Source organism: Nannobrachium achirus (assembly GCF_963921795.1).
Source record: "Nannobrachium achirus genome assembly, chromosome: 21".
Lineage (NCBI taxonomy): Eukaryota > Metazoa > Chordata > Actinopteri > Myctophiformes > Myctophidae > Nannobrachium > Nannobrachium achirus.
In genome coordinates this window covers 4,381,632-4,451,626 of record NC_137828.1, presented here as the reverse complement: position 1 = coordinate 4,451,626, position 69,995 = coordinate 4,381,632, and the positions used below count along the sequence as shown (strand labels likewise).

Genomic DNA, 69,995 nt, shown 5'->3' with positions numbered 1-69,995 from the left:
TCGCGCACACGCAGGCTTAATATAATCTGGTTAATTTATAGCATGATGTCTTTCTTACCTATTTGGGAGAAAGTTCTGACACTCACAGTGAGACACACACAACAGCCTGCCTGGAGGCTACCGTATGTCGCACAGGCTGACGCACTGCAGTGCAGCTCTATGTCCAGTTGTATGTCCAGCCAGAACGAACCGACATTTGTAAAGTACTGTTATTTTATTCATATTAAGCAGCTGTCAAAATCTGTTTACTGTTATGAGCAGAATATATCGCTTAATGAGAGCCCAGTCTCTGCATCTGAGACCAGTGGTTGGTCACTTTTAGACGCCCACTGCCAGATTGACAGTTCGAGGACGAATGAGAACAGATTTATTTGCATCGCGGGGTCGCCGATCCGGTTTCTTTGACCCGGATCCAGACGGATATGGCAGGCATTTGCGGGAGCGGCCGGGATCAGTGCCACTCGCGGGTGTGCGGGAGGAGACGCTGATTTCCGGGAGACTTGGGATGTCTGCCACTGCCCTACCGGTCCAGGTGCATACAGGCTCAGTAGCCTGCGTCGCTGGTTCGAGTCCCGATCCTGACTAGCTTTGCCACGTGTCACTCCCCAGCTCTCTCTCCACATTTCCTGTCAGTCTACTGTCCTCTCAATAAAGGCATGAAAGCCCCAACACATATCTTAAAAAAAAATGTGCGTATTAATTGCCCAGGCTACTATTTGGAAATATACATTATGTATCTTTTGCCATGCAGGGAGCCCTGTATCAAATTTATAATGTTTCAAAAATATTCAAAATGTCACATTGTATTCCAAGATTTTTTTTTTTTTTTTTTAATATAGCAGATCTACAAGCTGTTCTGTACTGTACTGAGTTCAGTACACCTCAACAGTAGCCAGCTACAGCTTGGACATCTGCTATTATAAGAAAAAAATCTAACGTGGAAAATGTGGAATATTTGGAATATTCTTTTCAAAAATGCGTTTGCAAGATCTGGCTATTTTCAAATATCCCATGCATATACTGTAGGTGTATTTAGGCCTAGGATTATTGAATGCTTTAACTATTGAAAAATAGCAGATATACAAGCTCACAGCGCTGCACCGAGTGCCGCGCTGCAAGCTTGTAGATCTGCTATTTTTGAAAAAGTCGTGAAAATGTTTGCAAATCTTATGTATTTTTAAAGCAAACGTTTGTAACTCAAATTTTGCTTCTGGGTGGTCCCTGGAACTAGATATTTTGAGATGGGGGTCCATGGCCAAATACATATCATTTTGGGGGTCCTTCACATGAAAAAGTATGAGAACCACTGACAGAGTAGTCTCTCAAGAACAGACTAACTGAGCTCCAGTTAAGTGAAAAGGACCTTTTCTCTGACGATGGCTGGCCAGATTGCTGACATATAGAAACATATTTTTTTTTTCTTCAAAAAACCTTAGAAGGATTCAAAAGACACTTATAGAATCGGGTCAAAAATAGCAGATATACAAGCTCGCAGCGCTGTGAGCTTGTATATCTGCTATTTTTCAATAGTTAAAGCATTCAATAATCCTAGGCCTAAAAAGTGCTCGCATGGCATATAGTAACTTCTATTGAGCTTGTTTTCCTAGACCTGGTTGCTTATATCTCTCACAGGATCTGGCAACGCTGGCACCACGCTGGCATGGTGCCCGTTGGCAGCAGCTTCCTGCCCTGTGCCAGCCAGGGCACCGAGGGGGGGAGGGGGGTTTCTACAAGGTGTTACTCTGACAGACAAATCTTCTGCTCTGTGGTTTTTCCTCAGAATTTCATGACAGGAACTTTGTGCTTATGAGAAGAGCGGTGTTTCATGTGGACCAAGAGGGGAAATTCTGTAGTATCTGACTCAACAAGTCATGATGAGACAGCAGTTTAAAGCCAGTCATCACCGTCACTGTTTATCTGAACTCACATTCTCAGAGTCCCTCTGTGACTGGAATCAGTGGAATGTAAGGCATTATTGCTGACTCTCATCCAGAGAAATGAACGCTACAGTCTCTTCCCACAATACTAGACCAATTATTGGCTGACGTGGGGATCGAACCTGTGGCTTTACCTGTGGGTAGACAGACTTAAATGAGAGGCAGGTGAAGCATGCGATCACATTTTGTCTAGGCTTTATTTCAGATGACAAAGACATGCCACAGTTAGGCCATACAGTGGTGCATATGTTTGGGACTGAGTTACAGCTACTAACCCAGGGCCCAAGGTGGAGGGGGCCTTAACTATTTTATACTTTAGATATTGAAAAACAGCAGATATACACCGAGTGCCGCGTTACAAGCTTGCAATCTGTTTGGGGGTCCGTGGGTCCAAATACATATCATTTTGGGGGTCCTTCACATGAAACAGTTCGAGCACAACTGACATAGAAACATAGTTTAAAAAAAAAAAAAAAACCTTTAGAAGGATTTGAAATATTCAAAGACTTGCACAAATGTTTTTTTTTTCTTCTCGAAATTAGCAGATCTACAAGCTTGTATATCTGCTATTTTTCAATAGTTAAAGCACAAAATAATGCGTTCCCAGTATAAATGGGTTGAAGAACATTCATGGGGGGGCCCGCCACGAATCCTTGTACCCAGGGCCCAGAATGTTTGTGCGACACCCCTGATAACAAGTATAGTATGATGTTGCAACTATAAGCGTGGATACCTCGTGAAATGGTCTGACGCGTGGTGGGGTCAACTGGAAAGTCATGTGAAAGGGACAACGTGTGAACTATAACCAGGGGCGTCACACCAAATTCTAGGCCCTGGGTACAAGGATTCACTGCGGGCCCCCCCAAGAATGTTAACTATTGAAAAATAGCAGATCTACAAGCTCACAGCGCGGCACCGAGTGCCGCGCTGCGAGCTTGTAGATCTGCTTGAAAAATTGAGAAATTGTGTGAGATCTTCTGAGAGCTGCTATTTTTGAAAAACTGTGAAAATGTGTGCAAGGAGAAACCTATGTTTCTATGTCAGTGGTACTCAAACTTTTTCATGTGAAGGACCCCCAAAATGATATGTACTTGGCCACGGACCCCCATCTCAAAATATCTAGTTTCAGGGACCCCCCCCCCCCCCCCCCCCCCCCCCCAGAAGCAAAATTTGAGTTTCAAATGTTTGCTTAAAAAATACATATTCAAAGATTTGCACACATTTTCACGCCTTTTAAAAAATAGCAGATCTACAAGCTCGCAGCGCCGCGCTGTGAGCTTGTATATCTGCTATTTTTCAATAGATAAAGTTACTAGGGCCCCTCCACCTTGGGCCCTGGTAACTCAGTCCCACTTTCTCCCCCCCTTGTGACGCTCCTGACTATAACGGTGACTAACAAGCAAGTCATGGCAGTAACATTATATATATCTGTTCCTCTTTCTGTTAGGATGGCTGTATCGCTGTGTTTTCTATGACGTGAATGTTCATATAGTATTACAGAATACAACATTCATATTTTCCTAATAGTTGATATCGGGGCTCGTCGATATTTCCGTATACGGACAAACGTGGCAAAGATTGTCCTTGTCCATGGCAAATTTTAGATTTTTCTGTTTTACCACCATTATGTCGTCACTGTCGGGCAGAAACCTCGTATCTTCAAGTTTTAAATTTGTAATTTTTTTTCGCAAAGCAAAGCCCTGCTTCATCATACAAGGCCGTCGCACAGAAGTAGTGAAAACAGCAGATCTACAAGCACACAACGCCTCGCGGTGTGAGGCGTTGTGTGCTTGTAGATCGTCTGTTTTCACTAGTTTAAATCATGTTTTAAATGATAAATACAAAATAAACGGTTTTGGACATACAAGGATTCTACCCGACAACAACGTTAATGTTCTTATTTTGATCATGAGACCCAGAATGCCAGTCTCCAGGGGTTACAAAACATTTACCCCCATTGATCCCGAATGCAAACGCATTTGGGTCCCCATCCGGAAACAATGAAGGTAAATTTACTATAATAATACGTTTTAGGCCACGTATTTAAAGACATTTATGTTAGTTATATATAATTATGTGAAGTCCACAAGATGGTCACATACAGCAGGTCACCATTTTCACCGTAACACTGCCACGCTGGAGTGAGCGAGTGGCCTGGATTGTGGGGTATCCAATCCTTGTGCAAATGTGTGGCAAATGGTGTCAAACGGTATCCCGTAGCACACGTAAAGTCAAAGAACCACTTTTAGTGCTAATTAGCACAATTTGTGTGAGATAATATGACACAGCTTTTTTGACAGCTTCTGTCTTTTACTCATACTCTTTGTTTTTTTAAACCTTCTTTGTCATCATGTTTCCGGCTATAGAGTGAAAAAAGTACATGATATGAGACAGTTTCATAAGCCTGTGTGCAGTACTGTGCTGTGGTTTGTAAAACCCACCGGCCCCATACAATATCACACAGCTGTCCTTTAGTTAGTATTTATCTGACTGGGCCTGGCGCCTTCCTAGGAAGGTCCTCGATGCACGTCCCACTGGGAGCGGTTGAAGATGGATGGTTTGATGGATGGACAGACTGATGCTGATTGATGCTTTGACTACTTTATTATTTTATATTTCGTCTCTTTCCCGTGAAAACCTCATACATATTATGTCTAAAGTAGTGTGATCAAGTTAGGACGTTAATTTATGAAAAACCACAAACTGTTTCTGCCAGACATCAATGATAAATAAAAATAACAAATTATGAGGGCCGCTGTCTTTTAAAGTCGGCCCCTGATTGGGGCCCAATCTTCTAGAGGCTGGCACTGCCCTGACCTTTGGCCCATGGGCCTTGGTCTGACCAGGGACGTGCTGGGCCCCTGATTCAGCCCAGGAAAAAAAGTTGTAGAGGCCCTCATTGCGCGCTACAGAGAGAGATCTCTCTCTATAACGCTGCGCGCTATAGAGAGAGATCTCTCTCTATAGCGCTGCTGCTACTCAAAGATTTGACATTTCAGATCATGACAAGTGACAAGCCAGTGGGCCAATTACATGACTTATATTTCGATTTAAACTAGTGAAAACAGACGATCTACAAGCACACAACGCCTCGCACCGCGAAGCGTTGTGTGCTTGTAGATCTGCTGTTTTCACTACTTTGGTGCAACGGCCTTGTATGAAGAACCAGGGCTTTGCTTTGCGAAAAAATCTATACATTTGAAACTTGACCGACAGTGACGATTTACTTTGTTGGCCGCCCAGCCCCCAAAATGGAACGAAGGCCGACATTTCATATTTAATTTTTTCCTAATGGCTGGCCTGGACCGGCCAGGAATAAACCGTCCATTCGGGAGTTGTCCCGCGTTTCCCAGTGGCCAGCACGTCCCTGGGTCTGACACATGCCTACTCAGGGATCAGCAGTCAGTAGTGCTGTCGCCTCACAGCTAGAAGGTCCTGGGTTCGATTCCCGCCGGGGGACACTGTGGGTGCTGGGGGCGTGTTCCCTCCTCCGCGTCATCAGTGCCCACACCCTAGGTGGGGTTGGCAAAAGGGCCTTTCTGTGTGGAGTTTGCATGTTCTCCCCGTGTCTCCTAGGGTAGATACCCTCACAAAAACATGCAGTAATCCTGGTCTCTATACTGCCTCCCCCTGGCCAGCCGGGGCGCCTGATGGAGGGGAAAAGAACTGGTTGGAATAACGTGTTCCTTCCACGCGCTACGTCCAGCAAATGAGCTCAGTTCGGGGCTCTCCCCACTAACAGCTTAGGCATGGGCCCTGGGTGAAAAAATGGGTTACAAAATCGTGGGATAAAAATGTGAGATAAAAAAATAAAAGGTTGCACAGACCCAAATGGCTCTGGAGAGGGAGAGAGCATGCATGCCTCTTGCGTTCCCTTTGGCTGATAATGAATGCGTTATCGGTATTTCTGTAAATGTGTGTAGTAATGTCTAACAGGCACATAGACATCAAAGGGGGCTTGAGCCCCTGCCCTTTTATCCTTCTGTAAAAAAGTGCCCTCTCCAGACCATGAATGCAGTTTTTGTTGAAAGAAATGCAAATGCCCCCCTCTTTCCATGCCATACCTGAAGGCAGCGTTCAATAGAATTGCCTTGTCCAAACTCTCCTGAACTTGAATGCATCATCTCATGTTGAAAGAATTGCCCTCTCTGTGTAGAAATCCATGCCGTTACGCCACATCTCCAGTATTTACTTGATTATGCTCAGTTCAGTGTGGTGTCAAGCACCGGAAATAGCAGACCTCCTCCAAGGTCACAACGCGTCGCAGCGCAGCTTGGGACGTCCAAGCTGCGCTGCGACGCGTTGTGAGCTTGGAGGCTATTTTAGGTATTTTCACCTATAAAAGGCCCTTTTAGAAATGTCAGCCCCTGCCTCTCTAACATTCTCTGCGGAGAGTCTGCACGTCCCTGGTGTCTGATGTTTAATTTTGGAGCAGAAACTCTGTCTTTGAGTCACAGTTTCATGGTGTCTGCACACTGCAGATGTTTCATTCTGAGAGGTCAAAGTGCAACGGTAGCTCTTTTGTCAGTTAGACACCTCTGTCTGTTACTTTCCCTGGATGAGAAAGAAAGAGTTTGTTCTCAGCCGTTCAGCCAGAGAGCGTCTCTGTGGTCCCAAGTGAGAAATGCTACCAACCACTGGCGGAAGGCAAGGATCTGAGGACTCTCTCTCTCTCTCTCTCTCTCTCTCTCTCTCTCTCTCTCTATCTCTCTCTCTCATATGCAACTGTCTGATTCAGGTTGTCACGCAATCGGACTGAAAGTATTGTCTTCTACTCTATATATATCCGTTTTGAAACCGTAGAGGAAATGTTTTCAAAGGGGTCGTCAAACGGCCATGTGTGTAAGAACGAAACGGAAGGAGTTCTAAGGAGGTCTAAAAAAACATATAATTTATAGTAATTTACATTTTCAATTATATATCTATATACAGGGGTTGACAGACACTATGGTCGCTGAGGCACTTGCCCATCGGGCAAGTACAGGTCATGTTCTACTTGCCTGAAGGTAATGCCCACTTGCCCGAAAAGTAAATCGTCCATTATAAAATGATCGGTAAGATTTTACCGCTCAATTTTACACTTATTTCTTTACTTTCTGGGGCTGTGCGATAAAATGTCATACCTCAATTCCTCCAAATCCAAATACCAAATACTTTAGCTATGATTGAATATGTCTATGGTTTCACACTTGTTATTTTATATTTTTAAATGTAAAAAACAGCACATATAGGTACATAGTGCTCTTATTTTACATTCCACAGATCAGAAGACACAGCGCACTGGCCATGTTCAGGTGTTTAGACAGATATCTCGTGTTGTGTTTATAGACATTTGTGTCCCCTCTCAAATGAGCACTTGCCCTGTCGGGCAACCTGAAAGCCAACTTCACCTGCCCTGACGTTTTATTTACCGGTAGGTGGGCAAGCCTTAGGTGGGCAAGCCTTAGTGTCAATGCCTGTATATATATTATATACGTGTATATATATATATATATATATATATATATATATATATATATACACACAGTATATATATATATATATATATATATATATACACACAGTATATATGTATATTAACATAAATATTCTCTTCCCTGGCTCAAAACATTTTCAGAGAGGGGGAATGGTTATGCTAAAAAGTGGGATTTTTTTTATCCAATCCAATCTTGGACCAAGAATGGACACAATGTGCCATAGCCTATCTGTGTAGTCATGTGGTCAGCTGGGACTGTGTGGATACCAGGTACTTCTGCTGGGGGTTGTTCTGGGTACTTTATAGTGACCGTCCTGTGACACATGGTGTTGTCCCTGTTGTCCCTTTGACCTCAGACTGCCATGTGAGTGTGGTCATGCAGGACATCATCACGGGCCACAGTAGTTTCTCTTCCTCTTCAAGGGACAATTCCTGTTTTATTGTTGTGGTTGTTTTTTGCTTTTTGATATACAGAATTACTAGTAAGAGGGGGACTGCCCCATAGGAAGCCTTACCGAAGGCCATAAAGGAGTGTGGATCACTAGAATCCTTTAAAATTGCCCTGAAAAACCACAGGCAGCAGCCGTTCACAACTGGTAAAAAAAACTAACCTAGCCCAACCCTACCCTCCCCTGCCCCTTCTTTGTATATACTTACTGTTTGTTTAGACTTACTGTTTTCTTTTTTTGTTCTTTAATTTTACACTCTATACATATCTACTGTGTTCTATTTGTCTGTCATTCAATGTTATATGAGATACTTAAATGGTTTCCAAGTGGAAATAAGCTTAGTCTTTTCATGGATCTCCTTCTAGTAGACCTATGTACCAGTGAACTGGCAGATTAGATAATCACCCATGTCACAGTTACTGAGGTTAGGTTTAGGGTTAGGGTTAGGGTTAGGGTTAGGGTTAGGCATAGTTTTACTGAGGTTAGGTTTAGGCTTTGGGTTAGTTTGGTGGTCGATCCAAAGGGTGTTCGACCTAATGACATGTTACCCTAGTTAGTAAGATGCCTCAGGGGTCAGGGCGACAAGCGACCTCGCCCAAAAGGGCCCTAAAGGGCGAGGTCGCGCCATGTCTTGGCCTTCTGGCCCGTGATACACATACATGGAGATCCCTGTCTGTAGAACCAGCCACACAGATAGGGGCCGTCTTGGCCATAATATGGATTCTGTTAGTTTGGTAAGTGGCTGATGTGGCATATATGGGAATGTCACCATATATGGACATTCCAATATGAAGTCCTTTTAGATATGGGCTAAATATTGATGACATCGGGGAACTCCATATACTGTATGGGCATAAAATAAATAAATAAATAAAAAAACGTTTTATTATCATATTTAGAACACAATTGACCGTTATTGTGCATCACTGACATACCGGTATAAGATACACCAACAATACAAAACTAATATCACCATGCAAAAGACTGAACTCGAAGCAGAATAAAAATCTGAGAAAGCAAAAATGAACAGCATGAAAAGCAGACCACAGTGTGTAAAGTAACTCTTTGAGGTTTTCATCACCCATCCCACCTGGCTGTGTTGTTTTAATGACATCATTAGTCATGGTTCTCACTTTCACACAGACATCAGTCAACCATGCAGCATAAAGTGCTTCACCTGAACATACAGCCCAGTGTTGAACACACCGCAGTACAGAAACCTTATAGGCTTTTAACTGGGATGAGGGTGGATCAGGGACGTGCTGGCCATTGGGAAAAGCGGGACAACTCCCGAACGGCCGGTTCATTCCCGGCCGGTCCAAGCCGGCCATTAGGAAAAAAAAAAAACTCAAATAAAATGTTGGCCTTCGTTCCATTTTGGGGGCTGGGCGGCCAACAAGGTAAATCGTCACTGTCGGGCAGAAACCTCGCATCTCCAAGTTTCAAATGTATATATTTTTTTCGCAAAGCAAAGCCCTGCTTCATCATACAAGGCCGTCGCACAAAAGCAGTGAAAACAGCAGATCTACAAGCACACAACGCCTCGCGGTGCGAGGCGTTGTGTGCTTGTAGATCGGCTGTTTTCTCTAGTTTAAATCATTTTTAAAATGATAAACACAAAACAAACGGTTTTGGACACCCGACAACGACGAAATATAACTCATGTACAGTAATTGGCCCACTGGCTTGTCACTTGTCGTGATCTGAAATGGCAAATCTTTGAGTAGCAGCAGCGCTATAGAGAGAGATCTCTCTATAGCGCACAATGAGGGCCTCTCCAACTCTTTTTCCCGGGCTGAATCAGGGGCCCAGCACGTCCCTGGGGTGGATTGTTATTGTCTCATACAGTACAGTAAAGAGGATAAAGACAGTGATTCATTTAGATGAGCCCTCATGAAAGCTGCAGACCGTACCAGGTAAAGTAACAACGTACATATACTATATATAGGGGGGCACGGTGGTGCAGTGGTTAACGCTTCGCCTCACAGCTAGAAGGTCCTGGGTTCGATTCCTGTGGGCGCTGGGGGCGTGTTCCTCCCTCCGCATTATCAGCGCCCACACCCTAGGTGGGGTTGGCGATAGGGCCTTTCTGTGTGGAGTTTGCATGTTCTCCCCGTGTCTCCTAGGGTAGATACCCTCACAAAAACATGCAGTAGTCCTGGTTTCTATACTACCTCCCCCTAGCCAGCCGGGTGCTCCCCAATTCCCCTGGTGCGGCAGGGGGAGAGTGGAAACCAGGACTACAGGTTAGGTAGTTGGCACTGGGTGAGAAAATGGGTTGCAAAAAACGTGGGATAAAAATATAAGTAAAAAAAAGTACATATACTGTAGGCCAGGGGTTTTCAAAGTGGGTGACGGGGCACCCTGGGGTGCCGCGAGATCATATTTTGAATTTGTTTGAACACTTAAACTAATATTTGGTATAATTTTAAAATTGAGTTATTTTCAGTAAGTTTTTTGACCAAAATGGTAATTATCTCAATGTTTTCCTCACAACATAATCACTAAAATATGTCACAAATATAAGGTACTGGGAGTGAAAGTTATGAATATGTCATGTAGGTAATATTATTTTATAATGTAGGCGTTCCTCGGATGAAAAAGATATTGAGGCCAAAAGGTTTGGGAACCCCTGCTATAGGCCATTGGTTCCCAACCTGACCCCCAGATGGGTCCCCAAATTATTCTGGGGGGTCCCCAGATGATTAACTTAATGTGCAACATTGTTTTCTCTCTCAACAGTAAACAAACCAACATAAAGTTTTAAGTGTATAGAGGGTATCTGCTCATTTCTAAAGTGACAATTTAAGGACTTTTTAATTACTCTAAAATGACAAATTAACTCAGCAGGTGCCCACGCGTCAATCTCTTTGATGTCGCTGGAGGCCCACGACGTGTTGACGTGTTTACTGTATTTACAGTATTAACTTTAAATCTCACCGTTAGGTCGGGGCTACGCATTGATGTAGCCCCGCTAGTCGCTTCGAGTCGACGCTGAGAGCATCGCACGGCCGTTTTTCTCTATACTCCAATGCATTTCCCCATCTTTAACGCCCTTTATCTCTGATGTTTGTTTTATGGCTAAAACTGTGGCGGGGTGTGGCAAAATGTCCACATTTTGATCGGCAATGAACAACACTGGTCCATACAGAAAGTTACACAATAACATCCTGTCTGCGCTCATGTGACCAAGTGACGCCATGACGCATGCATTGACGCAGCAGGGCCGGATTCAATACAATGGTGGTGGGCCTGGGCAGCGAGAGGGGATAAATGGGGCTCAATCCAGGGGCACCCGATGTGTTAAACATTGGCCAAATTGTCAAATGAGGCAGAGATTGTGAAAATAGCAGATCTACATGCTCGTTGTGAGAGTGAAACTACAGCACCCCGTGATGCTTGCATGTCCACATGTCACATGGCAGTCTAAGGTCAAAGGGACAGCACCATGTCACAGGCCGGTCACTATAAAGTACCCAAAACACCCCCAGCAGAAAGTACATTTAAGTGGTGTTTCTGTTGTGTGGTGAACATGGCAGGACACTGACACCACCGAGGCTCAGGTTGCTGTGTTTGGCTCTCGGCCATGCTGGAACATGTTCTGTACAACCCTGGTCTACTGTACTTCCTACTGTACTCACAGTGTGTGTACAGTATCATGGTAAAAAGGGACATTTCAGAGGTTGTAGGCCTACGATGCAAATTAAACATTCTGTAATCCTAACTTCACTGGTACAGGCCTACTACCTGGGGATATTCTGCAGTCGCGGTTAGCGGTTTTAAGTGACTGAAAATGCAAAGTGTCATTTCACACTGAAAACAAAAACAAGTGAACACACACCTCTCAGAGCGTCACAGCACGTCACACTGACGTTGAAGGGACGCAAGGGCGTCACAAGGGGGGAGGGGGAAGTGGGACTGAGTCACTAAGGGCCCAAGGTGGAGGGGGCCTTAACTATTTTATACTTTAGATATTGAAAAATAGCAGATATACACCGAGTGCCGCGTTGCAAGCTTGTATAGCTGTTTGGGGGTCCGTGGGTCCAAATACATATCATTTTGGGGGTCCTTCACATGAAACAGTTTGAGCACCACTGACAAAAAACCTTAGAAGGATTTGAAACATTCAAAGACTTGCACAATCTTTTTTTTTTTTCTCGAAAATAGCAGATCTACAAGCTCGCAGCGCGGCACTCGGTGCCGCGCTGCGAGCTTGTATATCTGCTATTTTTCAATAGTTAAAGCACAACATAATGTAACACGTTCCCAGTCTAAATGGGTGAAGAACATAATCATGGGGGGCCCGCAGTGAATCCTTGTACCCAGGGCCCAGGTTTTGTTGTGACACCCCTGAGAGAATCCGCTTAAGAGAGAGAGACAATGAGACTGAGTGACAGTATAACTCCTGTTGTCAGACACACAACACACAACCACTGGAATAGATCGCTCTCTCTCTCTCTCTCTCTCTCTCTGCGTCGCATTATTCACCAGGTAAGGAAAAAAAAAAATATTATTGTGTATCATTATTTTGTGCTTTAACTATTGAAGAATAGCAGATCTACAAGCTCACAGCGCGCGCTGCGAGCTTGTAGATCTGCTATTTTTGAAAAATCGTGAAAATTAGAATTTTGACCCGATTCTACAAGTGTCTTTTGAATCCTTCAATGCCATGTTTTTAGGAATAAAATGTGATCAAATAAAGGCTATGAATGATATTATCAACAAGCCTTTCTGTAAAAAATCATGTTTTCACCTGCCATATCTCCCCTTAACCTCATATCAGTGTTACACCACGAGACACTTCAAGGTGATGTAATTCATCCTATAATTATATTTGTTGTAACTTTATTTATTTAAAGGAGCTATAGTCAACTTTTTCTTGAAAAACGGATGCTAAAATGAAAAAAAAAAAAAGAAATGTTTCAAAAAATTTTTTATAAAATGAATAAGTTTCATATATGTGTTTCTATTCAGAAAATGACCACAAAAAGCGTACAATAATGATAAAATAATAATTTTGGCCAATGTCAGCCTGACTTTGTTTATATCCCTCTTTTAATCTTTTATATGGATTGATAAGGGATGAAAACAAAGTCAGCCTGACAACGGCCAAAAAAATGATTATTTTATCATTATTTTACGCTTTTTGTGGTCATTTTTGAATAGAAACACATAGCCTATATGAAGCTTAATCTTTTATAAAATATTTTCGTAACATTATTTTTATTTTAGCGTCCGTTTTCCAAGAAGAAAAAGTTGACTATAGCTCCTTTAAAGCTCAATATTCCGCTGGTAATCATTGCTATAGTCATCTTCTCGACACCCAACTCTAACCCTTACCCGAACCCTAACCTCCGTGGGGTGAGTCGCTAACCCGCCCTCCCCACGCTCTCTTATCGGAATGACGGTCGTTCAAAAGAGACAGATTTCCCCAGCAGCAACGATTACCATCTGAATATTAGAGCTATTTAATACTTCTTCTAACAAAAGATGTAACTTACACCATCGTTAAGCCTTAATACATTCTATGATGGTGTCGTGCAGCCAATCTACAAACGCGTCATAAGGTTGTAGATCGGCTACTTTCCACTAGTTTGAAACAAAACAACAATAACAATTTAAAGGTTTCTCCTGTGTCACGTCATGCCAAAAATATACATCATGTGTTTTAAGGCAATAGTATTGTACGAGGTTCTAAGAGATGTAAGAGAGACACTAACTGCAGGGTATCTCAAATAATTGCGATTAACGATTTAATTGTGTTTTTGTTGTTGACAATTACTTTTCTGTTAGGCTTCTAGGATTTGAAGTTGCACATGGCAGATATGACACATAACCTAAATATACAAAGAAATTACTGACATATTTGACAACTTTACATTTTAAAAAGAACATTGATTGTGTAAATAGCCGATCAACGCGCTGTGAGCTTATAGATCTGCTATTGTTGAGCTTGTAGATCTGCTATTTCCACTATTTTTTTTTCAATGTTTGAACATATAAACATTTGTCAACATGTAAACGATTATGACAATTATCACAAAATAATTGTGTTTTAGACTTTTATGTAATAATTGTGACAGCCCTTGTTGTACACTGACTGACTGCCTGCAGATGCCCAAAGACACACTCTCTATATGCCCTGATGAAGACCCCGAGAGGGTCGAAACATGTCGGCTTTTATTATGTCTTGAAATAAAGTACACTGCTTTTACGTCCGTTCCCCTCCTTTTTATTTTTTGAGTGCTCGGATCCTCCTTCTCTTTTTTCAAGTTTTATCCCACTGATCCTGGTAGCACCCGCCACACGTTTTTAACTTTGCTGGTACCTCCTGAGCACCTAGTTTTTCTTGTTCTCTGCTACACATTTGTTATAGATCTGATTTATTCTTGCAGGTCAGACATGGACTTGCAGATCACAACCGACGTGACCCCTGCGTTCAGCCTGGGGGACCCCTGGGGGTCCCTGGGGACCACCGGGTTCACCACAGATGAAACTGCACTGACAACCGATGAGGTGAGTATCGGTTGAACTTTGAACTGAATGGGCCAATGGTGCAATATAGAGAAGGGCCACCCCACGCACGCACGCATGCACGCACACATCCAGTGCTGTAAAGTACTGTACTTAAGTACAGTTTTGAGGTATTTGTACTTTACTTGAGTATTTCCAAATTCCAGTACTTTTACTTTTACTCCACTACATCTCAGGATCCAAATATTGTACTTTTACTACACTAATTTATTTTTGAAAACTTTAGTTATTGGTTACTCTGCTGACACAGTATGTTTAAACATACATTAACCCACTTTAGCCCTATTTTATACCATGGCTATTTTGAAAATTGCCGATCTACAAGCTCACACAACACGCTGTGAGCTTGTAGATCTGCTATTTTCGAACATTTTGTACTTTTTTACTTTTAGTACTTTAAGTACATTTTCATGCCGATACTTACATACTTTTACTCAACTACATTCTGAATTCTGCACTTTTACTCTTAACCGAGTATTTCTGTATTGCAGTATTGATACTTTTACTTAAAGGGGCACTCCACCACTTTTCAACCTATCTTCATATAATAGGTCCTCACTAATGTTCATGATAAAATATCACATTTTTTTCTACTCAGTTTGGGTCTCATAGGAGAGCTGTGGGTGGGTCAAATCCTTCCTACCGGTGACATCATCAATGGGAAATGCAAGCTAATAGAAACTGCAGGCTTTCTATTCCTGAAAAAGTTGCAATGTTAAATTGGAAGCCATTGTTCTCGTGATAATAAAAATCTTTTTTTTTTCCAAAAGTATGATTTAATTTTTTTTGTCAAACGATGATGTCACCGGTAGAAGGATTTGACAGCTCTCCTATGAGACCCAGACTGAATAGAAAAAAATTGTGCTATTTTATTATGAACATTAGTGAGGACCTATTATATGAAGACAGGTTGAAAAGTGGTGAAGTCCTCCTTTAAGTAATAAATGAGAGTACTTTTTCCACCATGGTTTGACTCAGTACCACACATAAATAATCCACAAGCGCTGAGCGTATGACTCATACTGTATGTTGGTTTGTTTACTGTATAGAGGAGAAAACAATGTTGCAGCCAGTTACCCTAACTGTCTAGCACAGGGGTCTTCAACGTGTTCAGGCCAAGGACCCCTTAGTTGAGAGAGAGATGAAGCAGGGACCCCTTAGTTGAGAGAGAGATGAAGCAGGGACCCCTTAGTTGAGAGAGAGATGAAGCAAGGACCCCTTAGTTGAGAGAGAGATGAAGCAGGGACCCCTTAGTTGAGAGACAGATGTAGCAGGGACCCCTTAGTTGAGAGACAGATGTAGCAGGGACCCCTTAGTTGAGAGACAGATGTAGCAGGGACCCCTTAGTTGAGAGACAGATGTAGCAGGGACCCCTTAGTCGAGAGAGAGATGAAGCAGGGACCCCTTAGTCGAGAGAGAGATGAAGCAGGGACCCCCTAGTTGAGAGAGAGATGAAGCAGGGACCCCTTAGTCGAGAGAGAGATGAAACAGGGACCCCCTAGTTGAGAGAGAGATGAAGCAGGGACCCCTTAGTTGAGAGACAGATGTAGCAGGGACCCCTTAGTTGAGAGACAGATGTAGCAGGGACCCCTTAGTCGAGAGAGAGATGAAGCAGGGACCCCTTAGTCGAGAGAGAGATGAAGCAGGGACCCCCTAGTTGAGAGAGAGATGAAGCAGGGACCCCTTAGTCGAGAGAGAGATGAAACAGGGACCCCCTAGTTGAGAGAGAGATGAAGCAGGGACCCCTTAGTTGAGAGACAGATGTAGCAGGGACCCCTTAGTTGAGAGACAGATGTAGCAGGGACCCCTTAGTCGAGAGAGAGATGAAGCAGGGACCCCTTAGTCGAGAGAGAGATGAAGCAGGGACCCCCTAGTTGAGAGAGAGATGAAGCAGGGACCCCTTAGTCGAGAGAGAGATGAAGCAGGGACCCCCTAGTGGAGAGAGAGATGAAGCAGGGACCCCTTAGTTGAGAGAGAGATGAAGCAGGGACCCCTTAGTTGAGAGAGAGAGATGAAGCAGGGACCCCTTAGTCGAGAGAGAGATGAAGCAGGGACCCCTTAGTTGAGAGAGAGATGAAGCAGGGACCCCTTAGCTGAGAGAGAGAGATGAAGCAGGGACCCCTTAGTCGAGAGAGAGATGAAGCAGGGACCCCCTAGTTGAGAGAGAGATGAAGCAGGGACCCCCTAGTTGAGAGAGAGATGAAGCAGGGACCCCTTAGCTGAGAGAGAGAGATGAAGCAGGGACCCCTTAGTCGAGAGAGAGATGAAGCAGGGACCCCCTAGTTGAGAGAGAGATGAAGCAGGAACCCCTTAGTTGAGAGAGAGATGAAGCAGGGACCCCTTAGTTGAGAGAGAGATGAAGCAGGGACCCCTTAGTTGAGAGAGATGAAGCAGGGACCCCTTAGTTGAGAGAGAGATGAAGCAGGGACCCCTTAGCTGAGAGAGATGAAGCAGGGACCCCTTAGTTGAGAGAGAGATGAAGCAGGGACCCCTTAGTTGAGAGAGAGATGAAGCAGGGACCCCCTAGTTGAGAGAGAGATGAAGCAGGGACCCCTTAGTTGAGAGAGAGATGAAGCAGGAACCCTTAGCTGAGAGAGAGATGAAGCAGGGACCCCCACAACCTGTTCATAGATTCCATATAGTTTCATCGTTTGACAGCACAATCATCAGTGTATTTTGGATTCATGTCAGTTTGTGTTTTCAGATATTTAACCACTTTGAACCGTCAATACTTAATAAACTTGACCTTTCACTCTGTACTTAGTCTGCTCTTTTTCCCCTCTACACCAATGCTCTTTGCCAAAAATAGACGATCTACAAGCTCACAACGCCTCGCGCTTGTAGATCTGCTATTTTTGGCTAATGTTATATCAGAATATGGATGCTAGGGTTCAAGTGGTTATTATAAAAAAGGGGGAAAAGGTTTCTATCACACAAAGATTTTGAGGACCCCCTGTAGTAACTCTGAGGACCCCCATAGGAGTCCCGGACCCCCTGTTGAGGACTAAAATGAATGAATTCAGTCATTATTGCATGGCGGTCCTGAACTCCATTGTTGTGAAACATGACATTATAGAAGTTTAAACTCTGCTGTCTGCATGCGGTTTGAACTTTGCAACGTTTTCCACGGTTTCCTGCAAAATACAACAGTTGCCTTTTCCTCCCCCCCCCCCCCCCCCTCCCCTCCCCACCACGTGTTTATCTGCGTTCTGCATCTGTGTCAAAGTCGACAATACAGGGTATACAGTAGATACAGTAGATAGTGAAGCGTGATCCTAGTATGTCTGTCTGTATGTAGCCCCCCCCCCCCCCCTTTGGGTGGGCTGTACGCCCACACCCAAGGGTGTCACGCCAAATTCTGGGCCCCCTGGGTACAAGGATTCACTCACGTTTTGTGCTTTAACTATTGAAAAAATAGCATATCTACAATCGTGAAAATTTGTGCGGAGTCTGAATATTTCAAAGGTTTTTTGAAAGTTTTTTTTTCTATGTCAGTGGTGCTCAAACTTTTTCACGTGAAGGACCCCCCAAAATGATATGCATTTGGCCACGGACCCCCCATCTCAAAATATTTAGTTCCAGGGACCCCCCTAGAAGCAAAATTTTAGTTACAAATGTTCGCTTAAAAAATACATGTATTCAAAGATTTGCACGCGCTGTGAGCTTGTATATCTGCTATGTTTCAATAGCTTAAGTATAAAATAATTAAGGCCCCCTCCACCTTGGGCCCTAGTAACTCAGTCCCACTCCCCCCCCACCCCCCCTTGTGACGCCCCTGTGTAAGCCCCTAACCCTCTCCTCTCCTCTCCTCTCCTCTCCTCTCCTCTCCTCTCCTCCCCTCCCCTCTCCTCTCCTCTCCTCTCCTCTCCTCTCCTCTCCTCTCCTCTCCTCTCCTCTCCCCTGCATAGAGGTGTTACACAGGAAATGGTGCACCGGTGTGGTTGGTGTCTCGTGCACACAGAGTGACAGACAGATTCAACACCTGTGTGCACAACAGTCTGGTTTCGCTCGTCTGAGCGTGACTGGAGCTGTTTGATGTTACACTGAAATATTCCCCCCATCTCTCTAGTGTACATTTAACTGTTTTGTGTGAAAGCTTGGCAGGCAGACAGACAAGCATTATGGTTACAGTTGCTTCATCAGAAATCATAGTAGAGCAAGGGTCTTCAACAGGGGGTCCGGGACCCCTTGAGGGTCCTCAGAGTTACTGCAGGGGGTTTTCTCCTTTTTTATATTAAACACTTAAACCCATACTCCCATATTATGAGAACTTTAGCCGAAAATAGCCGATCTAAAAGTAGATCGGCTATCTGCGAGGCCTTGTGAGCTTGTAGATCGGCTATTTTCCTCACGCTGCGAGGCCTTGTGAGCTTGTAGATCGGCTATTTTCCTCACGCTGCGAGGCCTTGTGAGCTTGTAGATCGGCTATTTTTGGCAAAGAGGTTTGGTGTAGAGGGGAAAAAGAGCAGACTAAGTACAGAGTGAAAGGTCAAGTTTATTAAGTATTGACAGTTCAAGTGGTTAAATATCTGAAAACACAAATTGACAGGAATCCAAAATACACTGATGATTGTGCTGTCAAACAATGAAACTATATGGAATCTATGAACAGGTTGGGGGGGTCCCTGCTTCATCTCTCTCTCAACTAAGGGGTCCTTGGCAAAACATACAATATCAGAATGTTACAATCATCCATTGTGTTGTTTGACGGCAGGGTTCCGGTGCAGACGACTACTCTGGCTACGACGCTCTGCTGACGGAGGGCATGCCGTGCGACAAGTCCTGGGTGCGGGCGTTCCGCGGGCGCTACGAACCGCCGCTCTTCTGGAGCATCTTCGTGCTGGGCGCCCTGGGCAACCTGACGGTGGTGTGGATCTACTCCACCCTGAGGAACCGTCTGAAGACCATGACGGACGTCTACCTCCTCAACCTGGCCGTGGCCGACCTGCTGTTCCTGGGAACCCTGCCCTTCTGGGCCGGGGAGGCGACGCTGGGGTGGCAGTTTGGAACGGGACTCTGTAAGGTGAGTTAGGGTTAGAGTTAGAGTTAGAGTTAGAGTTAGAGTTAGAGTTATACCCTGGGCTGGCAGTTTGGAACGGGACTCTGCAAGGTGAAACTCCCCCCTTCCTTCCACCAGGGACGTGCTGGCCATTGGGAAAAGCGGGACAACTCCCGAACGGCCGGTTCATTCCCGGGCCGGTACAGGCAAATGTAAATGAAAATGGAAAAAATGAAATACAAAAAATATATTATTAAAAATAAATGAAAAAAGTTATCGAAAAAACACGGCCTGCTCACATATTGGGAGGGTAGTATGAGTCACCAGAAAAAATAATGGGTGTTTTTAATGAATCTATCATGGTTAAAATGAAGTTTGAAGTTACAATGGGTGTGTGTGGGGAGAGGCCCTGGGCCTGGAGGGACTGGTAACATTTACATCAAATATCTAAATATTCAATCAAGCTAATTAAAAACTGTTCAGGGTATTCATAAAAGCCTGATTAGATGATAAAATTACCAAAAGTTTTTTTGAAAGTGAAATATCCCTTTAAATACATTTAGTTGAATTTCAAGCAGGCCGTTCACCTGGAACTCACCTGTGGTGAGTCCAAGTTGACTTTAATCTTTAGTAACCACTAATATAATCCACCCAGTTTAAATGGAGTAAATCCCTCATTCTGCTGGTTTGTGTCACACACTGAGCATGGACCAAATGAAAAAGAGAGAATAGACTGTATGTCAATCCCGCCCCATTTTGCTCTTGTTACTAGGTAGAACAAATTTACCATGGCAGATTCTTTTATAGTGGAAGTAGGGCTGTAATCTAGCCCTGTTTTAGTGATTCGAACTTCGGGGGGATTTTCGGAACGAACCATCGAACCTTCGATGGTTCGTTCAATTGAATAAAAACCGAACGTTCGGACGTTCGAACCATCGAACGTACTGTACCTTTAAACAGTGTAGGAAACTAGGAAATGTTTTAAATGCGCTGTTTTATCCATTGAAAACGCGTGGATGCGTGGCCGCATTAACACCTAGGCTAACACTTGGAAAATCCAACCCAATCGGAGAAAATGTCGCACAGTTTGTTGACGAACAGGCTCAATGTATAGCGGAGTTGCACTGATGATGATGATTAGACTTGGTGACTGCATCGGAGCTCGTCGCGTTCGGGCTAAACTGGTCTCGATGTAACAACCCCATACATCGCATTGATTATAGATCCTTTAGGGGGTTGCAATGAAATCCATCTTTGCTCATGCTTAGGAGAAAGGGATGTTTAATCTTTGGGTGCGTGGATGGCTGGGTGTTCGCTGTTCAAAGCACACACGTCTCTCTCTGCCCAGGACAGCTGCTCTCACTCACTGTCAACAAGCGTGTGTCAGCGAGGCTGATTCGCCACCCGGTTCGCGGCCCCAAATAGGAGCGCAATTGGAGCGGAGGACGGTCCTTGATCGCTCCAAGCTGTTCTGGTGCATTTTATAACTACTATAACGGTCACCATTAACTGTTAGTGTTTACCGGTAGGCCTAACTTATTTCGTATCTGGCTATCTCTACTACTGTGATATTCTGAATAGGCCAATCACATTCTGATAATTATTTTTCGTGTAAAAAAAAAAGAAAAAAAAAAAAGAAAAAAACCTGAACCCATTAATTTCGAACTTCGATTGCCAACGTAACGAACGAACGTTCGAACCTCCGAAGGTTCGCTTGCAGCCCTAAGTGGAAGTGGATGGGGGAAAAAGATTTTTCATAGCCTCATTATTGCTATTTAAAGTACCAAAGGAAAAACATCTACTTGATATTAATAAAAAGGGAAGACCAAAGTACAGTAGTTACATTGCAAAACAGGGATTTGCCCCCAAAAATACACGTTTTAATCATGTTTAATCCTCTGAAAAAATCGGAGGAGAGTTACAGAGAGAAAGCGCAGTGCATCTTGGGTAGGAATTCTGTCAGCCAGCCTATAAATCCACTGCAAAATAGGCTGGCTGTCGTAATTCTGCCCATTTAAAATATATGTACCCAATCGAAACTCTTAGTTACATTGATATTGTTCATGTGAACTAGTCTGTTGAAGCTTATTCATTATAATGATCGAAATCGATATTGTCGCGCGGGGCCGTACTGTGCGCTCGCCGTGCTCCACAGTGCGCACCGTGCTGAAAGCACAACACAACATTCTCCCACTGCACAACTCCACCCCCGATAGCAAAAAGTGAATGATTTTTTTCTGGTTGGCCAGTCAGGGAGTCTCAGGGACCAATCAGAAGGCTGACAAACGGTCTATTGTCAGGAGGTCAGAGGTCAGATTGTATCCAAACATGGACAATCTGAAGGCTCCAAGTCCATCTCCAGAGACCTTGATGTTCCTTCACTGTGCACAATCTAGACCATTGTGTGTTGTGTTTTTTAAACAAATGCAAGGGTGACAATACTTTTAGCCACGACTGTACACCATGAGTTGAGGAGAACAGTATTTTGCTCCCTTGTTGTATGCGTGTCAGTGACAATAGAGCTGACCGTGACAGTGTTTCTACCAGGTGGTGTCGGCCGTCTACAGAGTCAACTTCTTCAGCTCAATGCTGCTCCTCACCTGCATCAGCGTGGACCGATACATAGCCATCGTACAGGCGAGTCTCCTCTCCTCCCCTCTCCTCCCCTCTCCTCTCCTCTCCTCTCCTCTCCTCTCCTCCCCTCTCCTCCCCTCTCCTCTCCTCTCCTCTCCTCTCCTCTCCTCTCCTGCGTTTCTCTGGAGTTTCTCAACATACCAAAAAATATGTTGTATATCTCAGAATAGGGAAGAACAGAGAGAAACATAGACCACAAGTGCAGATTCAACTGCAGATACACATCCTACTTTCACAACCTCTGACTCGTCAACGGTTGAGAATCCAGACACAATTATTGCAGATAAACAACTTCTTTCACAATTGTTGGCTCACAAACATTAAGCTATCAGACACTTTAACGTTCAGATCTGCTTACTCACCTCCTGTCCATTCATCTGCAGTTGTGTAAGCTAAGCCTTTCTAACTTGAACCTCACACAAGCCTTTCTACTGAATACAATGTGTACTTTTCCATGGTTCTGAGATGGCCTTCTCATTAAAAACCCATTCTGTGCCAGATGACGGTTTTGACGTTTTTTTTCCAATAGCCCTTTGTGCCAATGACGGTTTATGACGGTTTTTGTGTTTTTTATATAGAAAAAAAGGAAAAAAAAACATTTTCTTTTTTTTTAAAGATGTCAAAATGACCTGAGATCAGAGAGATGCTTTTCTCTGTTTGTGTGTTCGCTCCCTCGTTTAGCTGATTGAGAAAATGTGTGTTCATGTGTGTCCATTCTAGTGGATGGACACTTTTTTTCATTCAAACAGCTCTATCTCTGGAAAGAAAAAAAAAAAAATTCATTGCATAGTAAAGAAAAACATACAAAATCCTGGCACAGCTACCTTGGAGCCATTTTGGCATCTGGCACAGAATGAGTTAAGTAGATTCAAGTACAGCAAATGAGCACAGTATATTTATCTTAAAGAGTACAGGTACATAGGTTATTAAAATTATTTTGGTTTTTTTTTATTATAGGACAGCACTTAAACACAGCAACAGCAATGACAAAATAATATTTAGAGCATAATCAATTCAAACAACTAAGGCTTTTAAAGCAGGGGTCTTCAACAGGGGGTCTGGGACCCCTAGGGGGTCCTTCAAATCTTTGTGTGATAGAAACCTTTTTTTCTCCTTTTTTACATTAACCACTTGAACCATAACGTCCATATCTTGAGAACTTTAGCCCAAAATATTTTAGGCAAAGAGGTTTGGTGTAGAGGCAAAAAAAGAGCAGACTAAGTACAGAGTGAAAGGTCAAGTTTATTAAGTATTGACGGTTCAAGTGGTTAAATATCTGAAAACACAAATTGACATGAATCCAAAATACACTGATGATTGTGCTGTCAAACAATGAAACTATATGGAATCTATGAACAGGTTGTGGGGGTCCCTACTTCATCTCTCTCTCAGCTAAGGGGTCCTTGGCCTGAAAACGTTGAAGACCCCTGTTTTAAAGGATATCAGTGATAAAAAAGGATAACAACGATCAACATTGTGGCCTAACAGAGTAGTTCAGTATTGATTATTTTATTAGACAAAAATGAAGAACAGTACAAGTATAGTCAATACAATGGGAGAAGTGATAACTTCTCTGGCCTCTTGAAAGGTGAGTTTTCAGGGCAGTTTTGAAGGATGCCAGCGAGCTACATGTTTTAAGGGAGGTAGTCAAGGAATTCCACACCTGGGTGGCAGTGTTGTAGAAGGAGAATTTACCCATATTTGTCTTATGGGTTTGTGTTATCAGATCGTTGTGTTGCTCCCTCTGGTGCTGTGGGTGTCGCTAACCTTTTTGGAGATGTTTGGTCAGATATGCTATAGAGGGCAGTATGTGTGTGACATCACTGTTGCTGGAAGTTATGTGGGAACGCCTACTGAGTGGCAAAAAGCTAATTCCTGCCATTGACAGCCCATACATCCAAACAGAAAAGTCCTTTCTGATTGCATTAAACAAAGTTAAACTCACCAACATTGCAGCTGTACTGAAAGCTTGAATTATCCTCTTTCTATCTGCAAAGTTTTTGTTTCATAAAAATACACCATAGACATGTTATGAGCTTCTTTCTGTGAAAACATTCTGTGCAGGTTTTTATTTTTCCAAGTGTCAGAGTTTGGAAGCGCTCGTTTTCAACAACACAACATCCTGCTGCCTCCTGCATTATGTGCATATTAGAAACAGGTGGTATGCAGGGCCGTTGAGTGATTTGCAACTAGCACTTCCAAACTCCAATGCTCCATGCTGCTCAATGTTTTGCCACTCAGTCTAGGGGGGCGGGTCCCAGTGGACGTGCATACCCTCTATTGAAAAATAGCAGATCTACAAGCTCACAGCGCGGCACCGAGTGCCGCGCTGCGAGCTTGTAGATCTGCTATTTTTGAAAAATCATGATTTTTTGTGTGTCTTTCAATATATCTACTTAAAAGCGAACATTTGTAACTCAAATATTTACTTCTGGGTGGTCCCTGGGACAACATATTTTGAGATGGGGGTCCGTGGCCAAATACCTGTAATTTTGGGGGTCCTTGACATGAAAAGGTTAGAGAACAGCATGATTTAGAGGAAGGATTTAGAAGTCGGGTCAAAGATCGGGTCAAAGATATTCAAAGACTTGCACTCATTTTCACGATTTTTCAAAAATAGCAGATCTACAAGCTCGCAGTATATCTGCTATTTTTCTAAAGGTTAAAATCTAACGCGACTCGGGCGCGTACCGGGTATTTGAGAGTTTAACTGAAGAACATGTCCTCCTGGTTGCAGGTGACCAAGGCCCACAACCTGAAGAAGCAGAGGTTGTTCTACTCTAAGCTGGCCTGCCTGGCCGTGTGGCTGCTGTCTGTCCTGCTGGCCCTGCCAGAGTTCATCTTCTCCCAGGCTGGAGGGCAGGACCAGAGGGCCTCCTGTAGCCTGCTCTACCCTTCTGGGATACACACCAAGGTACGTTATGTTCCCCTACCCTACCCCTAACCCTAACCCTAACCCTGTAGCCTGCTCTATCCCTCTGGAATACACACCAAGGTACGTTCCCCTACCCTAACCCTAACCTAACCCTACCCTAACCCTAACCTTACCCTAACCCTAACCCTACCCCTAACCCTGTAGCCTGCTCTACCCTTCTGGGATACATACCAAGGTACGCTCCCCTACCCTAACCCTAACCCTACCCTAACCCTACCCTAACCCTGTAGCCTGTAGCCTGCTCTATCGCTCTGGGATACACACCAAGGTACGTTATGTTCCCCTACCCTAAACCTAACCCTACCCTAACCCTGTAGCCTGCTGTACCCCTCTGGGATACATACCAAGGTACAATATGTTCCTCTACCCTACCCCTAACCCTAACCCTAACCCTGTAGCCTGCTCTATCCCTCTGGGATACACACCAAGGTACGTTCCCCTACCCTAACCCTAACCCTAACCCTCTGGGATACATACCAAGGTACGTTCCCCTACCCTAACCCTAACCCTAACCCTGTAGCCTGCTCTACCCTTCTGGGATACATACCAAGGTATGTTATGTTCCCCTACCCTAACCCTAACCCTAACCCCAACCCTACCCCTCTGGGATACATACCAAGGTATGTTATGTTCCCCTACCCTAACCCTAACCCTAACCCCAACCCTACCCCTCTGGGATACACACCAAGGTACGTAGATAGATACCTTTATTGTGGGCTCGCCTGAAAGGCGAGAACACTATGTTATCTTCATTATTTATAGAGTTCCGTCGCGTGAAATCTGTTGCGTGAGTTCCGTCGCAGACAGTACAAAGGGCCCTTAGCCAATGAGGTGCAATTGAGGTGTGGAAAGTCTGGGAGTGGTGTTAGCTGGAGTATTGGTTGAGCTTCACATGACAGTTAGCACACTGCAGAATATAGTCACGAGCGAGCCCACACTGTTTCAGAGGAACAGTATCTCTAGTTATCTTTATTACCCCTCTGGGATTCACACCAAGGTACGTATCTGTTAACCTCGCGCCTTTTGATCCGTTCTAGGCGTGGCCTAAACTGGAAACGGAGAATAAGCAGCGTTGATTTGTTTTGGTTCCCCCCGTTTGTTTCCCCAATGCCCAATCCCTCGAGTAGCCTAGTGTAGTCTTTCCAGTCGCTACGAGTTGGACTAAAAGATGCATATACCAAACACATTTTCCAAAAGCAAAACTACTCCGCATCAAGGGGTTTATTAGGTAGGCCCTAAAAGTATGTCCTTGAGCGCAGGGGAAATCATTTTGGGATACGACTGAATCCGGTTTGATCTTTCTGGCCAAGACATAGGCCTAGGCTGTTTCCGCTCCCGACCGGATACAACTCGGGAAATTGGAAGTGATCCCAGGATATGTATCTGTAGATAGATTAGATAACTGCTCTACCCCTCTGGGATACACACACCAAGGTACGTAGATAGGTTACACTCACAACAATAGTTCAGGCATTTAGCAGACGCTTTTAATCCAAAGCGACTTACAATAAGCAGGTAATACATGTCATCAATATAATAGTATGATATGATACGATGCGAGCTGGTGACTCGCGCAGTCGCGCTTACTGGGAATTCCTCTTTCATGGGGAATAATTTCAATTCCCATCACGAGCGGTTACCCGCGCCTCTCGGCGAAGGGTAGACGCACGCTGATCCGCTCAGTGTCGCACGTGTTGTGCAGCCCCGGACATCTAAGGCAGGGGTTTTCAAAGTGGGTGACGGGGCACCCTGGGGTGCCGCGACGGCAGTCCAGGGGTGCCGCGACGCGAGATCATTTGATAATATTTGGAATTTATTTGGAACTTGAAGTACACAGTTATTTTCAGTGAGTTCTAACCAAAATGGCTATTATCTCAACGTTTTCCTCGCAACATAATCACTAAAATATCATTACTGTCAGGCAGAGACCTCTGTCGCACAAAACTAGTGAAAACAGCCGATCTACAAGCACACAACCACTCGCGATGCGAGGCGTTGTGTGCATGTAGATCTGCTGTTTTCACTAGTTTAGTACATTTTATAGATGATAAATACAAAACAAATGGTTTCCACCCGACAACGACGATATGCTATAAATATAAGGTGCTGGGAGTGAAAATTATAATGTAGGGGTGCCTCGGATTAAAATAATATTTATGGGGTGCCCTGAGACAACAAAGTTTGGGAACCCCTGATCTAAGGGCACTAGTCGATACGATAGTATACAGTTGACCTGGCCGAGTGACCGCAGTGTGTCTGGTCATAGATCTTCAAAACAAGCGGCACAAAGGACTCTCTGTGAACGTGTCGTCTCCTCTCTTTAACGCTGCAGGTGGCGGTGCTGGCGCTGCAGGTGTGCGTGGGCTTCTGTCTCCCCCTGCTGGTGATGGTGCTGTGCTACAGCGTCATCATCCGCACGCTGCTGCAGGCGCGCAGCTTCCAGAAGCACAAGGCGCTGCGCGTCATCTTCTCCGTGGTGGCCGTGTTCGTGATGTCACAGCTGCCCTACAACGGCCTGCTGGCCATGGAGGCCTCACAGGTAGGCCTGGACGGTCACTGAACCCAAACATCTATATTAACCCATTACAATACAAAAAAACATTCCTTGGGCTAAAAAAGTGATAAAGTGATAAAACTATGGTTTATTGATGAGTCATCACTTTTCACAGTTTTTTGGCGTCCGTTTCTCGGAAAAGAATGTTTTTCGTGCAAAACAAATGCCTGCATTGGATTCAGAATCCCGAACAACACCTAGTTTGACCCCTCACATGCTAAAGCATTTTTATTTTTTGTATTATTTTACTATATAGTAAAGTCTATGAGAGCCCAACTTATATTGGCTCCCACAAGTTTCCCAAGACAAATCTGCGATGCCCCTATAGCCAAAAATGTTCCATATGGCATGTTCTAACTGTGTGCCAAATTTCATGCTTCTTTCATAAAGTGCACGATTCTTGCCTGAAACGCTCGGACTAATAGGACCTGGGGAACATATAACCTGGGGAACATAGGACCTGGGGAACATAGGACCTGGGGAACATAGAACCTGGGGAACATAGAACCTGGGGAACATAGGACCTGGGGAACATAGGACCTGGGGAACATAGAACCTGGGGAACATAGAACCTGGGGAACATAGGACCTGGGGAACATAGAACCTGGGGAACATAGAACCTGGGGAACATAGAACCTGGGGAACATAGAACCTGGGGAACATAGAACCTGGGGAACATAGGACCTGGGGAACATAGAACCTGGGGAACATAGAACCTGGGGAACATAGAACCTGGGGAACATAGAACCTGGGGAACATAGAACCTGGGGAACATAGGACCTGGGGAACATAGAACCTGGGGAACATAGAACCTGGGGAACATAGGGAGGACCCCAAAAAAGTAACTGGGTTAAGCACCGTTGGTAACCCATTTTAACATTCACCAGGTTAGCATTCGCCAGCATCGGCAGGTTAGTATTTCACCAGGTTAGCATTCACCAGTGTTAGTTTTACTGAGGTTAGGGTTAAGGTTAGGTTCAGGTGTATCTCCTTCCCCCAGACTTTTGGCACCTCCGCGCAGCCAATCACAAGCTTCCGCTGCCTTAACCCAGTTGCCTTTTTGATACACTCGGGTTAGGGTTAACTGAAAGACCTGCTAAAACACTCGCCCATAGTAACTCAATGGTTCTCAACCTTTTCAGGTCGCGATCCCCAAAATAATCATATTTTAACTGGGGACCCCCCCACCATGACGAGCACTAAGAGTTGAGGCATTACATTTTGTATAACACGGTTGTATTGTGAAAATAGCAGATCTACATGCTCACAACGCCTCATGTAGATCGTCTATTTTCCCAATTTCTGCCTCATCTGGGGACCCCCCAAAATAATTTGGGGACCCTATTTCGCACGTTAAACACATATTTAATTTATTTGCTAAATAGTTATTATATAAATTTTAAATCATTGAATCGAATCATATCGTATCGCCATGAATGAACCAATATCGTCCATGTTATCGTATGGTCAACCATGTATGGTGATGCGTATTGTATATTGCTTATTAAACGTATGTTTTCCACCCCTCTCCACCCGCAGGCCTCCAACACCTCCATCACGGACTGTGCGGTGGTGGAGCGTCTGGACGTGGCGGGCCAGGTGGCCAAGTCTCTGGCGTACACGCACGCCTGCGTCAACCCCTTCCTCTACGTGTTCGTGGGCGTGCGCTTCCGCAAGGACCTGGTGAAGGTGGCGCGGGCCTGCGCGGGCGGGCTGGGCGGTGGCCTCAAGGACGGGTTCAGCCAGACGTCGCACGCCGCGGCCGCCACCACGCCCAAGAGGCCCTCCGTGATGTCAGACACCGAGACCACTCCGGCCCTGTCCTTGTGAAGACCCTCCCTGCGTCTATATGGGGTGCCCATATCTTTTTTTCATTTTTTAAAAATAATTCTTATCCCACGATTTTGTAACCAATTTTCACCCAGTGCCAATTGCCTATGTAATCCTGGGCTCTGCTCTCCCTCTGCCGCGCCTGGGGAGACAACGGACTGACCTCATGCTTCCTTCTATGCATGAGTCCATGTTGCTTCTTTTCACCTGACAGGGGGGATTTCCCCCGGTTTGGACGTAGTGCGTGGAAGGAACACGTTATTCCAACCAGTTCCTTTCCCCCTCCATCAGACGCCCGGGCTGGCCAGGGGGAGGCAGTAAAGAGACCAGGATTACTGCATGTTTTTGTGAGGGTATCAACCCTAGGAGACACGGGGAGAACATGCAAATTCCACATGCAAACTGCACATGCAAACTGCACACAGTGCTCACGTCTTTTTGACCTTAGAGCTACTTTTAGGATGGACCAGCTCAACGTCATTTACCCACTCCCAAAACATGTACGCGAGGGGGCTTTGGAATAGCAGCACTGGTGTTACACACACACATGGAATGGGTTTTCTGGTTCTTTGTAATGCTATGAAAACAAAGCATTGCCCCCCATATTTGCTATACTTTAGAAGCCATGAAGGGCAGATTGGCTGATGTCAAAAAGAGGGGTTTTGTGATTTTAATTCTATATATTTTAGGGGCGTGTCATGTGATCTGCCTGCTCAGCCTTTGTGATCTACTGGTAGATCACAACCAGGGTATGTGCATCATATGCCACTCAGCGCCACTCAAGCCACCATATGCCACTCAAACGCTCGTTGGCAAACTCCTCCCGACGACTCCTCACTCCTACTGACTCATCATAACTCAGTAGGACCCTTACGGGTCCATTTGGTACGGGATTTAGAACATTTGTACACTCTCAGAGTTTCAATAGCATTACTGCACTGTGAAGAAGTCTACTATAGAACCAGTTGGCACGCAGCCAAGCCTTCATCAGTGTGTTTGTCAAGTCATCCACTGTTTTCTCATATAGACCCAGGGACATTGGGAAAAGCGGGCTACATGTAACTCCCGAACGGCCGGGAATGACTCCCGAATAACTCCCGAATGGCCGGTCCAGGCCGGCCATTAGGGAAAAAAATTTAATAAAATGTCGGCCTTCGTTATACATTTTGGGGGCTGGGAGGCCAACAAAGTAAATCGTCACTGTCGGGCAGAAACCTTGTATCTCCAAGTTTCAAATTTGTACATTTTTAGCAAAGCAAAGCCCTGCTTCATCATACAAGGCCGTCGCACAAAAGTAGTGAAAACAGCAGATCTACAAGCACACACCGCAAGGCGTTGTGTGCTTGTAGATCGGCTGTTTTCACTAGTTTAGTACATTTTATAGATGATAAACACAAAACAAACGGTTTTGGACATACAAGGTTTCCACCCGACAACGACGAAATATAACTCATGTAATTGGCCCACTGGCTTGTCACTTGTCATGATCTGAAATGGCAAATCTTTGAGTATCTTTGAGCAGGTCTATACAGTCCCTGTATAGACCTGAGGCTGATTCTACAAATGCCTTCTAAAGCTGTGGTTGTCCAACTTGGACCCCCTGAAATCATGTGTGACGCGCTGCAAGCTTGTAGATCTGCTATTTGACATGCTTTCCCAGCCAGCAAGATTTAAAACATTCCTTTACAGAAAGTCTTAGAAGTTAACATTAATGTGTCCGGATTGGACACAACTCAATAGAGGTGGGACGTTTGCGAAAGAACCTAGTCTTTTGAACGGCTCTTTGAAATGAACGATGGGATCCGGTTCGCTGTAGCCAGGTATCAAAATGTACTTAATGCTTAAGAGTACCAAAGTACTCATTATGCAAAGTGTCCCATTTCACAAGTTTCCCAATGAATTGAAATATAGAAAAATCATTTGAAAATAGCCGATCTACAAGCCCACAATGCGTCACATTGTGGGCTTATAGATCGGCTATTTTCAAATGTCGTAAATGTATATATGGCCAAAATGTATGTAGGGTTGATGTGATTGTTGTAATTATAATCTAAATCTACAAAGTAACTAAATAACTAAAATTAGACAGTCTTTTGAACAGCTCTTTGAAAGGAACGAATCCCAGAGATCCGGCTCACTGCAAAGAGCCATAAATCCCACCTCTACAACGCAACGCTTCACTGTATATAAACTGTACATTTCTGTAAATACTGTGTGAACTGAACTGAACTGTGATTTCTTTGTCCTAGTTTTTATCAGATCTGTTGGTGTGATAATGTAGCCTACTGTAGAAAGAATGACGTTTTCTTTTTTACTTTGTGATAACAATAAAAAAAATATATATATACGTATAAGATAGGCCTCCTTTTCTCTGCTCTTCGTCCTCCTTTCAAGCAGAGCAGGATGGTTGTTGTGATCTGAGTAATCAGTGATCACTGATGAGTGAACTGTGTGGGAAACTTTCACCGTTGTGTAGCGCTTAACGATGCGGTGTCTCCACCGGGTGCACCGCTGTGTCTGTGGCTCTGCTCGCTTTCACTATGACTGTCTTAAGACACTGTGCCACCGAGACTCATGAGTCTGCACTAAAGTGTGTCTGGGGCTGGGCATGACGCAGGGACGTGCTGGCCATTGGGAAAAGTGGGACAACTCCCGAACGGCCCGTTCATCCCCGGGGGCTGGGCGGCCAACAAAGTAAATCGGCACTGTCGGGCAGAAACCTCGTATCTCCAAGTTTCAAATTTATAATTGTTTTTACCGCAAAGCAAAGCCCTGCTTCATCATACAAGGCCGTCGCACAAAAGTAGTGAAAACAGCAGATCTACAAGCACACAACGCCTCGCGGTGCGAGGCGTTGTGTGCTTGTAGATCGGCTGTTTTCACTAGTTTAAATCATTTTGAAAATGGTTTTGGACATTCAGGGTTTCCACCCGACAACGACGAAATATAACTCATGTAATTGGCCCACTGGCTTGTCACTTGTCATGATCTGAAATGGCAAATCTTTGAGTAGCAGCAGCGCTATAGAGAGAGATCTCTCTCTAAAGCGCGCAATGAGGGCCTCTACAACTCTTTTTCCCGGGCTGAATCAGGGGCCCAGCATTTCCCTGGTGAACTGTGTGGGAAACTTTCACCGTTGTGTAGCGCGTAAAGATGCGGTGTCTCCACCGGGTGCACCGTTGTGTCTGCGGCTCTGCTCGCTTTCACTATGACTCTGCCACGGCACCGTGCCACCCTGAGTCTGCACTTTGTGTCTGCAGTGGCGTCAGCTCAGCAAAAGCTAGGGTATGGCAAAGATGGGAGTCCTCATGGAAAAGAGGCATTACATTTTGTATAACACGGTTCTATTGTGAAAATAGCAGATCTACATGCTCACAACGCCTTGTGAGCATGTAGATCTGCTATTTTCACAATGTCTGAGGATTCGTTTTTTACACAGGTTTCTATGGTTTCTTGGGCTGGATATGGCAACCTGGAACGGTCGTTTAAGTGCAGCTAAACTTGTTAGTAAACGTGTCTGACCTGCAGAACCTGGGAATTTACCATTCTGTCAAGATGGGGAGAATAAAAGTGTGGAGAATATAATTATAATACCTTGTTAAAGTGACCATTTTATAAAATTTTGCATTTGTAGTTATTTTACTGTAATTTAACAACAACATAATAACCATCACAGATACACAAAGAGACCTTTGTGGATTTATATTTAAAAGTAACTTTTATTTTCCCCCCCTGGACCCAGGGTATGGCAGCTGCTTACCCCTGCCATACCCAATTGACGCCCCTGTGTGTCTGCGTCTGGGCATGACGGGCATGATGACGTGGCACTTTCACAATGAACACCCCAGGGTGCCATTCACACGCCACCGTGAAGCGGGTGCACCATTCATATAAGTAATGACTCAGCTTGTTTTCAATGCATATAAATCTAGGCCGCAAATCTGTCTTGTCACCAAACTCCAGCAGTCAGTCCTTCAAGATAAAAGCATAACATTTCTCATGCTTTGGACAGATTAAAGGAGTAGTTCACCCCCAAAATGACTTTTTTTATATTGATTAGTCACGCCATGGAGACTAGAGTTCAATAATATTTTTTGGTTTGTGTCACATTCCTAAGACAAAAATGTGATAACAATAAATTTACCCCCATTCATTCCGGATGGTGACCCGTTTCGAAACGGGTCACCATCCGGAATCAATGGGGGTAAATTTACTCGAATCAAATTTTTGTCTTAGGAAAGTGACAAAAACCAAAAAATATTATTGAACTCTACTCTCCATGGCATGACTAATCAATAGAAAAAAAGTCATTTTGGGGGTGAACTACTCCTTTAAGAAGAAACAGCGTTAGTTGTTTGCCTCGCATGGCTTTGTTCTTTCTCTCATGCTCGTGTCAGCAGGTGACGAGGCAGTCGTTGGGGTTTTATTTGGTGTGAATAAGACAGGAGGACATCAAAGGTTTGTGGCAGTCAACAGAGTTGTTGTTCTGAGAACTGACAAGGCCTCTGCTTATCAGCCCTGAGAAGATGAACTCTACAGTGATCTGTGTGCTGACATGATGTGCTCCGTGTCACGTAGGTGACCGCGGTTTTCCCGGTGAACCTGAGCGCAACGGTGGGGGCGCGGGAGAGTGGGGAACACACACCCATGGGCGTCACACCAAATTCTGGGCCCTGGGTACAAGGATTCACTGTGGGCCCCCCATGAATGTTAACTATTGAAAAATAGCAGATATACAAGCTCACAGCGCGGCACCGAGTGCCGCGCTGCGAGCTTGTAGATCTGCTATTTTTGAGAAATTGTGAAAATGTGTGCAAGAAACCTATGTTTCCATGTCAGTGGTGCTCAAACCTTTTCATGTGAAGGACCCCAAAATTATATGTATTTAGCCACGGACCCCCATCTCAAAATATTTAGTTCCAGGGACCCCCCCAGAAGCAAAATTTGAGTTACAAATGTTCGCTTAAAAAATACATATATTCAAAGATTTGCACACATTTTCACGACTTTTCAAAATAGCAGATCTACAAGCTCGCAGCGCGGCACTCGGTGCCGCGCTGTGAGCTTGTAGATCTGCTATTTTTCAATAGCTAAAGTTACTAGGGCCCCTCCACCTTGGGCCCTGGTAACTCAGTCCAACTTTCCTACCCCTTGTGACGCCCCTGCACACACCACTGACTATTGCTGATGATGGAGAGGTTATAGCTTCATGTATTGAGAGGAACTCTTGCCGATTTCGTATGAGACTCGTCGCCAATTGTAAGATATTTAAAAGTTACTTTGGGCCATGATGACTGATAACCCCTAATAAGGATTTATATTGTCTGTGTTATTGTTTACAACCACAATTAGTCACGTGTGGCAAGATCGCGATTCTACTAGTTTTATAGTAGGTTAGGCTTAGATTAGAAGCATTTTCATAAGTTCATTTAATGTTTTCCATTTAATGATTTCCTTCATCCTCATCTAATCTTGCACTATTGCACGCAACTGTTTTCACCAGGTTTTAAGGCTTAGGCTTTTCAGTAGTTAATTTACGTTTTAAGGTCTTTTTAGTTGTTTCTCATAAACTCGCGACCCTCCTTGCCCATCCGCCCCCACCGTTGCGCTTAGGTTCACCGGGAAAACCGCGGTCTCGTCACGTAGCGTACGGCGTAGTTCTGATGATTTCCTCCAAACAGCAGCAGGTTTATGACCTCAGATTACACAGACTGATACCCAACCTCAGTGGCGTCAGTTCAGAAAAAGCTAAGGTATGGCAACATGACTGGTAAGACACCAGTCATGTTGGCATGATACATTTATTTTAAGAAGTACATTTTATTTTTCCCCCCCGTTTCTACGGTTTCTTGGGCTGGATATGGCAGCCTGGAACGGTTGTTCAAGTGCAGCTAAACTTGGCATGTTAGTAAACGTGCCACAATTAACAATAATGCATTGCACCTGTGCAGCTGACCTGCAGAACCTGGGAATATACCATTCTGTCAAGATGGGGAGAATATAATTATAATACCTTATTGTTAAAGTGATGTAAAATTTTGCATTTGTAGTTATTTTACTGTAATTTAACAACATAATAACCAGCACAGATAGACAAAGAGACATTCATGGATTTATATTGTTTATTGTCCCCCTGGACCCAGGGTATGGCAGCTGCATGGCCCTGCCTGAAAAATGTTTTAGAACTACTGACTTACAGCGTCTAACTCAGACCAAGACCCATCTTGGAACTCAGCCTTCAGTAACTATTGATTAAGTTCTGCTTGAGTATTCTATGGATGCATTGCTTTTCCCATTAACACTTATGTTGCAATGATTTTCTCCGGCCAATGTCCCGCGTTGCCATGGTTACCATAGACTTCCATGTAATTGTGCAAGTGTGTAAAAAGTGCACGCCCATGCCTAGATGATGCACCACGTGTTTAGATGCTGTTCACAGCTTTCAAACAAAAAAATCCGCTTGGAAATCCGTTCAGGCATTCATGATTTATGGGCCATTATGTTTTCTTCAGATGTAAACAAACATGGCTGCCATGTTTGAAAGAATGGGTTGGTATGGGGGTTAAACATGCAATTTCGCGATCGCGATCATGCCTAATACATTTCTGGAGGTCCAAAAAAAAAATTTGAAAAAAAAAATGTTTGAATTTTTTTTTTTTTTTTTTTTTTTTTCAAAAACGGCCCAAACTCGGGAAACTCGGGGTTGGCACAGCACTAGTACCAATACAAACTCGGGAAACTCGGGGTTGGCACCCTATGTTTTTTCCCCGTTTATATCAACTAGTCAACATGAAAACATTCCAACAGATTGTTTTATGATTGATTTAACCCATTTAGGCCTAGAATTATTGAATGCTTTGACCAGTGAAAAATAGCAGATATACAAGCTCACAGCACGGCACCGAGTGCCGCGCTGCAAGCTTGTAGATCTGCTATTTTTGAAAAAGGTCGTGAAAATGTGTGCAAATCTTTGAATATATGTATTTTTTAAAGCGAACGTTTGTAACTCAAATTTTGCTTCTGGGGGGGGTCCCTGGAACTGAATATTTTGAGATGGGGGTCCGTGGCAAAATACATCTCATTTTGGGGGTCCTTCACATGAAAAAGTATGAGAACCACTGACACAGTAGTCTCTCAAGAACAGACTAACTGAGCTCCAGTTAAGTGAAAAGGACCTTTTCTTTGACGATGGCTGGCCAAATTGCTGACATAGAAACATAGGGTTTTTCAAAAAAATCTTAGAAGGATTCAAAAGACACTTATAGAATCGGGTAAAAATTCTATTTTTCACGATAAAAAAAAAATAGCAGATCTACAAGCTTGCAGATCTTGTATATCTGCTATTTTTCAATAGTTAAAGCATACAATAATGATACACAATAATGTGTACCCGTTCTGAATGGATAAACTGCTTCTCTGCAGCCTGTCAGTCTATGTTGACATAGGCCTACTGTACACTTGGATAGAAAGGTTCTATAAAATCATTCTGATTGAGAGGTTACATTGTAGTCAGTCATAGATGAAAGGTCTAGATCGGGGGTCAGCAACCCGTGGCTCTAGAGCCGCATGCGGCTCCCTGGAGCTTTTAAAAAAAATGTATGAAAAAGAAAAAAAGATGGGGGGGAAAAATGTATCTTTTGTTTTAACGATTTTTTTTATCGTCACTGTAGGGCAGAAACTTTGTATCTCCAAGTTTCAAATTTGTATGTTTTTTTTCTCGCAAAGTCCTGCTTCATCATACAAGACTGACGCACAAAAGTAGTGAAAACAGCAGATCTACAAGCACACAACGCCTCGCGGTGCGAGGCGTTGTGTGCTTGTAGATAGGCTGTTTCCACTATTAGTTAATTTTTTTAAATGATAAATTACAAAACAAAGTTTTGGACATACAAGGTTTCCACCCGACAACGACGATTTATAAGGCTTTTATAATTTGTTGCGGCTCCAGACAGATTTGTTTTTTTGTTTTTTTGGTCCAATATGGCTCTTTCAACATTTTAACCCTGGTCTAGATATTCTACTCATTTGTCAAATCTGTAGACTCTAATAACATACAGTATACTGAGTCTACTGTATGTTATTGACAGATTTGACAGATTGACAGAATTGTTGGAACAAAGACATCAAACGGGTAAACTTGCTTGTTGTTCAAGAGAACACCTTGTTCTATAGTAGAAAACACCAGACACAGACAGAGGCAGACAGTTGACAGTGTTGTTGAGGTGAGGTGAGGTGAGGTCATGTCAAGGGTGTCACAAGGGGGGGAAAGTGGGACTGAGTTACCAGGGCCCAAGGTGGAGGGGCCTTAATTATTTTATACTTTAGCGATTGAAAAATAGCAGAAAAAAAGCTCGCAGTGAGCTTGTAGATCTACGATTTTTGAAAAGTCGTGAAAATGTGCACAAATCTACGATTATATGTATTTAGAAGCGAACATTTGTAACTCAAATGTTGTGTCTAGGGAGGGTGGTCCCTGGAACTAAAATATTTTGAGGTGGGGGGGTCCATGCGTGGCCAAATGCATATCATTTTGGGGGGTCCTTGACGTGAAAATGTTTGAGCACCACTGACATAGAAACATAGGTTTTTTTCTTTCAAAAAAACCTTAGAAGGATTTGAAATATTCAAAGATTTTCAATTGTTTTCAAAAATAGCAGATCTACAAGCTTGCAGCGCGGCACTCGGTGCCGCGCTGTGAGCTTGTATATCTGCTATTTTTCAATTGTTAAAGCACAGGGGCCTGTGAGCTTGTATATCTGCTATTTTTCAATTGTTAAAGTACAGGGGCCTGTGAGCTTGTATATCTGCTATTTTTCAATAGTTAAAGCACAGGGGCTTCACCCCACAGTGAATCCTTGTACCTGCAGGGCCCAGAATTTGGTGCGACACCCCTGGGTGAGAGGTGAGGTGAGTTGAGGTGAGCTTGTGGTCCAACTCTCTACCTGCCACCAGGTGAGACCACAGACCGAGAACTTTGTTCTACTGCTCTGTCTCTCTCTGTCTCTCTCACGACAGGAAATCTGTTCTCACGTCAACAACAACAACAACTCTGTTTTTTTCCTGTCGAGGAGGACCCCCTGTATTTAGCCGTGGACCCCCAACCCCTCCCATCTGAAAAGGTTCTGTGTGACAGGGAGGGGGACCCCCAGAAGAGAACATTTATGTGGTTATTATGGTGGTTAAAATGATTGTGATGCTGTATACGTTGACTACTACTTTTGCTGGGGAACGGGAACCCCCCCCTCCCCCCACTCTGGGGGTCCCCCAAGGACCCCTGGGGGTCCCCTGGAACCCACAGGTGTAGGACAGTGCCATATTATATAACACAGTGGTAAGCAACCTTTGGCAATGTGCCAATATTGGCACAGGAGGCACACTATACGTGAGAGAAAATAGTTACGTAAGAAAAAAAAGTTATGTATACCCTACTGTATATGGATAATCAACATCAGTTTGAAATATTTCATTTTGATGTGGTGTCATAATTAAACTTAATGTTGATATGGCACACTGACTATCAAGAAAATGAAAACTTGGTTTGCAGAGCCCTGATGTAACTGAACCAAAGTTTAGGCTTATCACCGAGACTCGGCCCATTTTGATTAGAGTTTACATTCCACAAAGAATAAAATGTTAAATGTTATTTATATACGTAGCTCCATTATCCAAGGCAAGATGCAGTATAGGCCTAGTGTCTAAACTGAGTTGTTGTGATAATCTGATCTCACTATGACTCTCACTAGTCTAGTCAGTGTATGTAGGCCTTACATACATAACCTACATTGTAGGCTATGTATGAGTCAAAGCAGGAACACTTTTAAACATGAGGCCGGAATTGAGAATGTTGTGATGTGATTTGTGTAACAAAAATGATGCTTAAAAAAGACTCAACTGTGTTAATTGAAAACGTTGAAGGGAAGTCTTTGGATCCTGCTCACAGTCCCCTATAGGGGTCCTTGGGGGTCCTTTGGGGGGGTCCAGGGGGTCCCCAGCAAAGGTAGTTAATACAGCATCATGATCACGTTAACCACTTTATAGATCTATACATTGGCTGTTCAAAAACAGCAGATCTACAAGCTCACAGCAAGCTTGTACAACTGCCATAAAAAAAAAAAAAGCTAAATATAAAAATATATTTTTAAACATAATTTTGAACATAAATCTTCTCTTCTAGGGGTCCCCGGCACAAACCATTTTCAGATGGGGGGAGGAGGGGGAGGAGGGGGGGGGGGGGGGGGGGGGGGTCCACGTTCAAATAGTATATACATTTTGGGGGTCCTTGATGAAAAAGTGCTGTCATACAAATGATCATCTGTACAGTGAAACTGTACGTGTGTGTTTCTAAAATTCACCACAAGATGGCGGTACTAGCACGTCAGAGTAAATCTGTAGTCTATCTCCTTCAGTGGTGTGGGTCTCAAACCTTTTCATGTCAAGGACCCCCAAATTGACACATATTTGCCCGCGGACCCCCATTTGAAAAGATAAGCCAGGGATCCCCACATAAGAGGAGATTTTTTGCGACTTTTTGATTCTACTTTCTCAGCCATTATAATTTCAAGGACCCCCAGTTTGACATGCATTAGGCTACGGACCCCCAAAATCAATGTTAATTCATGGACCTCACCATAGGGTCCATTTGGTTCCATTTGAACACTCTCCGAGTTACAGACCCGAAGGGTCCATTTGGTTCCATTTGTACACTCTGAGAGTTAACCAATAAGGGTCCATTTGGTTCCAATTGCACACTCTCAGAGTTACAGAGCTGTAAGGGTCCATTTAGAGCTGTAAGGGTCCATTTGGTTCCAATTGTACACTCTCAGAGTTACAGAGCTGTAAGGGTCCATTTGGTTCCCATTGTACACTCTCAGAGTTACAGAGCCGTAAGGGTCCATTTGGTTCCAATTGTACACTCTCAGAGCTGTAAGGGTCCATTTGGTTCCAATTGTACACTCTCAGAGTTACAGAGCTGTAAGGGTCCATTTGGTTCCAATTGTACACTCTCAGAGTTACAGAGCTGTAAGGGTCCATTTGGTTCCCATTGTACACTCTCAGAGTTACAGAGCCGTAAGGGTCCATTTGGTTCCCATTGTACACTCTCAGAGTTACAGAGCTGTAAGGGTCCATTTGGTTCCATTTGTACACTCTCAGAGTTACAGAGCCGTAAGGGTCCATTTGGTTCCATTTGTACACTCTCAGAGTTAACAGACCCATTAGGGTCCATTTGGTTCCTATAACTATCCTTTAGCTGGGGACCCCCTGAAACTCCTTCAAGGACCTCTGGGGGTCCCCGGACCTCACTTTGAGAACCACTGCTGTAAACAGTGCTGCTGCATATCAGTAAGTGAACGAAGAGCACCACCGCCATCTACTGGCGATGCAGAGTAAGGGCAGGTCACAAAACACCCAACTGACATCAAACTAAACCTCTTTTTTACGTTCAGGGGCGTCAGAGGGGGGGAGGGGAGTGGGACTGAGTTACCAGGGCCCAAGGTGGAGGGGCCTTAATCATTTTATACTTTAGCTATTGAAAAATAGCAGATATACAAGCTCACAGCACGGCACCGAGTGCCGCACTGCGAGCTTGTAGATCTGCTATTTTTCAAAAAGTAGTGAAAATGTGTGCAAGTCTTTGAATATGTGTATTTTTTAAGCGAACATTTGTAACTAAAATTTTGCTTCTGGGGGGGTCCCTGGAACTAGATATTTTGAGATAGGGGTCCGTGGCCAAATACATATCATTTTGGGGGTCCTCCGTCCTTCACATGAATAGGTTTGAGCACCACTGACATGGAAACATATATATTATACATACAGTATATATATACTTTTTAAAAAAAACTTAGAAGGATTTGAAATATTCAAAGACTTGCACAAATGTTCATGATTTAAAAAAAATTGCAGCCGTGCTGCGAGCTTGTAGATCTGCTATTTTTCAATAGTCAAAGCACAAAATAATGTGTAATAATGCATGCGTTCCCAGTTCCCCCTATGAAGAACATTCATGGGGGGGCCCCGCAGTGAGTCCTTGTACCCAGGGCCCAGAATTTGGTGTGACACCCCTGCCCACGATCCAGAAGAACAGGGGCGTCACTATGGTATGGCAGGGGTATGCAGCTGCCATACCCTTAGCTCTGGTCCATCGCGTCTCCTCCCGGTGACGCTCTGACAGACCCGTCGGGAAACGCCTGGACTCGAGATTGTCGGCCCCTCCGAGCGCTCAACATCAGTCAAAATAAACTAAACTACTTCACTACTCACCAAACCAAAGGTAGTTTTGCGCTGTTGAAAGTCTATTCTCCGCGGTGGTAAACCTCTCAGCACCCCACCTACTCTGTAAAATACATTATTTTTGTCATGAAATAAAACGCACTCACCTCGAGCCACCTAGCGGCCACCGCAGATACAATGGTTCACAACCCGGAAATAAGCGGCGGTCGAGTTGGATGCACTTTATTTCATGACAAAAATAATGTATTTTGCAGAGTAGGTGGGGTGCTGAGGGGTTCACCACCGCGGAGAATAGACTTTCAACAGTGCAAAACGACCTTTGGTTTGGTGAGTAGTGAAGTAGTTTAGTTTATTTTCACTAGTATTGAGCGCTCGGAGGGGCCGACAATCTCGAGTCCAGGCGTTTCCCGACGGGTCTGTCAGAGCGTCACCGGGAGCGATGCGGGAGGTGACGCGATGGACCAGAGCTACCATACCCTGGGTCCAGGGGGGAAGATAAAAGTTTTTTAAATATAAATCCATGAATGTCTCTTTGTCTATCTGCGGCTCTGCGCTGGTTATTATGTTGTTAAATTACAGTAAAATAACTAGAAAATCCAAAATTTAACAAAATGGTCACTTCAACAATTATACTTGTATTCTCCCCATCTTGACAGAATGGTATATTCCCAGGTTCCGCAGGTCAGCTGCACAGGTGCAATGCATTATTGTTAATTGTGGCACGTTTACTAACATGCCAAGTTTAGCTGCACTTGAGCAACCGTTCCAGGCTGCCATATCCAGCCCAAGAAACAGTAGAAACCTGTGTAAAAAAATAAAAAATAAATACGCTTTTTTTCCAGACATTGTGAAAATAGCCGATCTACATGCTCACGTTGTGAGCATGTAGATCTGCTATTTTCACAATAGAACCGTGTTATACAAAATGTCATGCCTCTTTTCCATGAGGACTCCCATCCATCCAGCCATCCATCTTCAACCGCTTATCCGGAATCGGGTCGCGGGGGTAACAGTTCCAACTGAGACTTCCAGATTTCCTTATCCTGCGCAACTTCCTCCACTCCCTCAGGGAGTATACCGAGGCGTTCCCAGGCCAGTTTGGAGATATAATCCTTCCATCTGGTCTTTGGTCTCCTCCCAGTGGGACGTGCATCGAGGACCTTCCTAGGAAGGCGCTCGGGGGGCATCCGTACTAGATGCCCCCAACCACCTAAGCTGACTCCTTTCCAAGTGTAGGAGCAGCGGTTCTACTCCAAGTCTCTCTCGGGTGACTGAACTTCTCATCCTATCTCTAAGGGAGATACCAGCCACCCGTCTGAGGAAACCCATTTCCGCCGCTTGTACCCGAGACCTTATACTTTGGGTCATGACCCACACTTCAGGACTCCCATCTTTGCCATACCCTTTTGCTGAACTGACGCCACTGCAAGAAGAACTTCCACAAAGTTTGTCCTCCTCTTTGTTCTACATTAATATAAAATACCACCAAAAGAAAAGCAGGTCCCTTCAGAAAGAACGTGTTCTAATTGACAGGCAGATTGATTGTATAGGTTATGGTATTCCTAATATTCCCGGTTTTCTCTTAATATTCCCAGACTCACACAAGCGTGGTGTAAATGCCACATGGGAGGAAGAGGACAGTAAAACAGTAGTACAGTGTGTGTGTGTGTGTGTGTGTGTGTGTGTGTGTGTGTGTGTGTGTGTGTGTGTGTGTGTGTGTGTGTGTGTGTGTGTGTGTGCGCGTGCGCAGGAGTGTCACACCAAATTCTGGGCCCTGGGTACAAGGCTTCACTGCGGGCCCCCCATGAATGTTCTTTATAGAGGGAGGGGGTTTAACCCACTTAAGACTGGGGATGCATTGTTACCCATTATTGTGTGCTTTAACTATTGAAAAATAGCAGATATATACAAGCTCACTGTGAGCTTGTAGATCTGCTATTTTTGAAAAGTCGTGAAAATTTGTCTTTGAATATTTCAAATCTTTCTAAAAATGTTTTTTTGAAAAACCTATGTTTCTATGTCAGTGGTGCTCAAACCTCTTCATGTCAAGGACCCCCCAAAATGATATGTATTTGACCACGGACCCCCATCTCAAAATATTTAGTTCCAGGGACCACCCCAGAAGCAAAATGTTAGTTTAGTTTTTCGCTTAAAGAAATACATATATTCAAATAATTGCACACACATACTTTTCAAAAATAGCTAAAGTATAAGATAGGTAAGGCCCCTCCACCTTGGGCCCCAGTAACTCAGTCCCACCCCCCCCCCCCCCCCCCCCAGTGTGACGCCCCTGCAGTGTGGAAGTGGAACAACACCTGTGGTTCAGTAACACGCCATCCATCTTTACACGCAGGGGGATTTAGGGGGTCGCACACGCACGTGCATGTGTGTGTGTGTGTGTGTGTGTGTGTGGGTGCGTGCATTAAGTGAGTGCGACAGAGTGCCATAGAGATTTAGATAGAGAGAGAGAGAGAGAGAGAGAGAGAGAGAGAGAATGTCATGGCCTAGTCTGTGAACTAATAGAGGAAGGCGTACGACCTGCTGCCATTGGCCGGTGGCTGCAATGCATTCTGGTCAGTTGAACCAACAGTCCCCATAAGTCCTGGTCCTCCTGAGGTCCTGAAAGAGGCCACCTGAGGGGGGGGGGGAGGTGGGGGGGTTAGGGTTCGCTCTGGACAACATTTATTATAAGACAATGACCATAAAGACTGCTTCTTCTGGACACAACAAGCTTTATCATAACATTGAGGCCTTTGGGCTGTGCCTGGCTGGCAAGGCCTTGCTTGTAGGGCACCATCCTGGAAAAGCCAAGCATAGGCTGTAGCATGAAAAGGAGGGTAAAAGGAATGCTCAGCCCAAAACACACTTTTCTGAGGACCACTGGCCCGGTATTCTTGTATTTGTTTTACTGAGGTTACACTTAGGAATTACGAGATTTCAAACGTGAGCTCTGCGTTTTAACAATGACAATGTCTGCATGCACTTAATATTAGAGTGTGGATGGGATGTTATCAGTGTGTAGCCTAAATCAGACTTGTACCAAAATAAATATATCTATTTTAAATGAGATAAATAAGCAGACTAACGATATAACCAATCGCTTTGGTTTGGAGTCTGGTAAGGACGTAAGGTTAGGTTTAGACATAGTTTCACTGAGGTTAAGATTAGGATTAAGGTTAGGTTTAGACATAGTTTTACTGAGGTTAAGGTTAGGAATACCTGGTGGCGACCGTTCCGATTTGACCTGTGTGTTTTGATGTGCCATTGTTTTCAGTGGCCAGTAGTCCGAATCGCCGATGAACGGTAACCTACCAACGCTGGTGAACGCTAACCTGCTGTCGCGAGTGAATGCTAACCTGGCGAATAAGTCTAAACCTTACTTAACCCTAACCCAAAAAGCCGGAGTACGGGGGATTCGAAACAGTGGGACATCGAAATATCGAGATTTTGCCTTTGAGGAGAGCGTTCTTGTATATTGGTGGAGAGCAGTTTGAGTGGATCCTGTTTGCTTTTCAACTAAAGCAAACAAACAGGATCTCCTTTTCACTGCCTTCAGAAGCAGGGACGTGCAAAGAATGTTAGAGAGGCAGGGGCTGAAATTTCTAAAAGGGCCTTTTGGTGGAAATATCGAAAATAGCAGACCTCCAAGCTCACAAAACGTCGCTCTGCGACACATTGTGAGCTTGGAGGTCGGCTATTTTCAGTGCTTGATACCACACTGAACTAAGCATAATCAAGTCAATACTGGAGATGTGGCGTAACCATAATAAAAACTAGGGATTTCCCGATACCGATACCAGAATCGGTACTCACCCCGATACCGGCATATTTTGCTCTACTCGAACTCGTCCGATATCGCTCACGACAGCGTCAGATACCATTCTGTTTCATAAATATGTTGGTAACAACATATCAAAAGTCCTAAGACACAGTTTTGTGTGTGTTAGTTCAACTAATGAACAGTGTTTTCACCTTCTCTCACTCTAGGCATGACAACATCATTATTTAAAGCATTTTATTTTGGAGCGCCACACGCTATTTAAGCACTCGTACAGAAACGCAACTTACAGTATCGGTATTCGGTATCGGCAAGTATGAAGTACTCGTACTTGTACTTGGTCAGCAAAAAAGTGGTATTGGGACATCCCTAGTTAAAACTGCATTCATGGTCTGGAGAGGGACTTTGATGTCGATGTGTGCACGTGCCAGCTATCAGAAGTAGTATTATTATTATTAAAGGACCCTCCGCTATCACCACAGAGCCCACAAACCACCTCTATCCTCTCTATCCTCTCTCCTCTATCTCCTGCCATCTCCCTTCTCTTCTCCTCCAGCTAATATTTCACTCCAGCCTCGCAGGGCCTTCACAGACTGAGACGTTTCCATTTCACGTCAGTCATTTCCAGCCGTATGGAGCCTGCTGTGGTTTGTTGTTATGGGCTGATAAAGAGAGTGTGTGTGTGTGTGTGTGTGTGTGTGTGTGTGTGTGTGTGTGTGTGTGTGTGTGTGTGTGTGTGTGTGTGTGTGTGTGTGTGTGTGTGTGTGCGTGCGTGTGTGTGTGTGACTGGGATAGTGTCGTTAGTCACTGTCCGTTTGGGACTGACAGGCTGCAGATTGACGCCCCGATGATGAGAGAGAGAGAGAGAGAGAGAGAGAGAGAGAGAGAGAGAGAGAAAGAGAGGAGGGGGGGGGGGGGTAGAGGGAGAGAAAGAGAGAGACAGGCGGGGAGGGGGGATGGGGGTCCAGGGTTCCAGGGGGTCCCCAGCAAAACCATAATACAGAATCATGACCATTTTAACCACTTTATCCATTTTTATTTGTTGGCTACATTCAAAAATAGCAGATCTACAAGCTGTATAAATGATGCTTTTACCCTGTCTGTGTCTTTGCTATCAGTCAGTCAGTCAGTCAGTCAGTCAGTCAGTCAGTCAGTCAGTCAACACATAGAAAAAGCTTACCCTCCCAAACTGTTTACTGTAGATATGTTTAACTGAGTAGATTGGTTTATGGCCAGGCTATGTCAGTCTGTCTGCAAGATCGTTCTGCTCCTCATTTTGTCAGAACCAGAGATGGGAAGTATTTGATATACGTATTTCAAATGACCCTTTGGTCATGCTCAAGCTCCCTCAGCCCTATGTTCCCTCAGCCCTATGTTCCCTCAGCCCTATGTTCCCTCACTCCCTAACAATTTATTATACCCTATGTTCCCTCAACCCTATGTTTCCCCCAGCCCTATGTTCCCTCAATTCCAAAATAGACCCTATGTTCCCTCAGCCCTATGTTCCCTCAACCCAAAAATAGACCCTATGTTCCCTCAGCCCTATGTTCCCTCAGCCCAAAATAGACGGTGCCATGGCATTGGTCCGACATCTCATTGTTCCGATGTCCCATTAAGGGCGTCTTACTGGGCAAGGTCACGCCATCTGTCTTGGCCACCGGTCTTGGCCATATATGGATTCTGTTGGTGTGGTTCCCCTAACAGGGCATCATCTGGGAATACCCATATGTGAACTTTTAATTTATGTTATCCTTTATTAATATATATCGCCAATATCGGACCAGTTACCCATATATGGAGATCCCTGTTACCCATGCATTCACAGATATGGACTTAATAATGATGACATCAGGGATCTCCATAAATGGGCATATAAAGAGTTAGCATTCTTCAGGTTAACATTCACCAGGTTAGCATTCACCAGCATCGGGAGGTCAGCATTCACAAGGTTAGCATTTGCCAGCATTCACAAGGTTAGCATTCACCAGTGTCGGCAGGTCCGCATTCACGGGTTAGCATTCACCAGGTTAGCATTTACCAGGTTAGCATTCACCAGCATCGGACGAATGGGGCGTCAGAACAATGAGACGTCGGAAACAATGCCATGGGGGACTGAGATTTTTGGTCTGAGGGAACATAGGGCTGAGGGAACATAGGGTCCTATTTTGGGATGAGGGAACATCAGTTTCAGTTTTATTAGTCAAATGCACATCCATACAGGTATAGACATACATTGAAATGCTTGTGCCAAGAGCACTCTCAGCCTTATTACACACAAAAAAACAAGACAACAACAGGTCACCCAGGACAACCCAAAAACAACAAAACAACCATACAGTGTAACAGTGTACAGTTTAAAAACTGCGTATCTTGCACATGACTACCTACGTCTCGCTTCCATCTCTTCGTTAAGCATCCTGATTGCTTGAGCATAAAAACTATTACTGAAACGGGTGGTGTGAGATTTGATGCTCTGGTAACGTTTTTTGGATGGGAGGAGATAGAACAGGGAATGGGCGGGGTGACAGCTGTCCTTTAAGATGTTCTCTGTCTTTTTCTTACAGCGTGTGTTATAGATTGTGTGTAGCTGTGGTAATTCTGTGCCAATGATTTTGGCAGCTTTCTTCACAATTCTCTGTAACTGTGTACTGTCTTGAACAGTCACGTTACCAAACCACACTGTGATGCATCCTGTCAAAACACTTTCTATGGTACAGCGATAGAAATTAACAAGAGCCTTGGTGCTCAGGCCAAATCTCCTGAGGCGCCTCAGAAAGTACAATCGCTGCTGCGCTTTCATAAGGATACCTTCGCTGTTTTGAGACCATGTGAGTGAGTTTGTTATGTGAACACCCAGGAATTTGAAACTGTCCACTATGTCTACAGGTGAACCATTTATGGTTAAGGGACTGTGATTGACTTTAGACTTCCTAAAGTCAACGATGATCTCTTTTGTTTTACTAACATTTAGAGAGAGATTGTTATTCTGGCACCATAGGGTTAGCTCTTCAATTTCCCTCCTATAGGCCCTCTCATCATCGTTGGATATTAGTCCTATAACCGTGGTGTCATCTGCAAATTTGAGAATAGAATTATTGCCACACCTGGCAACACAATCATAGGTGAACAGACTATACAACAAGGGACTGAGGCAGCAGCCCTGGGGCGCTCCAGTCCTGGTCAATATCTTAGATGAATGCTTGTTCCCTATTCGTACAGATTGTGGCCTGCCTGTCAAAAAGTCAAACAGCCAGTTGCAGATACTACTGCCAAGACCTAGACCCCTGAGTTTCAACACAAGCTTAGATGGTACAATCGTGTTAAAGGCAGAGCTATAATCTATGAAGAGTAGTCTGACATAAGAGTTCCTATTCTCCAGATGTTTCAAGGCAATGTGTAGTGCGAGAGAAATAGCATCATCGACTGATCTATTAGCACAGTATGCAAACTGTAATGGATCAGTATTGGCAGGGATAATGTGCGTTATATGTGATATAACCATTTTTTCCAGACACTTCATAAGAACAGAGGTCAAAGCCACAGGGCGATAATCATTAAGACATGCGACAGGTTTTTTCTTTGCTATGGGTACAATTATGGTTTCCTTAAAACACAACGGTACCACACACAATGACAGTGACATATTAAAAATGTCAGTAAAGACTCCCGAAAGCTGGTCGAAACACAACTTAAGGACACGTGAGGCAATCCCGTCAGGGCCGGCCGCCTTATGAGTCCCAACGCTTTTAAAAGTTTTACTCACATCTCGTTGTGTCACCTGCAGCTCCACCGCACCGGGTGTTCCCCGCACCGGTGTAACTGGGTCCGTGTTGTGAGTTTCAAAGCGGGCGAAAAAGTTATTCAATTCGTCCGGTAGAGAGTCCGAGGTGTTAATAACAGCCGGCTTCGGTTTGTAATCCGTGATCGCCTGCAGCCCTCTCCACATACGCCGTGCGTCACAGCCACTATAGTTGTTCTCCAGTTTGTCCCTATATTGTCTCTTAGCGTCTCTGATCGCCCTCCTCAGGTCGTATCTGGATTTTTTGTACCGTTCCTCGTCCCCAGATTGAAAAGCGGCTCGGCGCTCTCTCAACTTCAGACGAGTATCATGGTTCATCCACGGCTTCTCGTTGGGATAAGAGCGAACGGTTCGCGCTGGGATGCAATTATCCACACAGAATTTAACATAGCTGGTGACAGTGTCAGCGTAGTTATCCAAACTTGTGGCTGAGTCTTTGAAGATGGACCATTCTGTCGATTCAAAGCAGCCCTGTAGTTTAGATACATTATCTGTGGACCAGCACTGAACAGACCTCTCCTTGGGTTGCTCGCTCTTCATTCTCTGCTTGTAGGCAGGTAGCAGTAGCACCGCATGGTGGTCAGATTTCCCAAAGTGGGGCCGTTGGACCGCTCTGTAGGCAGCCTTGATGGTGGAACATAGGGCTGAGGGAACATAGGGCTGAGGGAACATAGGGTTGAGGGAACATAAGGCTGAGGGAACATAAGGCTGAGGGAACATAGGGCTGAGGGAGCTTGAGCATGGACCCCTTTTTTGCATTTTGAAATGGTTATTTGAAATACGTTTTTGTATTTCAAAATACAAAAAAGTTTTTCAAATAGTATATCAAAATACAAAAAAGTTTTACCAAATAGTATTTCAAAATACAAAAACGTTTTTCAAATACGTATTTCAAATACTGCCCATCTCTGACTAGAACCCTGATCTTGTTCAGTGCCAGTCAGTGGCAAAATGTTGAAGCTCAAAACCTCCTCTCTGCATTGCCTTGCTGATCGTTAATGATTGGTGTCAGCTGTTGAAACTTCTAAGAGGGTGAGTTGATCAAAAACTGTTGATGGTAATACTTGTAACAGACCTGTAGAACAGGGGTCTTCAACGTTTTCAGGCCAAGGACCCCTTAGTTGAGAGAGAGATGAAGCAGGGACCACCACAACCTGTTCATAGATTCCATATAGTTTCATTGTTTGACAGCACAATCATCAGTGTATTTGGGATTCATGTCAATTTGTGTTTTCAGATATTTAACCACTTGAACCTTCAATACTTGACCTTTCAGTCTGCTCCTTTTCCCCTCTACCAAACCTCTTTGCCGAAAATAGCCGATCTACAAGCTCACAACGCCTCGTGCTGCGTGATCTGCATGCAACAAAGTGATTTTTTTCAGACGGTTTTGCGTTTTGGCCATCCATATGATGTTTTGTATAGTACTGTATATTTGTCTTTGTATTTTGATGAATTGAGAACAAAGGACCCCAATGGAAACAAGGATAGGCTTCCTTAGGTTTAAAATCCCTAGCAGACTAGCAAACCTTGGTGACCTAGCAGAGTCACCAAAATGGGAGAGGACCTGTGATTTTCTGCCGTACTTTTTATTTCTGTTTTATCTATTAGCATCGCGAAAAAAAGTTATGGCCATTTGTATATTCATTGTCCCATTGACGCCACCTCACTCTAGGTGTGATTTATTTTATTCTATTTTTATTTTCATTTTTTATTTGTATTTTCAATCAATGAATCAATCAACACATCAGAATGCTGGCAGCATTCTCACAAGTACTGTTACACAAGAACTATACCAAGAAGAAAAACCCCGGCAATACAAGAACAAGACCAACAGGAACACGTTAAACGTCTGGACAACTCTAGAACACGCTTCTTCTTTTTAACCCAGTTTTTGTCTTTCTACCCCATCCTTGTAAAAACTCCCCAAAATGAGGCAACAAGCCTGGCTGGAGCACAGCCAGGGGGCCATGTGAGGTGAAATCAGAGCAAAGAGAAAAGAAAGGAGAGTGTGGACCCCAGAAGGACCTCAGAAAGGAGAGTGTGGACCCCAGAAGCACCTCAGAAAGGAGAGTGTGGACCCCAGAAGGACCTCAGAAAGGAGAGTGTGGACCCCAGAAGCACCTCAGAAAGGAGAGTGTGGACCCCAGAAGCACCTCAGAAAGGAGAGTGTGGACCCCAGAAGCACCTCAGAAAGGAGAGTGTGGACCCCAGAAGCACCTCAGAAAGGAGAGTGTGGACCCCAGAAGCACCTCAGAAAGGAGAGTGTGGACCCCAGAAGCACCTCAGAAAGGAGAGTGTGGACCCCAGAAGGACCTCAGAAAGGAGAGTGTGGACCCCAGAAGCACCTCAGAAAGGAGAGTGTGGACCCCAGAAGCACCTCAGAAAGGAGAGTGTGGACCCCAGAAGCACCTCAGAAAGGAGAGTGTGGACCCCAGAAGGACCTCAGAAAGGAGAGTGTGGACCCCAGAAGGACCTCAGAAAGGAGAGTGTGGACCCCAGAAGGACCTCAGAAAGGAGAGTGTGGACCCCCAGAAGCACCTCAGAAAGGAGAGTGTGGACCCCAGAAGCACCTCAGAAAGGAGAGTGTGGACCCCAGAAGGACCTCAGAAAGGAGAGTGTGGACCCCCAGAAGCACCTCAGAAAGGAGAGTGTGGACCCCAGAAGGACCTCAGAAAGGAGAGTGTGGACCCCAGAAGGACCTCAGAAAGGAGAGTGTGGACCCCAGAAGCACCTCAGAAAGGAGAGTGTGGACCCCAGAAGCACCTCAGAAAGGAGAGTGTGGACCCCAGAAGGACCTCAGAAAGGAGAGTGTGGACCCCAGAAGGACCTCAGAAAGGAGAGTGTGGACCCCAGAAGGACCTCAGAAAGGAGAGTGTGGACCCCCAGAAGCACCTCAGAAAGGAGAGTGTGGACCCCAGAAGCACCTCAGAAAGGAGAGTGTGGACCCCAGAAGGACCTCAGAAAGGAGAGTGTGGACCCCCAGAAGCACCTCAGAAAGGAGAGTGTGGACCCCAGAAGGACCTCAGAAAGGAGAGTGTGGACCCCAGAAGGACCTCAGAAAGGAGAGTGTGAAAACCAGAAGGACCTCAGAAAGGAGAGTGTGGACCCCAGAAGGACCTCAGAAAGGAGAGTGTGGACCCCCAGAAGCACCTCAGAAAGGAGAGTGTGGACCCCAGAAGGACCTCAGAAAGGAGAGTGTGGACCCCAGAAGGACCTCAGAAAGGAGAGTGTGAACCCCAGAAGGACCTCAGAAAGGAGAGTGTGGACCCCAGAAGCACCTCAGAAAGGAGAGTGTGAACCCCAGAAGGACCTCAGAAAGGAGAGTGTGGACCCCAGAAGGACCTCAGAAAGGAGAGTGTGGACCCCAGAAGGACCTCAGAGGAGAAGGAACAAAAGAGCCATCATCCAGGGACGTGCTGGCCATTGGGAAAAGCGAGACAACTCCCGAACCGCCGATCATTCCCATTAGGAAAACATTTAGAATAAAATGTCGGCCTTCGTTCCGTTTTGGGGGCTGGGCGGCCAACAAAGTAAATCGTCACTGTCGGGCAGAAACCTCATATCTCCAAGTTTCAAATGTATATATTTTTTTTTCGCAAAGCAAAGCCCTGCTTCATCATACAAGGCCGCCGCACAAAAGTAGTGAAAACAGCAGATCTACAATCACACAACTTGTAGATCGGCTGTTTTCACTAGTTTAAATCATTTTTAAAATGATAAATACGAAACAAACGGTTTTGGACATACAAGGTTTCCACCCGACAACGACGAAATATAACTCATGTAATTGGCCCACTGGCTTGTCACTTTGTCATGATCTGAAATGGCAAATCTTTGAGTAGCAGCAGCAGTGCTACAGAGAGAGATCTCTCTCTATATAGCGCGCAATGAGGGCCTCTGCAACTCTTTTTCCCGGGCTGAATCAGGGGCCCAGCACGTCCCTGACAGGCGGCGATGTGAGGTGAAAAAAGAGCAAAGAGAAAAGAAAGGAGAGTGCCGACCCCAGAAGGACCTCAGAGGAGCAGGAACAAAAGAGCCATCATCTCTGCTACCTGTAGGACAGTGGGAGTCTTGCCTTTGATCTGGACCTCAGACACACGGAGGTTTGATGAAATATTGATGCTCTTTTTTAACTGACTCCTGTGGGAAGGCAAGCTAAGCAGGGGTGTCACACCAAATCCTGCAAAAAATGGGGCCCTGGGTACAGGTACAAGGATTCACTCACATTGTGCGCTTTAACAATTGAAAAAATAGCCGATATACAAGCTTGTAGATCTGCTATTTTTGAACAAAATCGCGAACGTTTGTGCGGAGTCTAAATATTTCAAATCCTTCTAAGTTTTATTTATTTATTTATTTATTTTAAAACCTATGTTTCTATGTCAGTGGTGCTCAAAACTTTTCATATCAAGGACCCCCAAAATGATATGTATTTGGCCACGGACCCCCATCTCAAAATATCTAGTTCCAGGGACCCCCCCCCCCCCCCCCCCAAGAAGCAACATTTTAGTTACAAACGTTCGCTTATCAAAAAATACGAATTTTCATTACTTTAAAAAAAAAAATAGCAGATCTACAAGCTCGCAGCGCGGCACTCGGTGCCGCGCTGCGAGCTTGTAGATCTGCTATTTTTCAATAGATAAAGTATAAAATAATGAAGGCCCCTCCACCTTGGGCCCCGGTAACTCAGTCCCACTTCTCCCCCCCTTGTGACGCCGCTGGAAGTCAGTTCAGTGCTTTCAGCAGCAGCCATGAAGCGCTGCTACGCAACCCTGCCGCGATGCCTCTACGACCGCAGACGGACGGACGGATGGATGGATGGGAGTAATGGGGGTGCCTTAACCCTACAAGGCCCAATGTCGCTTTTTGGAGACATTTTTATTTTATCAAAAAAAGAGTTCAAATAATTAGTTTTCCTGTTCTTTTTTTCACATTAACATCACCATTGGATCCTAATGTTTAGTATTACAAAAACATTGGCCAGGATATTTGCATATAAGTACCCCCCACAGAGGCTGACATTCCAGAGTCTGGACGAACAACATCTCACTTTTTCACTGAAGCTATTCCTCACTAAAACATAAGTAAAATGTCTGTAATATATATATTTTTGGTGATCATTAGAATGTCTAGAACATGTACATATGTTATTATTGTGAGAAATATCCCCAAAATGTAAATTATAGCATGATTTATGATTTATGAATTATGGCTATAATACCTTACAAAAACATTTAAAAAAAAAACATTACATTTTCATGATTGATTAGGACTCCATCAGATTTTTTGTAAAAAGAAAAACAATTGGCCAGTAGTAATTAATTGGGGCCTTGCAGGGTTAACGATGCCATGAGACGGTCCTCTCGTTGAAGGACGCTAAACTGTTCGGGTGTTTTGTTTTTCACTGGATCAAAAGCTCTGTCTGAGGAGCGTCTCTCTACTCGGCCAAATCAAACTCGCCTTTCATATCAACGTGCGTAGCTTGAGTCCGACAACATCTTGACGAGTGCACGACTTTTTAATCCATATTGTATGTTGTTGTTGTAGGATGAATAATGGTCAGGTTGTGTGCGGGAGAAAGCCTTGGCGTGAACTGAAGAATGAGATTAAATACTCGTTTTCTACTTGTAACGCTTGAAGACTTTCTATTCACTAGAGTTGTAGTGGCCGTGAATTCTTCGCGCTGAAAAGAATAAAGGCCTTTTCACACAGGGTTAGTTTTTCTGCGAAAAGAAAACGGACAATATGGTCAGAATGTGTACAACCTCAGACCTGGTGTGTATGGGGTCAGAGAGAAACCATGGGCTCAATGTTGATTGTCTTAACACTACTGGTGCCAACCCCGAGTTTCCCGAGTTTGGGCCGTTTTTGAATAAAATAAAATAAATAGTTTTTCAAAAAAAAATGTTGGACCTCCAGAAATGTAGTAGGCATGATCGCGATCGCGAAATTGCATGTTTAACCCCCATACCAACCCATTCTTTCAAACATGGCAGCCATGTTTGTTTACATCTGAAGAAAACATAATGGCTGCTAAATCATGAATGCCTGAACGGATTTCCAAGCGGATTTTTTTTGTTTGAAAGCTGTGAACAGCCTGCAAACACGTGGTGCATGATCTAGGCATGGGCGTGCACGATCCGTGCACTATGAATTACATGGAAGTCTATGGAGACCATGGCATCGCGGACCTTCAAAGAGAATAATTGATTGCAACTTAAGTGTCTTAAGTACCAGCTCTTATGCCTTAACACTCGGGTGACTGAAAAAATATCACTTCTTCTCTGACTGCATTTATCTGTCGAAATGACCTCTAATTATCTCCCCCTTTTGGGCCAAAGAGTAAGTAGGACTTCACACCTCCCCTGCTGCCAGCGGGGGTTCTATTGTCTTCTAATAGAACCCTGCTGCCAGCGGGGGTTCTATTGTCTTCTAATAGAACCCCTGCTGCCAGCAGGGATTCTATTGTCTTCTAATAGAACCCTGCTGCCAGCGGGGGTTCTATTGTCTTCTAATAGAACCCCTGCTGCCAGCAGGGATTCTATTGTCTTCTAATAGAACCCCTGCTGCCAGCGGGGGTTCTATTGTCTTCTAATAGAACCCCTGCTGCCAGCAGGGATTCTATTGTCTTCTAATAGAACCCTGCTGCCAGCGGGGGAAGAGGTGTTGCTCTCCTGGGCAGAAAGGGAGAGAATTTTACCTGTCAATTTGACATATAAATGCAGTCAGAGTGGTATAATCGTATATTATTACATACTTAGGAAACGTTTCAGAAGGGGGAAAAAAAAACGAGAACATATGTCTTGAGTATTTAGGAAAAGTCATGGAAGGGGACATTTCTGAGACCTTCACGGGGAGAGTTATTGCACTTTGCGATGGGTTAGTCACCCATGCGTTAACTTAAAGGCCTGTCCATACTGTCTCCGATCACCAACTTTTCGTCGGAGAGTTCCGACTTTCTGACGTGCAGCTTTGCGAACTCTAATTCGGGGTAATGCTTTTCAGAAGATGTGAGTGACGTGATTTTGTAGTTGAACCGGACCTTTCTGATGAAAGGTTTGGTGGTCGGAGACAGTATGGACAGACCTTTAAGTTAAGGCGTAAGAGCTGGTACTTAAGACAATCAAAATAGAGCCCAAAGTGTTCATTTATTGTCCGTTGTTTAGCCTAGGTGCAGAAAATCTTACCCTTAAAAAAAGACCTTAAAGGGGGACTAGGTAAGTCTGTACAAACACATTTCCCCCCCCCTCCCCCTCCCCTCTATGACAGGCATCAAACAGGTTGTTGTCTTTGATGCTTTCATTGATAAGAGAGATCACTAACGAGCACTTGACACTGGTATGGCTCAATCAATTACCTCAGTGCACAACCCCTCTGAAGTTCAAAGGGAGCAATTAACACATGGGCTGCTCAGGTTTATAACATTTCTAGCTGTTGCTGCTGCCGCCGTTCACTCACGCTTTATTTTGAAGAGCCTCGGAAGCTTCGTGCGTGTGCACGTGGGTGTCCAATGACGATTGAGGAAGATAATCCATTTGTTTACAAACGCTCGCGAAACTAAAATCCAAACCGGGGCCGACCATCGCGGTAAAGTGTCGCCGTGAAAACAATCAGATCTCTGCTTCCCTGGCGTTCTTTGCACCTCATTCATAGATAAAGCCCTTTTTATGTTCCAGCCTAGAATGGAAATCAATGCAGCCTTGTCGCGCCATTTTCTCTCTCTCTGCGAGCCACGGTGTGACGTATGGACTAGGGTCATTCACAGGGCACGCAGCATGCACGCAGAGCTGTACCAGTTAACCCCTTGTTGTCTCGTTGAGGAACGAGACAACTCCTTTTGGCAGGGTGACCCCTAGTGGCCTTAACTCGTTACTGAACGAGTTTGGCCTGTTGGGTGTTAAGGGATGAATTTTCCTCACTGCCGCACCGCTTCCTCTGAAAAGAAAACTAAAGTTGTCCTTTAGAATACTCGGCCTAAATAACAGGCATAAGATATGCACAACATCTTCACTTTGACCCAGTAGTATTTAGTATTAGCCTGTTCAAAATGCACTCGTGCGCCACGAGACCCGTGTAATGCGATCTCAAAAAACGACGTCTCAAAAAAGTTTGTCTGAAAGTGACCCACATAAGTCCTTAACACGTTGCAAGCCGCGGCAGAACCCTCTGAACAGAGGTAGCGCCGAAGAAATAAGCCATTTATTTACAAACATGTTTTAAAAAAACAAAGCCCACATGATAACAACACGTACTGGAGTGCTCGACACAGCGTACATATTCATCCTGCAGAGGTCGGCGATCTTACTTTGGCGAGGCGGAGGGGAGATCAATTCCATTCGTTTACGTGCGGCGAAGCAGGGAAAGGAGCGATAGAGAAGCGGCGCCCGAACGTGATTGAAACCGCGATCCACGAACAGAGACAAAGACCAGCCATCTTGTTTGAGCTTCTTGCTGAGTTTCAACACTGGGGAGAGGATGAGGCTCCTCCTGGCCAGCCATCCATCCAGAATGTGAGTCAACGGCGTGGCCTGCTGGATATTAGGAGTATCACACCCAGCACCAGAAAATGACTGTCAGAGCATATTAACCCTTTCAGATCGCTCCAAAAAGACACAGAGAAGAATTTCCGATGATTTTTTTTTATTTTATTATAATTTATATCAAAAGTCCGGGAATAGACGTGTGGCTGATGGGACCCAGTAGGAAGTCCGAGGGAGTACGGCCAGGCTTAGAAGGTGTTAAGCAACAACGAGTGGCGGATCTCCACGCATGAAGAGAACGGAATATTGATAAACTAAACTAAAACTGCCCCTGAGTGCTTTTGTCTGTCAGGGAGGGGGGGTGGCAGAGCACCGTGTAACACACTCCGCTCACACGCGTACTGAAATGAACGAAACATGGTGTGAGGAGGGGAAAATAAGAAAATAGCCGGATTAACCTATTCAGAACGGGTTCACATTATTAGTGTATTATTATTTTATGCTTTAACTATTGAAAAATAGCAGATATACAAGCTCACAGCTGCGAGCTTGTATATCTGCTATTTTTGAAAAATCATGAAAATTTGAATTTTGACCCGATTCTATGAGTGTCTTTTGAATCCTTCTAAGGTTTTTTTCTCTTTTTTTTTTTTAACCCATGTTTCTATGTCAGCAATCTGGCCAGCCATCGTCAAAGAAAAGGTTCTTTTCACTTCAACTGGAGCTCAGTTAGTCTGTTCTTGAGAGACTACTATGTCAGTGGTTCTCAAACCTTTTCAGGTGAAGGACCCCCAAAAATTATATGTATTTGGCCACGGACCCCCATCTCAAAATATTTAGTTCCAGGGACCGCCCCCAGAAGCAAAATTTGAGTTACAAACGTTCGCTTTGAAAAAATACATATATTCAAAGATTTGCAGCACACATTTTCACGACTTTTTCAAAAATAGCAGATCTACAAGCTCGCAGCGCGGCACTTGGTGCCGCAATGCGAGCTTGTAGATCTGCTATTTTTCACTGGTTAAAGCATTCAATAATTCTAGGCCTGAATGGGTTTTAATCACCCTCTCTCTCTCTCTCTCTCTCTCTGTCTCTCTCTCTCTCTCTCTGTCTCTCTCCCATGCTGCTAGCTAGCGTGGCCGTTCGTACGCACCAGAGATAGACGGCTCACATAATGACTTCTGCGGAGAAGAAGAACTGATTATTATTTAAAACTTTAAATGAAGGGGAGGGCGAGCCAGAGCCACGGAGGAGGAGGGGGCTTAACCCACTCTGACCTGAGGAAATGATTTTACTAAAAGTTTTCAGAAAAAAAGTTAAAAAAAAACGCACATTGCTATGTTATATCAGTGGTTCTTAAACTCAAGGCAAGGACAACCCTCAAACTTATGGGCTATGTATGTTTGGCCACGGACATCTGAAAATGTTTTGTTCCTGGGACCCCCAGAAGCAGAGATTTTAGTTAAAAACGTTCGCCTTATGGCCTACTGGTCCAGGCACATACCACTTAGGCATTGCCACATCGGCATGGATGCCTGGCGGCGGCTTTGCCAGTTCGATTCCCGATCCAGACGACCGTTGCCGCGTGTCACTCCCCATCTCTCAACCCCATTTCCTGTCAGTCTACTGTCCTATCAATACTAGTCTCGTGTGGCCAGACTGTTGCCTCTGTGATTTGGTCAAATGCTCCCGGCATACAGTCTGGTAAAGGGAAATAGAAACGATGAGTGCGAGATGAAGCGGAAGTGAAGCCTCCTCGTCACTTCCGTTTTCCGTCTCACATCGCACACATTTATCATTATATAAATAAAAATCATATAAGCATGTTTAGCTTGCTGCTTAGCAGAAATGACATTTTAAAATATATTTCTTGAACGGTAATGCCCGTTTCCATTACTCACCGTTAGGGAGCTGCTGTTCCAGACCCTATATAGCATTCAGAGATTGTGGAATAGTTGTCTGGCTACGCGAGACTATATCAATACAGGCATAAAAGCCCAAAAACAAATCTTTACAAAAAAAAAGAATGTTCGCTTTAAGAAAAGAAAAACATGGCTTTTATATTCAAAGAGTTGCACACATTTTCAAGATAAAAAAAAAAGAAAATAGCAGCTCCATGGCTCATATAGCGTGCGGCACGAGCGCAGACCTTATAATGGGCTTGTAGATCTGATAACAGACCTTACATGGGCTTGTAGATCTGATAACAGACCTTACATGGGCTTGTAGATCTGATATTATTTGAATAGCCAGAGTATAACATAATGCTTTTTAGCTACAGTGCAAATCTAAAAAATGAACACAGCTGCTCTCCCGGTGTGGAGGTGTTAAGAGCAGCCAGGGGCAGCTGATAGTCTGGGAAAAAGGGGTCCTGCTATGGCGTAGCAGCAGAATTAACATGCTTTAGCATTGGACTCCATTAGATAATGCTATTCATGCCACACAAGGCTTCCAAAGCCCTGCTCCCTTTTCATTATCCCCCCCTCTTTAATCCGCCCTGATAAGGGTGAGGCAGCAGGCATCTCTCCCCGCGACGCTTTTATTATGTCGTCATTTGGCCAGATCCCCCAGGACGTTATAGAGCTGTATGATATGGCAGGGAAACTGATGGAACAGAACCAAGTGGATATACCACATTATATTATATAGTTTAATAATATAGTTTATGATTTCTGACAGCTTCAAAATAACTGCGAGTATCTCTCTGTTATGATTATTGTTATTGGTGGTTGTGAGAGGCGGGAAAACCAGCAGTGTTTCTCAAACTTTCAAATGTCAAAGTTTTCCCTTAACTCTGACCGTGTACAAAATGGAACGAGTCGCGTCCATTTGACAGACTTGTATGGGTCGATTTAGACCCGCCAAAAGGAACCCACAGAGTCCCTGGAATCCACTTTGAGAAACACTAGGCTATGCGCATCTCTTGGAGGCTGCCATCTTGTGGTCAAAAGTGTCAGTTAAAAAAACACACATACTTATTACATCACAGCATCAACTCCTCCCCTAATTACCATTCACCCGACACTGTGGGGTGTGGCTAACTTCAGCCTGGGTCACCACCCACCATGACATCCATACTTTTTTGGAAAAGATCTTCCTCCTAGTATAATCATAATACTTGATAATCATGTTTTAGAGGGGGGGGGGGGGGGGATCATGGCACCGCTTAACCCAGCTGCTTTTTTGATACACCCGGACTGAAAGACCTGCAAAACAAACACTGTGGGTTACTGGGTGTTATCTCTTGTTTGCTTTGCTCTTAAAGCTGTGTGGTGTGTGCGTTTGCGTTCGTGCATGTGTGTGTGTGCGTGCATGCATGTTTCTGTGTGTGCGTGCATGTGCATGTGAGCAGACAGACAGTGAGTGAACAAGGAGAGATATAGACAGTAGGGGTGTAACGATATCGTAACTGTATCGAAATATCGTTTTTAACTTAAAAAATCAAAGTATATTGAAATGAAAACAGCTAAAATCGAATCGTATCGTTTTATTTTGTATCGTATCGAATCGGCAGTGCAAAGAATCGATTGTATCGATATTACCTACTTTGTATTGTATTGCATTGTATTTAGCATTTTTATGAAGAAGAAATGAAAAGGAGGAGTTTAATTACGTTTCCTTTCCATATAGCTACACTGGTCTATGGATAAATGTGTGTAATCTTTGGGTTCATGTCAAGGTGCAGGTTTGTCAATATACAATGTCCATGTATTTGGCAGATAATCACTGTGTTTACTTATTTATATCCATAATAATACATGTTTCCCTTAAAAACCTGCACTATCCACACCTTTCACACAGATTACATTTATTTGCTAAATAGTTACTATATCGATTTTAAATCATTGAATGGAATCGTATCGTATCGCCATGAATGAACCAATATCGTCCATGTATCGTATCGTCAACCATGTATCGTGATGCGTATCGTATCGTTGTTAAAATGTATCGTTACACCTCTAATAGACACAGTGTGTCAGAGAGGCCACATCTTGAGAGTAGAGCACACAGCTTAACCACAGATAGGCCTGTTAATGCACTCTGCCTGCTACTAGATTAGAGAGGGGGGGGGGGGGGCTCCTTTGTAGTGTGTTGTTTGTTTGGCCCCTTTAAACACACATCTCCCACAGAGACGCGCGCGCGCGCGCGTGTGTGTGTATGTGTGTTTAGTGTAGTGTGCGTGCGTGCGTGTGTGTAGCCTGACTAGCCTCTTTAAACACACAACTCCGACAGAGACACAGTCAAGGTAGCACCAGTCTGTGTATAGGCCAGGGGTCTTCAATGTGTTCAGGCCAAGGACCCCTTAGTTGAGAGAGAGATGAAGCAGGGACCCCCACAACCTGTTCATAGCTATTCCATATTGCATGGAAATAGGGTTAGTAATGTAAGAAAAAAACTAGACTATAAGCACCATATTTGGTAAAATTACAAAAATCTAACGAAAATGCAAACTAAATTACATGTAGGGTCATTGAGGCTATAGTCAAGTGCTATGGCAGGGGTCTTCAACGTTTTCAGGCCAAGGACCCCTTAGTTGAGAGAGATGAAGCAGGGACCCCTTAGTTGAGAGAGAGATGAAGCAGGGACCCCTTAGTTGAGAGAGAGATGAAGCAGGGACCCCTTAGTTGAGAGAGAGATGAAGCAGGGACCCCTTAGTTGAGAGAGAGATGAAGCAGGGACCCCTTAGTTGAGAGAGAGAGATGAAGCAGGGACCCCTTAGTTGAGAGAGAGATGAAGCAGGGACCACTTAGTTGAGAGAGAGATGAAGCAGGGACCCCTTAGTTGAGAGAGAGATGAAGCAGGGACCCCTTAGTTGAGAGAGAAATGAAGCAGGGACCCCTTAGTTGAGAGAGATGAAGCAGGGACCCCTTAGTTGAGAGAGAGATGAAGCAGGGACCCCTTAGTTGAGAGAGAAATGAAGCAGGGACCCCTTAGTTGAGAGAGATGAAGCAGGGACCCCTTATTTGAGAGAGAGATGAAGCAGGGACCCCTTAGTTGATAGAGAGATGAAGCAGGGGCCCCTTAGTTGAGAGAGAGGGATGAAGCAGGGACCCCTTAGTTGAGAGAGAGATGAAGCAAGGACCCCTTAGTTGAGAGAGAGATGAAGCAGGGACCCCTTAGTTGAGAGAGAGATGAAGCAGGGACCCCTTAGTTGAGAGAGAGATGAAGCAGGGACCCCTTAGTTGAGAGAGAGAGATGAAGCAGGGACCCCCACAACCTGTTCATAGATTCCATAATAGTTTCATTGTTTGACAGCACAATCATCAGTGTATTTTGGATTCATGTCAATGTGTGTTTTCAGATATTTAATAAACTTGACCTTTCACTCTGTACTTAGTCTGCTCTTTTCCCCCTCTACACAAAAGTTATTTACCAAAAGTAGCTGATTTACAAGTGCACAACGCCTCACAGCATGAGGCGTTGTGAACTTGTAGATCTGCTATTGGCTAAAGTTTTCAGAATTTAGACGCTAGGGTTCAAGTGGTTAATATAAAATAGGAGATTTTTATTTCTATCACACAAAGAAGTGCAAACAGACACCAGAGGTCAAGTGGTGTTAGGCTGGAGGGTCAGACAGTATTCTGTAAAGAATGTGGTGTTAGTTTGAACTGTCAGTCAGAGCATGCCAGATGGGTGGGGTTAGCTTTCTCTTCAGACAGCGAGTGGTAGAGCTATGTAGCCTAGCACCAGTGGTTGCTGTGGTCCTCAAACGTTTATCCATGTCAAGACAGGCGCGTCGCACCAAATTCTGGGCCCTGGATACTTTAACTATTGAAAAATAGCAGATCTACATGCAAGCTCACAGCGCGGCACTATTTCTGAAAAATCGCGAACATTTGTGCAAGTCTTTGATTATTTCAAATCCAAAGTTTTTTTTTTCTTTTTTTTTTTACGTATGTTTCGATGTCAGTGGTGCTCAAACTTTTTCATGTGAAGGACCCCCAAAATGGTATGTATTTGGCCACGGACCCCCCCCATCTCAAAATATTTCGTTCCAGGGACCACCCAGAAGCGAAATTTAAGTTACAAATGTTTGTTTAAAAAGGTACATAATATGTTCAAAGATTTGCACACAAATTTGCACGACTTTTCAAAAGTGCGCCACCTCATATGCGAGTACTTTTTGCACCACTGCTGTTAGTAGGTGTGTGTGTGTGTGTGTGTGTGTGTGTGTGTGTGTGTGTGTGTGTGTGTGTGTGTGTGTGTGTGTGTGTGTGTGTGTGTGTGTGTGTGTGTGTGTGTGTGTGTGTGTGTGTGTGCGCGCGCGCATGCATGCGTGGTTGGGGGTGGGGGGGTAATGTAACGTATCGTCGTTGTCGGGTGGAAACCTTATACGTCCAAAACCGTTCGTTTAGCATTTTTCATTTTAAAAACGATTTAAAGTAGTGAAAACAGCCGATCTAAAGCAGATCGGCTTGTAGATTGGCTGTTTTCACTACCTTTCTGTGACGGCCTTGTATGATGAAGCAGGGCTTTGCTTTGCGAAAGAACGTACACATTTGAAACTTGGAGATACGAGGTTTCTGCCCGACAGCGACGGTATATAAGCCTACAGACATAGCGCGGCCTACATATTAGTACAGTGAGATCATCATCATCACAGCCGTGTTTTATCAGATTTTCACTGTTTGAAAAACAACCGTAGCGACACACAGATGCTGATCTACCAGCACAAGGAATTCCTTTCCTTTTTTTTTTATGTTTTTCTTGTTGCTTGCAGGCATAACACGCCTCGTTTATATTTAGTAGCGCACCAGTATAGTATCGTGCAGGGACATGCTGGGCCCCTGATTCAGCCCGGGAAAAAGAGTTGGAGAGATATATAGAGAGATCTCTCTCTATAGCGCTGCTGCTACTCAAATATTTGTGACAAAGTGACAAGCCAATGGGCCAATTTGAGTTATATTTCGTCGTTGTCGGGTGGAAACCTTGTATGTACAAAACCATTGGTTTTGTATTTATCATTTTAAAAATGATTTAAACTAGTGAAAGCAGCCGATCTACAAGCACACAACGCCTCGCACCGCAAGGCGTTGTGTGCTTGTAGATCTGCTGTTTTCACTACTTTTGTGCAACAGCCTTGTATGATGAAGCAGGGCTTTACTATGCGAAACAATTTACACATTTGAAACTTGGAGATACGAGGTTTCTGCCCGACAGTGACGATTTACTTTGTTGGCCGCCCAGCCCCCAAAATGGAACAAAGGCTAACATTTTATTTGTATTTCTTTTCCTAATGGCCGGCCTGGACCGGCCTGGAATGAACCGGCCGTTCGGGAGTTGTTCCGCTTTTCCCAAAGGCCAGCACGTCCCTGATAACACGCCTCATTTATATTTAGTCGCTGGCCGGTATAGTATCGCGCGCCGGAAATAACCGATCTGTGAGCTCACTTATAACGGGTCGTGCTGTGTGTGTGACACAAATTGTGAGCTTGTAGATCAGCTGTTTTTGGAGTGTGCGTGTGATATGCACATTAAATGCCTACATGATGAAGCTAGATAGCATTTTTAGGTTTTAGACATTTTCACTGATTAGGTGCGTGGTCTTCCTATGTTGATATTATTTTTTCTAGATTGATATATCTATGCATTTGTTATGTAAGGGATAAGCCGAAGGGATGTTATCTATCGTCATTCACCAAGGAGCACATCCCATTATCCCGAGCATTATCCCGAGCATTATCCCGCTTATTACCCGGCTACTAAATAAAATTCATAATTTGACTCAAAACTAAAAACAAAACAAAGTATTTCCTTGTTTACAGACGGCTGGAAGTGTTCCACAAGTGTTGCGCTGGGCGTCCCCCCAGCGCGTCACGGTCGCCTTGGAAAACAAGGAAGTGCTGATTAGATAGAATCCATTTTCTGATACTGCGTTGTCTATTTCTCGCTTAAAATATTTTTAAAAACTTTCTTGAGAGCAACGTTTAGTTGTAAATGTCGCTGTGTGGTTGTTTACATGGCTGACATGTTGGTTACAGCACAAGATTCACGCAGTGCAGCCTGACTGATTAGGCAGAGGTCTGTTATAGAGCGGAGCGGTCTGTTATCCAGAAATATCAGACCTCTGATTTCAGCGATTGACCAATCAGAATCAAGCATTCAAACAAGCCGGGTAATAAATAGTTGTTAATGTACTAACATATTATCTTGCTTATCGTATTGATTGATGTATGACCTGCTTATTGTAAGTCGCTTTGGATTAAAAGTGCCTGCTAAATGCCTAAACTGTAAACTGTAACCTGATACACAACCTTAAGTCAGGTGTAAAGCTAATTGGATTTTGTGTGTGTGCATGTATGTGTCCGAGTGTGTGTGTGTGTGTGTGTGCGTGCGTGCGTGCGTGCGTGCGTGCGTGTGCGCGCGCGCGCGCGCGCTTGCGTGTGCACGCTCCCCATGTTCACATCATCATGTAGTCTTTACCTTTCCTTAAAGACCATCTTTCAAATATTTAAAAAATGTAAAAACATTTTGGGCAAAATGGTCCAATTTCAGATGCGCCCACTCTTCCTCTAGTATCTCATGTACAGTGCTAATCTACTGTATGTGTACAGTTTACAGTTTAGCAGACTCTTTTAATCCAAAGCGACTTACAATAAGCAGGTAATACATCATTATAATAGACAAGATAACATGTCAGAACATCAACAACAATATAACAAATGCATAGGAATATCAATTTTTTTTTTTTAAATAACAGAGGTAGACCACGCACCTAATCAGTATATAAAAAAAACTTTTTTAAAACCTAGAAATGATATCTAGCTTCATGGGTCCCATCCTAATTTACAGTACACTTTAAGACAGAATAAGACATAATAAAGCCATAATAAGAAACAATGTGTTGGTAATTAGAAGTAATATGTTTTATTAGACAGAAACAAAGACAGAATAACAGAAAGAGTGGATACATTCTCTGGCACCGGCACCTGCCGATAGGACAGTAGAACCGGCAGTAGGACCGGTAGCAGGTCCCGTCGCGGTAAACTGCCGGTCCGTGTGGTGGTGGCTGCTGCAGCAGTTACCAGCGATGCCGGTCCTACCTACAGTTCCATGGCTGCCGGTCCTAACGCCGGGCGATGCAGCGCGACTGATGGTCGAACTGCCGGTCGGCAGGTGCCGGACCCGGTGCCAGAGAATGTATCCGCTCTTTCTGCTATTCTGTCTTTGTTTCTGTCTAATAATACATATTAGTTCTAATTACCAACACATTATTTCTTATTATGGCTTTATTATGTCTTATTCTGTCTTAATTAAAGTGTACTGTAAATTAGGATGGGACGGCTTCATGTATGGTCATTGAGTGTTACAGTAGTGCTATGGGTTTTAGGTGGAGTCTGAAGAGGTGAGTCTTCAGTCCACAGCGGAAGATAGTAGTAGTAGTAGTGCACGGATGCTGTATGCCACCACATTATGCTTTATCGGGGAGAGTGCTTTGTGTGTGTCTCTCTCTCTCTCTCTCTCTCTCTCTCACCTCCCTGGCTGCAGAGATCCCGGGGTCTTGGAACAAACAGTAGTTCCTTGTTAATTGGGGTGAGATCTGGGGGCTTTGAGGGGAGGAGAGGAGAGGAGAGGGTCGACGGGACCCTCCCTTCGTCTTCTCCTCCTCCTCACAGAATCACTTTGGCTACAGAGGTGCGTTTGATGTGTGCTTTGGCTTCTGCACAGTCCTTTACTCTGGAAGAGGTTCTTATGGGAGAGAGAGGAGAGCGCTTGGTTTCTGTGCTCTTAGCCTCAGGGCATGAGAAACCCTTCAATCCGTCTCCATCCCCTGGTTCCCCTTTGATGGAATACTTTAGCCCATTCAGGCCTAGAATTATTGAATGCTTTAACCAGTGAAAAACAGCAGATCTACAAGCTCACAGCGCGGCACCGAGTGCCTTGCTGCGAGCTTGTAGATCTGCTATTTTTGAAAAAAGTCGTGAAAATGTGTGCAAATCTTTGAATGTAATGTATTTTCAAAGCGAACGTTTGGACCCCAAATTTTGTTTCTTGGTGGTCCCTGGAACTAGATATTTTGAGATGGGGGTCCGTGGCCAAATACATATCATTTTGGGGGTCCTTCACATGAAAAGGTTTGAGAACCACTGACATAGTAGTCTCTCAAGAACAGACTAACTGAGCTCCGGTTGAAGTGAAAAGGACCTTTTCTTTGACGATGGCTGGCCAGATTTCTGACATAGAAACATAGGGTTTTTTCTAAAAAACCTTAGAAGGATTCAAAAGACACTTATAGAATCGGGTCAAAATTCAAATATTCACGATTTTTCAAAAATAGCAGATATACAAGCTCGCAGCTGCGAGCTTGTATATCTGCTGTTTTTCAATAGTTAAAGTATAAAATAATGATATTGTACCCGTTCTGAATGGCTTAGGGGGCGATGCTAACCCCACTGATGCCCATGTGCTGCTGCCTGCGCCCCCATCTCCACCCTCCTCCACCCCTTCTCTTGTTCTACCCCACCTCACCCCCTCCTCTCCTGTACACCCCCACCCAGGGGCGTCACAAGGTGGGGGGGGGGGGGGGGAGTGGGAATGAGTTACTATAGGGCCCAAGGTGGAGGGGCCTTGATTATTTTATATACTATAGCTTTTGAAAAAAAAAAAAAACATAGCAGATATACAAGCTCGCAGCACGGCACGAGCTTGTAGATCTGCAATTTTTTTGAAAAAGTCGTGAAAATGTGTGCAAAACATTTTTAACTCAACTCTTGCTTCTGGGTGGTCCCCGGAACTAAATATTTTGAGATGGGGGGTCCGTGGCCAAATATTATACTTTTGGGGGTTCTTCACATGAAAAGGTTTGAGCACAACTGACATAGAAACATAGGTTTTTCAAAAAACCTATGAAGGATTTGAAATATTCAATGAGAAATATTCACGATTTAAAAAAAATAAATAGAAGATCTACAAGCTCGCAGCGCAGCACTCGATGACCCGCGCTGTGAGCTTGTAGATCTGCTATTTTTCAATAGCTATAAAGCACAAAACATGAAGGAACATCATTCATGGGGGGGCCCGCAGTGAATCCTTGTACCCAGGCCCCCCCCCCCCCCCGCGCACGCACGCACGCACGCACGCACGCACGCACGCACGCACGCACGCACGCACACACACCCAGCCTCCGCGTTCCTTGGATCTTCACATAACAAGGACTTTATCCTTGGCGCAGCGAGACGACCAGATGAGAGGGAGTCGACTGCAACCTGACAGGAGGGTCTTAAAAGGATCCCTGGCTAGTAAGCCATGTAGGCCTTAATATGTTATAATAACCCTCTTTAACCAAAATATACCATTTAAAACACTTACAATATCTTCCTTTGAGAGAAAAAAGTTAATATTTTCAACCCATGGGGGGATTGATTGATTGATTGATTGATTGATTGATTGATTGATTGATTGATTGAAGACTTTATTAGAAGTTTGCATAGGAAAAGGTACAGTTTCATGACGGTACAGTTCACTGGTACAAGGTCTACTAAAAGGAGATCCATGAAAAGACTAAGCTTATTTCCACAGGAAACCATTAAAGTATCCCATATAACATTGAGTGACAGACGAATAGAACACAGTACTATGCAGTGGATATGTAAAAAAAAAAAACAGTAAGTCTAAACAAACAGTAAGTATATACAAAGAAGGTGCAGGGGAGGGTAGGGTTGGGCTAATTGCAATAGGGAGCCATTGCAATGTCCGTCGCAAGCAGTGATGACGTCATAGATGCTTTTTGGGTGGACGGGCCCATAGGGTTAATATGGAACGTCAAAACAACGTTCTCTTTACAACATTTAAAACATTGTCTTGAAGCTCAGATTAGCTGTATGAAGTAGTGTGGTGCTTTTCTGTTCTGTTCATATCAAGTACGGTGTTTTGCCGTGCCTGTAAAGTGTTTAATTCAACATTTAAAACTTGTTTACACCGCCATTTTAAACGGACACTGCAATGGCTCGTGACAGCGTGCTATCTGTCATGTGAAGCTCAACCAATACTCCAGCTAACACCACTCCCAGATTTTTCTTTCTCCACCAATTGCGCCTCATTTTCTAACGGAACACGATATGCGGCGGAATTAATGACGAAACCATATATGGGCTGACTTCCTCCTGACTCACACCGTATATGGGATTACTTCCTCCTGACACACACCGTATATGGGCTTACTTCCTCCTGACAAACACCTTATTTGGGCTGACTTCCTCCTGACACACACCGTATATGGGCTTACTTCCTCCTGACAAACACCTTATATGGGCAGACTTCCTCCTGACACACACCTTATGGGCAGACTTCCTCCTGACCTCCTGACACACACCGTATATGGGCTTACTTCCTCCTGACACACACCTTATATGGGC

At 44.3% G+C, this 69,995-nt stretch overlaps 1 protein-coding gene across 1 annotated transcript; it reads left to right on the top strand.

The window, feature by feature from the left end:
• Window positions 1–14,260: 14,260 nt before the first annotated feature.
• Window positions 14,261–29,397, top strand: LOC308306479 (C-C chemokine receptor type 9-like). Its single transcript, XM_080751495.1, has 6 exons — window positions 14,261–14,378; window positions 19,111–19,419; window positions 21,943–22,032; window positions 24,767–24,943; window positions 27,297–27,503; window positions 29,058–29,397. Exons 1-6 carry the CDS (start codon window positions 14,265–14,267, stop codon window positions 29,346–29,348), a joined length of 1,188 nt encoding a protein of 395 aa, XP_080607621.1. The 5' UTR covers window positions 14,261–14,264; the 3' UTR covers window positions 29,349–29,397.
• Window positions 29,398–69,995: the final 40,598 nt, after the last annotated feature.

Coding starts and splice junctions, on each gene's coding strand:
- LOC308306479 (XM_080751495.1), top strand. CDS start 14,265: ATGGACTTGCAGATCACAACCGACGTGACCCCTGCGTTCAGCCTGGGG. Junction 19,420..21,942: donor TTGGAACGGGACTCTGTAAG/GTGAGTTAGGGT, acceptor TGTTTCTACCAG/GTGGTGTCGGCCGTCTACAG. Junction 27,504..29,057: donor TGGCCATGGAGGCCTCACAG/GTAGGCCTGGAC, acceptor CTCCACCCGCAG/GCCTCCAACACCTCCATCAC.